Genomic DNA, 72,089 nt, shown 5'->3' with positions numbered 1-72,089 from the left:
TGCTTCTCTGAGTCGGAGAGCTCACCGTGCTGCATGAGTTCTTGAAATCCTCAGGGTCGGGAGGGAGGGAAATGGCTGGAAGGAATCCAGGGTGCTTGTGAGCAAGTGGTCGAGGCAGTCAATTATGTGAGGCAGGATCTTCTGTAGTTCAGCAAAAACACAAAGTGAAGATTCACCACTAATCCTTGAGCTGAATTATGTAGCTATTGAATTGAATCGTCAACTTCTTTTTTTTTCTGCTTTCCAAATTAAACTTTATGTTTTGACTTAGAAAATTCTTTTTTTTTTTTTAACAATTTATTGGGGCTCATAGAATTCTTATCACAGTTCATACATATACATATATCAATTGTATAAAGCACATCTTTACAGTCTTTGCCCTAATCATTTTTTCTCCTCTTTTCTTTTTTTACATTTTATTAGGGACTCATACAACTCTTATCACCGTCCATACATATACATACATCAATTGTATAAAGCACATCCATACATTCCCTGCCCCAATCATTCTCAAGGTATTTGCTCTCCACTTAAGCCCCTTGCATCAGGTCCTCTTTTTATTTTTCCCCTCCCTCCCCTTTCCCCCCTCCCTCATGTGCCCTTGGTAATTTATACCTCGTTATTTTGTCATATCTTGCCCTATCCGGAGTCTCCCTTCCCCCCTTCTCTGCTGTCCCTCTCCCAGGGAAGAGGTCACATGTGGATCCTTGTAATCAGTTCCCTCTGTCGTCAACTTCTTTTTCAATGAAACTCTAAATGTTCTGCTATTCTCCAAGTATAGAGCTTTAGGTATAGCCACTCTGTGACCCAAACCCAGCCAGATATACAGAGGACATGGAAATCACATGTATACATAATAAAATGAATAAGAATACCTTGTAGTTATAACATGTTTGATAATTCCATGACTTTTAAAATATTTAAAATTTTATTTAAAATTAAAAATATTTAAAAAGTAATAAATGAATATACACATTATTGTAATAAATGACAGTGATGTAAGATGAGCAAAAGTTACAAGCTCCCTGATAATGCTGTTCCCCATCCTGATGGAAGTTGCTACCAAGAATTTGGTGTGTATCCTCTCCTCCCTCCATTTGTGCATATATATGCATGTGTCTCTGTGTATAGGTAAGTAGACAGATGCACGCATGTTCTACTAGGAGTATGGACTTGTGTAGTTGGAAGTACAAGTTTTGTAATGCTTAGGAGAAGAGGTCCCAGGGATGGGTTCAATGTTGCAGGAGAGGGCAGACCCTACAATTGTGTAGCTCTGGGATTCGTTCTGCCTATGGGGGCTATAGACAGACACCTCAGATCTTCTGGTCCTCAGTCTCCTCATCTTAAAAATGAGGTGAGGGATTTTTAAATAGAATAAACGTCAAATCTTACATACCTTGGACATGGTATCAGGAGAGTAGAGGGGCAGGGGAAAAGAGGCAGACCCTCGACAAGATATATTGACACGGTGGCAGCAACAAGGGACTCAAACAGAACACTTGTGAAGACGTGCAGAACCAGCAGCTTTTCTTTCTGATGTCCATACGGTTGCTATGAATTGGAACTGGCTTGAGGGTACCTAACAACAAGAACAACATTTTCAAATGTGTCATGGGAGAGGGATGGAAAAGTAAAAATTTAAATATATTCATCAGACAATGTATAATTTTTCTTTTTTTCTACTCAAGAATAAATTTAGTCCCCTCCCCAGAGAAGAATTTATTTCAGAAGACAGCACTGAAGCTGCTGCTCAGGGAGAGGGACAGAGCAAACAGGAGCAAATGAAGGGGGAGGAAGAGAGAGTGGAGCACATCCTAGCCCACCAAGCCTTGAAGATGATATTCCTGCTTAGAGCAGCCAATGCACAGAGAAGATCATATGGCCGGTCCCACTATGAGACATGATATCCCTCACTGACACATAGCCCTACAGGGGACAACACTGGAAACACAGTGTGGGAATTGTGCCTGATGTGATCCCACCACACTGAGGCAAAACACTAAGGGCGAGCAACAGAACAGCAAGCGGAACAGAGCAATAAAGTTCCCAAGGAATACCAAAAATAGACTTTGGGGCTAGGGGTTGGAACCCCATCAGATTCAACCAGAAAACACTCCTAAAGGCCAGCAAACAGTCCTTGAACTAACTACAAGCTTTCCTTTTTTTACATTTTATTAGGGGCTCATACAACTTTTATCACAATCCATTCATATACATACATCAATTGTATAAAACACATCCGTACATTCTTTGCCCTAATCATTTTCAAAGCATTTGCTCTCCACTTAAGCCCTTGGCATCAGGTCCTCTTTTTTCCCCCTCCCTCCCCACTCCCCCCTCCTTCACGATTCTTTGATAATTTATAGATTGTTATTTTGCCATATCTTTCCCTATCCGGAGTCTCCTTTCCCCCCTTCTCTGCCGTCCATCTCCCAGGGAGGAGGTCACATGTGGATCCTTGTAATCAGTTCCCCCTTTCCAGCCCACTCACTCTCCACTCTCCCAACATCGCCCCTCACCCCCCTGGTCCTGAAGGTATCGTCCACCCTGGATTCCCTGTGCCTCCAGCCCCCATATGCACCAGTGTACAACCTCTGCCCTATCCAGTCCTGCAAGATAGAATTCGGATCATGGTAGTTGGAGGGGAGGAAGCATCCAGGACCTGGAGGAAAGCTGTGTTCTTCATTGGTACTACATCACACCCTGACTGACCCATCTCCTCTCCTAAACCCCTCTATGAGGGGATCTCCAGTGGCCGACAAATGGGCCTTGAGTCTCCACTCTGCACTTCCCCCTTCATTCACTATGGCATACACACACACACACATACACACACACACATATACACATATTCTTTTTTTTTTGCATGATGCCTTATACCTGGTCCCTTTGGCACCTTGTGATCGCACAGGCTGGTGTGCTTCTTCCATGTGGGCTTTATTGTTTCTGAGCTATATGGCCGCTTGTTCACCTCCAAGCCTTTGAGACCCCAGACACTATCTCATTTGATAGCTGGGCACCATCAGCTTTCTTCGCCACATTTGCTTATGCACCCGTTTGTCTTCGGCGATCATATGGAGGTGTGCAGCCAATAATATGATTTTTTGTTCTTTGATGCCTGATAACTGATCCCTTCAGGACCACTCGATCACACAGGCTGGTGTGTTCTTCCATGTGGGCTTTGTTGCTTCTGAGCTAGATGGCCCAAGCTTTTCTTTTTTGTTTTGTTTTATTTTTGTCATTAGCTTTTTGTTTTCTTTTGTTGCTTGGTTATGCTCTGTCTTGTTTTTGTGCATGTTATTATCTCTGCAAGTCTGTTTAAATAAGATAGGCTAGATGAACAATCTGGAGGAGAAAACAACGGGACTGGCAGTTCGGGGTACATGGGAGAGGGGGAGGTGGTGGGGAAAGGAAGTGGGGTTAAACCCAGGGACAAGGGAACAGCAGGTGATCCAAATCAGTGGTAAGGCGGGTGTAGGAGGCCTGGTAAGACATGATCAAGGGTAATGTAACAGAGAGGAATTACTGAAACCCTAATGAAAGCTGAGCATGATAGTGGGACAAAAGGAAATAGAGGAAAGCACTTATAGAGGTATAAAGGCATGTACATATGTAAATATATTTATATACTATGATGAATAAATAGATCGATGTGCATATATTTATAGGTTTAGTATAAAGGTAGCAGATGGACATTGGGCCTCCACTCAAGTACTCCCTCAATGCAAAAATACTTTGTTCTATTAAACTGGCATTCCATGATACTCACCTTCCGAACACAATTGCTGAAAACAAAGTGGGTGTATAAGCAAATGAGGTGAAGAAAGCTGATGGAGCCCAGCTATCAAAAGATATATCATATAGGGTCTTAAAGACTTGAAAGTAAACAAGTGGCCATAAAGCTCAGAAGCAACAAAACTCACATGGAAGAATCACACCAGCCTGTGTGATTACAAGGTGCTGAAGGGATCAGTTATCAGGCATCAAAGAACAAAAATTCATATCATTGTGGATGAGGGGGAGTGTGTAGTGGGGACCCAAAGCCCATCTGTAGGCAACTGAACATTCCCTTACTGAAGGGTCGTGGGGAGTAGGTGAGCCAGTCAGGGTGCAGTGTAGCACGATGAAGCATACAACTTTCCTCTAGTTCCTAAATGCTTCCTCCCCACCCATTATCATGATTCCAGTTCTACCTAAGAAATCTGGCTAGACCAGAGGATGTACACTGGTACAGATAGGAACTGGAAATGCAGGGAATCCAGGACGGATGATCCCTTCAGGACCAGTGGTGAGAGTGGCGATACCAGGAGGGCGGAGGGAGGGTGGGGTAGAAAGGGGGAACAGATTACAAGGATCTACATATAACCTCCTCCCTTGAGGATGGACAACAGAAAAGTGGGTGAAGGGAGACGTCAGACAGTGTAAGATATGACAAAATAATTTATAAATTATCAAGTGTACATGAAGGAGGGAGGTGTGGGGAGGGAGGGGAAAATGAGAAGCTGATACTAAGTGGTTTGAATATATTAAAATATTTATGCAATTATTACCACAATCAATATTAGAACATTTTCTTAATTTTTGTATTTATTATTAACCCCCTCCCCCCACCTTTTCTGCCATAATCCTAGAAAACTATTAATGTAGTTATTTTCTCTATAGATTTAGTTATCCTGGATTTCATATAAGGAAAATCATATACCCCCCTTTATCAATAATAACAAAATAAATTACAAAAAAACCTCAATCCAAAAGAAAGGAGAAAATAATCAAAAGCAGAACAAATTTAAAGTGTGTCAAAAGGGAAAACTAACGATAAGATGTTCATTTTAACCTAACTGCACCTGCATTCATTTACTTGTGATGCACCCGTCTGAGGGGAGGCTAATCTCATCCCTGGTGATGGCTCCAGGGAACGCAATGGAGACTTCATCCAACTTCACAAAGAGAAGCAAGAGGATGAGCACCGAACTCACAAGAAAAACAAAGCAGGAGGTCTCGCGGTGCCTGCCCTCCAGCCTGTTGCCAGCCACAGGAGTCAAAACAGCGAGTGCTGGCGGAGGATAGTGTGGAGCCCTGTGGGACGGAACAGGGAGCCCTGCAGTGCACCCACAGGCCACTGATCTAAGACAAAGGGCGAGAAAGCATTCAGTGGGACAGAGATCATCTCTTTAACAAATTGTGCTGGCAAAATTGGGTCTCCGGCTCCCTTTTATTTTTAATTGCAGTTTACTTTCAAATAAGTAAAACCTCACAAATTTGGAGACCAGGTGGTATAGTTTTATATATATTCCCCCATCTATACAGCTATTTTTTCCCTTTAATTCAGCAAACGGCCACTGAGCACTTTCCATAGGCTGGCCTTGGTGAAGTCGTCAGGACGACATCACAGGCTGTATCACTGTTCCTCTTTAGGTGATGCATACAGTCAGTGCATTTGGATGCTAAGCTGAGGGATGCAGGTTTCAGCCCACATTGAGGTGCCTCGAAAGGAAACCTTGATGATTACACTTCTAACAATTAGCCATTAAAAACCATATGAAGCACAGTTGTACTCTGACAGACGGGGTTCTCATGAGCCCAAGTTCACTCAAAGGCAAGTGGCATTTACGGCTTAGGGCAAGGGGTGTTAACGTCACCTGTTAGTTAATGAATACTCGTTGGAGAGTTAAATTGCCCAATATAGTAATCAATAGAAAAATGGATTAGTAGAATAATGAAGTATAATAGATTCATAAAGGACTTAATAAACACGTTATTTCAAGAGCGTGCTAGAAGTAGGGCCTGAAGGGTCTCAAACTCACACAGATCAGGAGTGAAGCACGAGGACTGCTGGTTTTTGACATGAACTCAGAGTTCCACACTGTCAGTGGGGTCTTCAGCAAGTTCTCACGATCTCTTCATCTCTTTCATTTTAAAATAGATATGATAATATTTACCCACAGGTTGTTTTTTTTTTTTTGAGGATTACAGATAATGTTGAAATGAAGACTTAGCACAGTGACTGGCAGGAGAGTGAAAACAAACAAGAAAGCAAACACTCACTGCCATCGAGTCAATTCTGACTCATGGAGACACTATGGGACAGGATAAAATTGCCCCTGTGAGTTTCTGAGACTGCAACTCTTTACTGGGGTAGGAAGCCTCATCTTTCTCCCTTGGAGCAGCTGGTGGTTTCAAATTGCTGACCTTGTGGTTAGCAGCCCCGCTTGTAACCACGATGTGACCAGGGATCCCTGGCAGGAGAATAGGCCCTCAAAAATCAGACTATTTTTTAATGTGTTAACATTCTATTTGCTTTAAATTATTTCCCCTAATGACCTTACTTCTGTGCTTAAGAAGTCACGCCACTCAGTCGGATAAGGTCCAGGAACATGCTGGAGAAGAAGTAATATGACCTATGGTCGGCAAGTAATCATTGCTGCTGGATTTTTCTGAGATTGATCCCTGGCCACCAAGATTTGGAGATGTTAGAAAGAGCTTCCAAGGATTACCCTCTACCATGCAGAGTGTGTAGTGAAGTCAGAACCAGGGATCAATCCATAAGAGGGCTTCAGTGAAGGCACTAGGGAAAATCCAAGAAAGCAAGGACTGCAGTGAGCTGTGTTTAGTTTGCCATCCATCTTTTTTGAGGCTTGTTAGGTAGCCTCCCTTTCCTCATGGTGTTAGATGCTTATTCATCATGGAATTGAAGCTTATCTTTAGTGATGGTAAGTTATTATTCAACAGCCAAAGAAAAAAATTATCTTGAAGAAGAAAACCTAATGAACACTCATGTGTTAAGGTTCTCTAGAGAACAATTATATATATCTATATCTATATCTATATCTATATCTATATCTATATATATATATATATATATATATATACAGATAGATGTGTAGCATAAGAAATAAACAGTTAATTAAATTACAAGGAATACAAATGGCTCAGTGCAACTCACTCCCGTGAGACAGTTGTGAGACACTGGCAGTCCTTCAAGTCTTGTGGGACGCTGGGGAGTCCTCTGTAGAGCAATTCAGGCTATCCAGGCACAGGTAGCAAACAGCAAGGCAGGTCACCAACAGTCAGCCAGATGACAGGGTCTGTCAGTCCCCAGCTCAAGAGATGTAAATCTCAATGGTGTGGTGAAGCAGGTCTTGAAGGAACCTCAAATTACAGCGACACGGTACATGGGTTAGGTATCCCACAGGTAGTGTAGCTTGCAAATGGAGGCAGAGAACAGCAAGGCAGATGCACATTGGTCTGATGATCAAAGAACAAGAGACAAGAAAGAAAAGATTCTCCAAGCCATTTATCTCTTCACCCTTCAATTAATCCCACATATGTTTATTGGCCAGGTTGGCACAATAAACTACCTCAGCTCATTTGTCATTAAGGTACAAGCCCTGGTGGCATAATGATTACATGTTGGGCAAGATCAACAGTTATTTTTGAAACTACCAGCTGCTCTACAGGAGAAAGATAAAGCTTTCTACTTTCCAAAAGGTTTCCCGTCTCAGAAATCCACAGAGGTAGTGCTACTCTGTTCAATATGAGTTAGAATCCACTCATATTGGCTAACTTTGAGCCATTAAGTGAAGTGAATTTGATTTCTGTTTATTTCATCTACTGAGGCCAATGTGTAGTAACTGTGTTGTTAAAAAACATATTTGCAATGAATAAGTTGTTGGTCTTGCAAAATGCTATTTCTATTCTCTAGAGTCATTTCTATCACCAAGGCCACATTTTCCAACTACCAGTCCTTCTTTGTTTCCAACTTGCCCATTCCAGTCACCAATAATTGTCAAATGAATCTTGATTTTACATTTGATCAATTTCAGAGAATAAGAAAAAAATTCAAGCTTCAAGAAACATGAAAAGAAGATGGATGGAATACACAAAATCCAGCCATTTCAGGATGTAGCATATGGCCAAGAACCAAAGGCATGAAAGAATGAAGTCCAAATTACACTGAAGACACTATGAAAAATTATTCTCCAGGAATCGATGGAATGTAAATTGAGATGTTCCAATAATTGCATAAATGTTGGGAGATCTTATTCTCCTGTGCCAAGAAACTTGGAAGAGAGCTACCTGGCCAACCATCTGGAAGAGATTCATACATGTATCCATTCCAAAGAAAAGTGATCCAATAGGAGACAGACATTATCTAAAAGTGCCATTATGCCACATACAAGCAAAATTTGTAGCAGTACATCAATAGGAAACTGCTAGAAATTCAAGTTCCATATAGAAGGGGGCATGGAATGAAGGATGCCACTGCCAATGTCAGATAGATCATGGCTGAAAAGAGAATTATAAAACGTTTACTCTTGTTTTATTGACTACAAAAAGGCACCTGGGTGGATCCTAACGAATGATGGATAACATAACATAGAATGGGAATTCCAGAGTACTTAGTTGTGTTCACAAGGAACCTGTACCTCAGCACAGAGCTAGTTGATCCAACAGAACAAGGGGAATGTGTGGTTTAAAATGAAGAAAGATGTGAGTCAAGATGGAATCTTTCTACCATACTTATTCAGCTTGTATGCTGAGCAAATAATCCTAGACTCTAGACTTTAGGAAAAATATGGTGGCATTAGGAGTAGAGTAAGATTTATTGACAACCTGCAATATATAGATGACACAACTTTGCTGAAAGTAAAGAATTACAGCAATTACTGATGGAAATCAAAGACTGCAGCCTCCACTATGGATCACCATGCAAAATAAAGAAAACAAAAAATAGACAATAGACAAATACACAGAGACAAAAGATTGAAATCAAAAATTTCTTTTTACCTGGATCCACAATCAACTCCATGGAAGCCACAGTCAAGAAATCATAGAACGTGTTACATTAGGCAAAACTGCTGCAAAATGCCTTTTTAAAGTGTTAAAAAGCAAAGATATAAATTTGAGGACAAAGGTGTGCCTGACACATACCATGGTATTTTCACTTGCTTTCAAAATGCAAACATGTATCCAAAAACTCAACAACGAATAAAGAAACTGAAGAAGCATCAATGCATCTGAATTATGATGTTTGTGAAGAATATTGAACCTACTATGGGCTACTGGAAGAAGTATAGACTGAATACGCATTAGAGGAGAGTATAACAAGAATTGTCAGTATTTTGGATATGTTGTCAGGAGATATCAGTTCCTGGCAAGCAGAGGGCCAGCAAAGAGTGGAGGACTCTTAGTGCAGTGAATTGGCATAATTGCTCTAAGAATGGGCCCAAATAGTGCCATGACTGTGAGGGCAATGCAGATCAGGCAGCATTTCATTCTGTTGGAGAATGGGTCACTATGAGAGCACAGAAAAACAATAACAACAATAAAGTTGCAGTTCTAGGTGCAGCAAAAAGTTGGCAAAGTGGGTGGATAAGCAAATGTGGTGAAGAAAGCTGATGGTGCTCAACTATCAAAAGATATAACATCTGGGGTCTAAAAGGCTTGAAGGTAAACAAGTGGCCATCTAGCTCAGAAGGAACAAAACCCACATGGAAGAAGCACACCAGCCTGTGTGATCATGAGGTGCCAAAGGGATCAGGTATCAGGCATCATCAGAACAAAAAATCATATCATTGGGTGCACACCTCCATGATATGATTGCTGAGGACAAATGGGTCCATAAGCAAATGTGGCGAAGAAAGCTGATGGTGCCTGGCTATCGAAAGGTATAGTGTCTCAGGTCTTAAAGGCTTGAAGGTAAACAAGCGGCCATCTACCTCATGGAAAAAGCACACCAGCCTGTGCGGCCACAAGGTGTCAAAGGGATCATATGTAGGCATCATCAGAACAAAAAAATCTTACCACAGTGAATGAAGGAGGGAGTGCAGAGTGGAGACCCAAAGCCCATTAATCGGCCACTGGAGATCCCCTTGCAGAGGGGTCTAGGGAAGGAGACGAGCCAGTCAAGGTGTGTGTGATGTAGCACCAATGAAAAAGACAACCTTCCTCTAGTTCCTAAATGCTTCCCCTCTCCCCCTTCACTATCATGATCCGAGTTCTACCTTGCATGTCTGGCTAGACCAGAGGATGTACACTGTTTCAGATAGGAACTGGAAACACAGGGAATCCAGGGAGGATGATCCCTTCAGGACCAGTGGTGTGAGTGGTGATACTGGGAGGGTAGAGGAAGGGTGGGGTAGCTAGGGGGAACTGATTACAAGGATCTACATATAACCCCCTCCCTGATGGGATGGACAACAGAAAAGTGGGTGAAGGGAGATGATGGACAGTGTAAAATATGACAGTAATACTTTATAAATTATCAACATTTCATGATGCATGGGGGAACGGGGAGGGAGGGCAAAATGAGGACCTGATGCCAGGGGCTTAAGTGGAGAGCAAATGTCTTGAGAATGATGAGGGTAATGAATGTACAGATGTGCTTTACACAATTGATGTATGTATGGATTGTGATAAGAGTTGTATGATCCCCTAATAAAACGAATAAAACAAAACCAAAAAACCCCCTGAATTTAAAAAAAATGTTAACATGTTTAGTTGAAAGGCTGCTAGTTTAAATTCACCCAAAAGCCCATCATAAGGAGGGCCTGGCAGTCTATATATATACCATATTGAATGAAGGGGGAAGTGCAGAGTGGAGACCCAAGGCCCAAGTGTCGGCCACTGGAAATCCCCTCATAGAGGGTTTAGGAGAGGAGATGGGTCAGTCAGGGTGTGAGGTAGTACCAATGAAGAACACAGCTTTCCCCAAGATCCTGGATGCTTCCTCCCTCCAACTACCATGATCAGAATTCTACCTTGCAGGACTGGATAGGGCAGAGGTTGTACACTGGTGCATATGGGGGCTGGAGGCACAGGGAATTCAGGGTGGAAGATACCTTCAGGACCAAGGGTGTGAGGGGCGAATGTTGGGAGATTGGAGGGTGAGTGGGCTGGAAAGGGGGAACTGATTACAAGGATCCACATGTGACCTCCTTCCTGGGAGATGGACGGCAGAGAAGGGGGGGAAGGAGACTCCAGATAGAGCAAGATATGACAAAATAGCAATGTATAAATTACCAAGGGCACTAGAGGGAGGGGGAAGCGGGGAGGGAGGGGAAAAAAAAAGAGGACCTGATGCAAAGGGCTTAAGTGGAGAGCAAATGCTTTGAAAATGATTAGGGAAAAGAATGTATGGATGTGCTTTATACAATTGATGTATGTATATGTATGGATTGTGATAAGAGTTGTATGAGCCCCTAATAAAATGTTTTAAAAAAAAGAATGACAAGTGCAACGAATGTATAAGGGCACTTTGCTCAATTGATGTATGTACGGATTGTGATAAGAGCTGTATGAGCCCCAATAAAAAGATTTATTAATTAAAAAAATAAAATGATGATGGCAACAACAATAACAAAAAGTTAACGTGTTTAGCTGAAAGGCTGCTAGTTTAAATTCACCCAAAAGCCCATCATAAGGAGGGCCTGGCAGTCTACTTCTTAAAATTCAGTCATTGAAAGCTCTGTGACACATTGGGTTGTTCTGAGTCAAAAGCAGTTCCTAGCAAATGCTAGGATGACTTGATTCGGTGCAAGTTAAAATATCTGGAGGCTCAACTAACTTTTAAAAATAAATCATTTTATTGGTGGTTCTCACAGCTCTTATAACAATCCCTACATCAGTTGTATCAAGGATGTTTGCACATATGAGGCTCAACCATCTTAATTTTATCTTTGAAAATATGCATATTTAGATGTGCAAGAAATTTCTATTTAAATACTTAATCTTGATTTTAAAATGTGCTTATCAAGAATAAATAAATACAATAAAAGTGGTAATTGGGGAGGGGGGACGTTGACCACGAAAAGTAAATTTTTTCTGACATATAGACTTGAAAACAAGGCTATTCCAGGAACTCAAAATTGAGGGACACATATGTATATGAGTGAGCACGCAGTGGTATGGTGGGCTAATGTCAGTGATTTTAACCCATCAGTCACTCCGGAGGAGAACACACGGCTTGCTGCTCTGGTCATGAAGCCCCAAGGGTTCTACTCTGTCCTGTAAGGGTTGCTATGAGTCAGAACTGACTCAATGGCAGTACGTTTTATGCATTCCGTGGGAAGTGCTTGGGCCTGTGCGCCTGGGTGGTGCCAGGTGTGGAGGTGTACACCTGTGTTCCTGAGTGCAGCCCAGTAGTCAAGTCTGTGGCAATCATGTCCTCACTTGCTGTCCAGGCTGCCGTGGCCAGAAGCTTTTAGCTTCAGTAATTGAAACCCCTCTCTGGAACAGAGAAAAACCTTCCTTGGAAAACCACGCCAAGGGTTTGGTAAAACAATGGCAAGTGGTTAGGAAAACACGCTAAGAAAGTTGCAGCTGTGATCCTTGATCTTTGGGAGGGAGACGTTCAGCTGGTTCCTGAATGGAAGGAGGTGATTGCATGAACCTGGCACCCCTTCAGTCCTCTCCACAGCAACACGAGCAAGGGATGCTGGCGCCGCCCACAAAAGGCGCCCTCCTGGGAGCAATGATCCCCTTGAGTGGCCCTTTTCTGTGGCAGCGCCACAGAGCTCTCACTCTGGTTAGTGATTTTTTTCTTTTTGTATGTTTGGCAAGCTCCTCAGAAGGAACTTTACCTAAGTAAATACAGCCATCTGTTTAGTCCAATGTTTTCTTTTGTTTTCAGTAGAGGTAGCTCCCTAGAAAAACAAGAGCTCAGCTGTCATAAAAACTAAACTAACCTCACTGCCTTCAAATCCATGCTGACTCGTAGTGACCCCCCGGGGCTTCTGAGACTGCAACTGTTTACAGGAATAGAAAGCCCAGTCTTTTTCCATCGAGATGCTGGTGATTTCAAACTCTACCAGGAGGATCACAGCCCAGCGTGTAGCCACTCGACCACCAGGGATCCTTGAGCTGGTATAGTAGAAACAAAATTATCCACCTTCTTTCATTTATCTCTAAGGAAAATGATGTTAAATTCTAAAAATAAGAAAAAAAACCTTCAATGTCATTCAAGTTGAGGGTAGCCTACATGACTATTTTAAACACATTTGTTAGTGTGTTAGTCTGGGTCATCTAGAGAAACACATCAAATGACACTCACGTGTATAAGAATGAGCTTTACATCAACAAGCATTCCCATCTTGAAAGAAGGTGCGGTGAAGGGCGAGGACATCAATGGGCTCATATAGAAAAAGGTTTGGAAACTGATTGTGGTAGCAAATGTATAATTCTGCTGGATGTGATTGAACTATGGAATGACTTGATATATGTATCAGTACCAATTAATTAAAAAAAGAGGCATCCCCGCCCAATCCAACTCAAGTCCACAAGTCCAGTGCAAGCCAGGGCCCTTTTCAGACTCCCGTAGCTGCAGGCTGGGGATGAAGAAGGTGATGCGGAATGCATGAAGATCACAGGCTGCTGGGTGCAGAGATGTGTGACTCCCAGGTTGGTGGAAAACTGGCAGAGCTCCAATGTCTCTCAGGGTTGGGTAGCCCCCTTGGGGGCAGAGAGAAATGGAGGTTCACAGTTTCTTCTTATAAGAAAGTCATCCTCTCAAAGAGGCATCCTCAGGCTGTGGCCTGATTGACAGATGGGACTCAACCCCTACACTTTTGGAAAAATTCAAGTTAACATAAATCATCTACTACAAGTAGTCTGAGACTTTTTATATTTAATCAGGTTTTTCCTTTTGATGTTTTAAATGTATCGAATTTGACCAAAGAAAAACTTTCCTATTTTGTCTCTATGCCACATTATTGTTTAGTCAGGAATGGTTTTCCAATAAGTGAGACAAGCAGGGGCTTGCTGCAGACAGGTACCATCAAGTCAGTTCTGACCCATTGTGACACTATACACCACAGAACAAATACCGCCCAGCCTTCCGCCACCATCACAACTGCTCCTATTCTTGAGCCCTTGGTTGCAGCGCTGGGTCGCTTCTTGTCTAGGGCCCCCTCTTTTTCACTGCCCCTCCACTAAACCAAGCACGCGCTCCTTCACTGCCCCTCCACTTTACCAAGCACGCGCTCCTTCTCCAGGTGCCATTGCTTCTGACAATATGTTCAAGGCATGTAAGAGGAAGTCTTGCTATCCTTGCTACTCAAGGTCACTCTGGCCGTACTTCCAAGACTGATCCGTTTGTCCTTTTAGCAGTCCATGGTACATTAAATATTCTTCTCCAGCACCACAATTCAAATGCATCAATTTTCCAAAGTACACATGCATACAAGGCAATTGAAAATGCTTAGATCAGGCATACCACAGTCCTAAAACAACACCCCTGCTTTTCATTACTCTAAAGAGGTCCTGGGTAACAGATTTACCTAGTGCAATGTGGCTTTTGGTGTCTTGATTGCTATTTCTGAGAGCATTGGTTGTGGATCCAAGCAAGACAAAATCCTTGACAACTTCAACTTTTTTACATTCATTATGATGTTAGCTATTGGTCCAATTGTGAGGATTGGGGTTTTTTGACATTGAGGCTACAATCCTCCTTCTACATCAGCAAGGGCTGCAAGTCTCTTCCCTTTCAGCAATCAAGGTGTGCCATCTTCATGTCACAGGTTGTTAAGAATCCTCCGATTCTGATGCAACATTCTTCTCCATCTATTCCAGATTTCCTCATTATTTACTCCACATACAGATTGAATAAGAATAGTGACAGGTAGGAATTTCCTGGGGACTAAAGAATTTTACAGACTTTTTCTTAATTTTGCTTATCATGTTTTGCACAAAGCCGAGCCATTGCTGACAAAACTATTTAAGAATGTAAAACTGACCTTGTACTCTAAAAGATGGTGTATTTGTGCATTAGATTTGCCTGAAACTTTATCTAATTTCATTCCTTTTTACAATACCATGTAATGTGTACATATTTAACTAAAGAGATTTATAATCGTAATTATTTTATTGTAAAGATTTTAACTAAAGTTTCTCCTTTTCTCTAAAAAAAAAAAAAGAATAGTGACAGGATAGAATGCTGATGCAGACCTTTCCTGATTTTAAGTCATGCAGTATTCCATTGTTCTGTTCACACCACTGCCTCTTGATCCATGTACAAATTCAGTTTGAGAAACCTAAAGTGTTCTGGAATTCTCCTTCTCAAGGTTTGTTTGCCATGATCCACACAGTTGATCATGATCCCATAGTTTGTTATCATCCACATAATCAAATGCCTTGGCATAGTTAACAAAATAGAAATAAATAGCTTTGGTTTTCTCTACTTTGGACTAAGATCCATCTGATATCAGCAATATCCCTTGTTGATATCCCTTGTTGATATCAGCAATATCCCATCTGATATCCCTTGTTGAAAGATCTTCAGCAATATTTTACTTGTATGTGGTGTTAATGATATTGTTCTATAACTTGAGCATTCTGTTGGGTCACCTTCCTCTGGAATGGGCACAAATATGAATTCTTCCAGTCAGTGGATCAAGTATTTCAAATTTTCTGGCATAGACAAGTGCTTTCAGTGCTTCATCAGCTTGTTGAAACATCATCATTGGTATTCCATCAATTTCCTGGAGCTTGTTGTTGGCTAATGCTTTCAGTGCCCCTTGAACTTCTTTCTTCAGTACTATTAGTTCTTGCTCATATAGCTCCTGAAATGGTGTAATGTCAGCCAGTTATTGTGGTAGAGACTCTTTGTATTCTTTCTATCTTCTTTGGATGCTTCTTGAATATTTCAATATTTTCCCCAAAACTTTTTGAATATTGCAATTCCAGGCTTGAATTTTTTCTTGAGTTCTTTCAGTTTAAGATATACTGAGTATGTTCCTCCTTTTCAGTTTTCTAACTCTATGTCTTTGCACATTTCCTTATAATATTTCCCTTTTTTCTCTCCAGCTTCCTTTGAAAATTTCTATTCAGTGCTTTGACTTCATTTATTTCTTTTGCCTTAGCTACTCTCCAATTAAAAGCCAGTTTCAGAGTCTCTCTGACATTCATATTGATTTTTTCCTCTCTTTTCTGCTGTTTTAATGTCCTTTTACTTTCTTCATGAATAATTTTTTAGATCATTTTATTGGGGGCTCTTACACCTAATAACATTCCATACATCAATTGTATCAAACATATTTGTTGATATGTTGCTATCATCATTTCCAAAACATTTTCTACTTTAGCCCTTGGTATAAGCTCCTCTCCCCCACCCAAAAATGGAACTCAAATATGTTTACTACAGTGCATTCAGTCAAACTGCATTTCAATGGAAGAGCATGTATTCACAGTTATGTTCTAAATTTTGTAAACAATAATATTGATGCCTTTAACTTAAAAATGTTTGGCACATGAATGCAATGTAGCATACATTTAAATGCAATCAAATGAAATATCTTTGCTGTTGACAATTGCTTATATTCGTAATTTTCAGTCCTCTTCAATTAAGGCATTACCAAGCTTGATTTTTTTTCCCTTGCAGATTGAACTGGATGGTCTGTGCCTGCAGGCTTAGTCTTCAACATTGCTTGTCCCTTCTTAGAAGGAGTTAAACATTTGTAAGCTGCCGATTTCTTTGTGACCTGATTTACATCAAGGTCATGGCTCACATGTTTGTAAAGTGGGGCAAGTTAAAGTTCATTGGTCATATGTCAGACTCGAAGCTTCCCCTGACTCATATGGCTGCAAGACGGATGAAGCAAATATCAGCAGACTTCTGGCTGCAAGAGGCAAATGAATGAAAACTGAACAGGTAAGATGGCAGCCTCCTGGTGACTTTCAGGTAATTGGTAGACAACTGGTTCAGGTTATAAGAAGTAGAAGTCAGATAACAAGTCAGATGCAGAATCCATACTCAGCTTTTTGGTCAGCCAAAAGCAAGAGAACTTTCCTCAGAGTCCACTTATATTGGAAGCAGGCCAGACCCCTAGGAAACTTCAATTGGCTGGCTGCTCATAGCAGGTCTCCTCATGGAAGCTATTACATTATGCTAGAACCCATCACAGGGCATTACTAGTTTTAATTGATAAACCACTCAAAATCCTGTCCCAGTCAAACTGACACAAAATTCTCACAGACATGTTGCACAAGTTTGTATGAATACATTTTGGTACATTAAAAAATCAGTCCATGCATCCTATTGTCACAAATGTAGTTTTCACACAGTTTCTGAAGACTCTTTACAATCTGCGAGGACAGCAGTAACAATGTCAAACTGTGTGGAGGTTACATAGGCAGGTATACATGCATGTATGAGAATAAGCAAAAACTTCTTGCTACTAGGGTTCTACTATACTTCCGTGCTCAAATATATGAAGTAGTACACCCCCCCAAAACAAACAAACAAACAAAACAAGACGGAAAAGGCACCGCTGGGTGGAGCTTTCCTAGTGTGCATTCCCCAGCACCCCCCCATGCCAGGCATTGAACAACTCCCTCTGAGTTGGTGCAAAGGTTCTCTCTGTTCACAGTGATGTTTTTGGTAAAAGCAGTTTCTCTTGAAGTTCATTTTTTCTCATGGCTGATTGAAGAGAACAGGGTGCAGCTGTGAAATTTTGTTTCCTGCTTGGGAAAATTGCTTCTGAAACAGCTGTGATCTTGAACAAAGGGTACGAGTGGTTTTCTCATTTCAAATGAGGTGAAATGTTGATTGATGACAGACTTTGTTCTGGATGTCCTTCAACTTCCAGAATGGACGAAAATGTCGACTTGTAGTTTGTTTGGAGTTCGCTCAACGAGGTCAGACCGTCAATCAAGCTTTCTATTTAGAGGTTCTGGAGAGATTGGGTAACAGTGTGAGACAAAAAAGGCCTGGTTTGTGGCAGATGGGGGGCTTGTTTTGCCACCACGACAATGCACCTGCTCATGTGCCCATCTCAGTGTGCCAGTTTTGGGCCCCAAACAGCATGCCTCTCTTGCCCCACTCACCTTACTCACCTGACCATGCTCCGTGTGAGTTCTTTTTTTTTCTGTGAATGGAAGAGGGGCATTATGGACAGCAACTTGACGACGTAGAAGAGGTGAAGGAAAAAATGAGGGATGTGTTGTCAGCCATGCCAACAGATGAGTTTGAAAAGTGTTTCCAAATTTGACAAATGTGTTAAGTGTAATAGAGAGTATTTTGAGGGTGAGAAATTGTTTTGTAAAAAAAAATTGAAATACATAGCTTTGATAAATATATCCATTTTGGAAGGTACCCCTCTTATATATCAGTGATCACTGCATGGCTATAGACAAATTTTCTCAGCAGCAGTACACTTGTCTTACTATTGTTAGGCTGCTTTAAAAAGAAAAAAAAGTCCATTCAAAACAGTGATTTCTGGGAATCTCCTGGACCAGTGAAATTCAAGGCAAAGAGGTCAGCTCAGAGAGTTGTTGACTGTTTTGGGCCACTCTAACTGGCTAATCTTGATAGATTTTTCTTGAAGGACATAGGGATATCATGGGTGCTTCTTATGAAGAAGTCTTAAGAAAATGAAAAAATGCATTGCTGAGAAAAAAATCCACTAAGAAATTATTTTTCCCATAGAGCAATTCACTTGTTCACTATTTGAGGGTAACGAGGGTTTTCCTATAAGAATTTAACTGTTAGACCTTTACCTTTACAGCCTTGATCTTTCATCTTCAGGCTTCTTTATGCTCCCTAAACTCAAAGATAATTTGAAGGAATGAGATTAGAATCCCTTGAGGATACCAAAACTGCTGTTTTGATATGATGTAAATTAAAAAGCACAAAATGGGCAGTGAGATGGAAACGCAAACTTCAGAAGTAAGTAGATCTACATGAATGATATTAGAGAAATGATAACTTCACATTCTCATAGTTTTGTTTCAGTAAAGGTTTCCATGACTATATAAGGTATTATAATGAAATGTGCAAACACCTGGAGCTAGATAAGCAAAAAGAAAGAACATTCTAAGAATTTCTAAATTTAGAGAATTGAAGAAAAAATTAGATGCAAGATGTGATATTGAAGGATTCTATGGGTAAGATATTGAATGAGTCAAAAAACACACAAAGAAGTTTCAAAAGGAATACATAGAGTCACTCTACCAAAAATAATTGGTCAATGTTCAATCATATCAAGAAGTAGCATATGTTCAAGAACCTATGGCCTAGAAGGAAAACAAATTTAAGCTCTATTGAAATCATTTGTACAAAACAACCTCTAGGAATTGATGGAATTCCAGTAGAAATATTTCAACACGGGAGATGCTCATATATCTAAACCAAATAGAAAAATATTCCATGGAAGAAAGAGAATGGAAAAAAAAACTGACGATTTAAATGGATGGAAAGAAAACATCACTGATAATGGAAAAAGTAAATCATACTTTAATTTGATTAAAACATTTAAAAAAGGAAATTTCAAAGGCAGCAACTTACCCAACTGACTAGAAGAGATCCACATTCAAGCCCATCCCAAAGAAGAGTGATTTGACAGACACTAGATATTATCCAACAATATCATTCACATCATATGGAAGTAAAATTTTACTGAAGATAATTTAAAAGCGTTGCAGAGTACATTGACAGACAGCTTCCAATAATCTAAGCTCAATTCAGAAGAGGGATTAGAACAAAGAATATCAATGTTTTTATTTTAAAAATTTTAATTAATCATTTTATTAGGGGCTCATACAGCCCTTATCATAATCCATACATATATCTATTGTGTAAAGCACATGTGTACATTCATTGCCCTCATTATTCTCAAAATATTTGCTCTCCACTTAAGCCCCTGGCATTAGGTCCTCATTTTTCCCCTCCCCCCCGCTCCCCCTCCTTCATCAACCCTTCATAATTTATAAATTATTGTTTTGTCATACCTTGCCTTGTCCACCATCTCCCTTCACCCACTTTTCTGTTGTCCATCCCCCAGGGAGGAGGTCACATGTAGATCCTTGTAATCGGTTCCCCCTTTTCAACCCATCCTCCCTCTAACCTCCCAGTATCGCCACTCACACCACTGATCCTGAAGGGATCATCCTCTCTGGATTCCCTGTGTTTCCAGTTCCTATCTTTACCAGTGTGCATCCTCTGGTCTAGCCAGACATGCAAGGTAGAACTCAGATCATGATAGTGGGGGGGGGGGGAAGGGGGGGAGAAGAAGGAAGCATTTAGGAACTAGAGGAAAGTTGTATTTTTCATCATTGCTACATCACACCCTGACTGACTCATCTCCTCCCCGAGACCCTTCTGTAAGGGGATGCCCAGTGGTCTACAAATGAACTTTGGGTTTTCATTCCGCACGCCCCACCTCATTCACTATGGTAAGATTTTTTGTTCTGATGATGCCTGATACCTGATCCCTTCGACACCTCGTGGCCACACAGGCTGGTATGCTTCTTCCATGTGGCCTTTGTTGCTTCTGAGGTAGATGGCAGCTTGTTTACCTTCAAGCCTTTAAGACCCTAGATGCTCTATCTTTTGATAGCTGGGCACCATCTGCTTTCTTCACCACATTTGCTTATTCACCCACTTTGTCTTCAGCGGTTGTGTCGGGAAGGTGAGCATCATAGAATGCCAATTTAATAGAAGAAAGTATTCTTGCATTGATGGAATACTTGAATCTGCTAAGAATATCAACGTTAATGTCAGATGGACCCAAAACCAGAAAATATTTACTTTTGTAATTGACTATGTTAAGATATTAGACTGTGTGAAACCAGTAGAAACTGTAGAAAAAAATGGATAACTAAAGAATAATGAATTATTCAACAATAGGAAATATATGTGTCAGGATTGTAGCCTTTCATCAGTCTGTGGGACTCTGGAGGTGTTGTCAGGTGAGCGCTGGACTGATAACAAGCTTGGTGGTCCAAACTCATTAGTTAGTTCCTTGGGAGAAGATAGGGCCATCTAGTCCTGTAAAGATTTCCAGCCTCAGAAACCCTATGAGTTGGAATAAATTCAGTATCAATCAGGTTCTTTTTGGCTATTATTGTTTATTCTATCTGTATATTGAGCAAATAATCTGAGAAGCTGTATTATGTGCAGAAGAATGCAGAATCAGGACCTGTAGAAGACTCATCAACATTCTGCAATATGCAGATGATACAACCTTGCTTGCTTAAATCCAAGAGGACTTGAAACACTTACGATGAAGATCAAGGACTATAGCTTTCAGTATGATTTCAACTCAATATAAAGAATACAAAAATATTTACAACTAGACCAGTAAAAATATCATGATAAATGGGGGTGTGGGGGAATGAGCATGGAAGCACCAGTGAAAAAAAAAGAAATCAAATGACTTTTACATTGAGCAAATCTGTTATAAAAGATTTCTTTCATTGGACAGTGTGATACATGACAAAATAATAATTTACAAATTATCAAGGGTTTGTGGGAGGGCAGGGAAGGGAAAAATGAGGAGCTGATACCAAGGGCTCAAGTAGAAAGAAAATGTCTTGAGAAGGATGAGGGCAACAAATGTATAAATGTGCTTGAGACAATGGATGGATTGTGATAAGAGTGGTATGAGCCCCCAATTAAATGATTTTAAAAACAAAACAAAAGATCTCTTTAAAGTGTTAATGAGCAAATATATCATTTTGAAGACTAAGGTGCTCCTCACCCAAGCATGGGATTTTTCATTTGCCTTATGCCCATCCTAAAGGCAGGCCATGGACAAGGACGAGGAGAATTGATGCCTTTGAGTTATAGTGTTTGTGAAGAGTCTTTAACGTGTCAGGAATGGGCCAGAAGAATGGGCATATCTGTTTTGGAATATGTAAAATGCTTCTGAGACGCGAGGATGGAGAGGTTTTGTCACACAGTCTTTCAACACATCATCAGGGGGGTCTGCTCCGTGAGAAGCACATCATACTGGGGAAGGTGAAATCAGCGAGAGAGGCACTCACTCAGAGCTGGGCTGACACAGAAGCTACAACAAGGGGCTTCAGTCACAACAATTTGGGGGATGGTGCATGACTAGAGAGAGATTCCTTTTCTTGCACATAAAATCTCTGAGTCAACAGAATCTAACAATATCAACATTGCCATCAGTAATGAATCACTTCCTCCATTATATTTCAGGTATTCAGACGAAGCAATAGAAAATCTCAAAAATTGGTTCCCCCTTTCCAACCTGCCTTTCCTCCACCCTCCCAGTATCGCCACTCTCAACACTGGTCGTGAAGGGATCATCTGTCCTGGATTCCCTGTGTTTCTAGTTCTTATCTGTACCAGTGTACCGATTACAAGAGTCTACATATAACCTCCTCCCTGGGGGATGGACAACAGAAAAGTGGGTGAAGGGAGACGTCAGACAGGGCAAGATATGGCAAAATAATAATTTGTAAATTATCAAAGGTTCATAAGGGAGGAGTGGGGAGGGAGGGGAAAAATGAGGAGCTGATGCCAGGGGCTGGGTAGAGAGCAAATATTTTGAGAATGATGAGGGCAATGAATGTACAAATGTGCTTTAAACAATTGATGTATGTATGGATTATGATAAGGGCTGTATGAGCCCCTAATAAAACTATTAAAAAATAAAAGAAATCTCAAAAATCTTTCTACCTCCTGGATCAAAAAATTTAGGTCAGGTTTTCTAAAACTAATAATCTAAATAGCAGTTTCTTTTTAGAGGTTTATTTTAGTTGTTATGCTATTTACATAATGTTTTGGGGTACTATCATCTGATAATATGGAAGACTGAAGTAAGGGGACAGAATAACCTGTGTTGCATTCTTCACGCATTGCAAAGTGATGCTCATCCATCCATCCAATCGTTCATTTCACAGGTACTTGTTGAGCGGTTTCTGCAATTCTTACATTCAGTTTTTCAAAATGTAACAATATTTCTTAAGTATATGAAGCTTTTTAACAATTTGAGAATATAAAATCTTTTTAAAATTTTTATTTTTAAAATAATTTTATTGGGGCTCATATGACTCTTACCACAATCCACACATATATATCAATTGTGTAAAGCACCCTTATACATTCATTGTCCCCATCATTCTCAAAATCCACCTTCCACTTGGATTCCTGGAATCAGCTCCTCATTTTCCTTTTTTCCCTCCCCCTCCTTCCTAACTCCCCCCTCCCTCATGAACCCTTAATAATTTATAGATTATTATTTTATCTTATCTTACACTGCCCAACGTCTCCCTTCACCCACTTTTCTCTTGCTTGTCCCCCAGGGAGGAGGTTGTATGTAGATCCCTGTAATCATTCCCCCTTTATACCCCACCTTCCCTCCACTCTCCAGGTCCAGTAGATTGGGATCATGATAGTTGGAGAGGAAGCGTTTAAGAACTAGAGGAAGGTTGTGAGTTTCATTATTGCTACACTGAACCCCGAGTGACTCATCTCCTCCCCACTACCCCTCTGCAAGGGATGTCCCGTTGTCTACAGATGAGCATTGGGTCCCCATCATGTGCTCCCCTAATTTTTCTTTTTTAAGCAAAAAATCTTATTAGCTATACAAATTAGTGCTGACTTTTGCAAATGATAAAATAATTTCTGCAGTGTGATGCAAGGTCATTCTATGGTGGAGGTAAGTTGTTTTATATCTAATTTAATTTCTTTCGTTGTCACATGGATTTCAATATTTCTGAAAGCTTAGACCCTATAAAATGTCTCCAACAAAGAAGCCATTGTTTAGAATTACTTTGGAGTGACTAAAATAAAATTTAGTCTGATTTTGATTATGGCATTAAACATTTATGTTCTTCCTTATGTTGCAATTCTCATTCTGAGCCATGTGGCTACAAGGATGAGGACTTTGTACATGTAAACGAATGCAAAGTTGCTTATGCAAATACTTTTCGAAACTTCTGGAGAATTACTTTAGCTTATTTGACTGCAATTTTGGATTTTATTTCCTGTTCTGTTTTATTAATGCATATAGGTTCCAAGAAAATATCCAGAAGTCAGATACATTTAAGTTTGAACATACCATGAAGTATTTTTTTATTTTGAGAAAATATCTAATCTGTTCACCTGAAGCATGCTTGAAAGGACATTTCAAGCACCATTCAAAATTCCAAGACAAATTTTAGAATTGATATAGCTTAATTGAATTTTTGCCAAGAAGTGTTAAAAATTGAAGCTTAACATTTTATACATGTTTAGTAACTTTAACTATTATTTATTCTATGGCTAGAAATAGAAATAAGGAATTTTCAAGAAAAAACTTCACCAAGATTCCTAACTGATGTCTACTTGTTTTATTGTTGTTCATTTCATTAATACAGCAATAGGGTTCTGGAGTATTTGCTTTTCAAATATGTATGGGTGTAGTATCACTATTATCTGTAGCTAGTATTAAACTGCTTAAGTGGTAAGGCTAACCATAGCATTTGCCCTAAACATTAATGATAGTTCTTTTGGATTGTTTCCCTGCCCCCAAGATTTCATAACTAGAACAGTATTAACTTTGGGACTGCTGTCTTTTTGTCTAGTGAACCATACTTCAGGATGCATAGCAGAAGAAACACTGCCTGGTCCTGTGCCATCCTCATAATTGTGCCCATGCTGGCGCCATTGTTGCAGCTTTGGTGTCAATCCATCACATTAAGGCCTTCCTCTGTTACATTGCGACTCTACTTTACCAAGCATGATGTCTGTCTCCAGGGACTGATCTCTCCTGACAACATGTCCAACATATGTAAGATGAAGTCTCCCCATACCTGCCTCTAAGTTAGAGCCTGGCCGCACTTGTTCCATGAAAGATTGTTTCCTCCTTTTAGCACTCCATTGTGCTTTCAATATTCTTCCCCAGCATCACAGATTGTTCTTTATTCAATGTCTAACTTTCACATACATACAAGGCAGTTGAAAATACCAGTTTGTGTCAGACACACTTTAGTCCTCAAAGTAACATCCTTGCTTTTCAATAGTCTAAAGATGTCTTGTGCAGCAAATGTATGTGATCTAATGCATCTTTTAATCGCTCGACTGCTACTTCCATGAGCACTGATTGTAGACACAAACAGGACAAAATTCTTGAGAACGTCATGCTGTTTTCCATTCATCATGGTGTTTCCTATTGGTTCAGTTGTGTGCATTTTGGTTTTGAGTTGCAATCTATATTGAAGGCTGCAATCCAAGATCTTCATCAGTAAGTGCTTCAAGTCCTCCTCACTGTCAGTAAGCAAAGTTGTGTCATCTGCATATGAGTTTGTTAAGAAGTGTTCCTCCTACCCTGATGCTGCCTTCTGTCTACATATTCCAGTTTCTCTGATACTTGCTCAGCATACAGATTGAATGAGCACCAGGACAGGATACAACCCTGCTGCCCACCTTTTCTGATTTTAAACCGTGCAGTCGTGCCTTCTATTTACACAACTGCCTCTTGATCCATGTACAAGTTCCGCATAAATATAATGCAGTGTTCTGGAGCTTCCAAGGTGGTCCGTAGTTTTTATGATCCGCACAGTTAAATGTCTTATCATAGTTAATACAACACAGTAAATATCCTGGTATTCTCTGATTTCAGTCAAAATCCACATGACATCAACCATGATATCCCTTGTTCTATGGCCTCTTCTGACTCTGGCCTGAATAACTGGTAGCTCTCTGTCCATGCACCATGGCAAATGTTCTTGGAAGACGATCAACAAAATTCTCTTGTATTAATGATATTGTTCTATGGCTCGAGCATTCTGTTGGATCACCTTTCTTTGGACTGGGTACAAATATGGATCTTTTCCAGTCAGTTGACCAACGAGCTGTCTTCCAAATTTCCCGGCATAGATGAGTGAGTGCTTCCAGTGCTTCAGCAGCTTGTTGAAGCATTTCCATTGGTGTTCCATCAGTACCTGGAGTCTCATTTTTGCTGAAGCGTCCAATGCAGCTTGAATTATTTCCCTCAGCACCATTCGTTCTTGCTCATACGCTACCTTCTAAAAGGTGGAATATCCACTACTTCTTTTGGTCCAGTGGCTGTGTGTTCTTTCCATCTTCTTTTGATGCTTGCATCATCATGCAAACATTTGGTATCATTTTCTACAAGTGGTCAGTAAAGGTTATTTATACACAATAACAAGCAAATTCATAACAACCCTGTGACTACATTAAAGCGTCTGTTATAGGTTCTCCCAGGCTGAAAATCTTTACAGTAGCAGACTGTCATTTCCTTTTGCCACAGAGCAGATGGTGGGTACAAACTGCTGACATTTAAGTAAGCAAGCAAGTTCTTTAACCACCAGAACTCCTAATGTCATAGAGATGGTTATAAATATTTTCCATTTATTTCCATTACTTATGCTTCAAATTGTTCTGATTTTTCTTTCATTAAAAAAATTGCTTCTGAACAAAAATCAAAAGATTGACATATCTTTAAAGTTCTTTCCCCCCAAATTCCTGCACATTTTGTTTAGTTTGACTTGTTGTTGATAATATTTAGTTTTTTAGTCAAAATTTTAATAGGTATGTGGATTGAGCCCTGGTGGTGTAGTGGTTATGTGCTGGCAACCCTAATGGTTGGAAGTTTGAAACCACTAGCAGATCCATGGGAGAAAGACTAAGTTTGCTACTCTCTAAGCAGTTACAGTCTTAGAAAACCCACAGGAGCTCTCAATGAGTCAGCATTGACTTGATGGCTGTTAGTTTTTAAAATTATGGATTGAATTTGTTTCCCTAAAATATGTGTTATAATTTTACTCCATATATCTGTGGTTATAATTCTGCTTGGGGACAGGTTGCCTCTTTATCTTAGAATTAAGACAAGCATTGCCTTGTCTTGCATCAATTTGTTTTCAGATATAAAATATTAAGGGCAAGAGAGAGGCTAAGCCACAAGAAGATAAACCAGGACGGAAACTCAAAGAGACAAGGACCTTGCTCCTGTGCCGACAAAGAGAAAGCCTTCCCCGAGGACTGGTGCCCTGATTCCAACTTCTACTCTCCTAAACTGTGAAAAAAGTCCACTTGTGCTTCTTAAATTCCTTCATGTGTGGTACTTTGAACAAGCCGATGAAGCACTAGAAGCACTTGCTCATTTATGCCAAGAAACTTGGAAGACTTTGCCAAATGACTCAAAGAGATCCATCTATGCACACATCCCAAAGAAAGGTGACCCAATAGTCATACTTGTTCAATCTGTATGTTGACTAAGTAATCAGAGACTCTGGATTATATGAAGAATACTTTATTTATTTACTCAATTTTTTAGTAAGTATTTGGGATGAATTGCGTTCCCTTAAGATATGTGCTGTAAATGCTGATTAACAGCCTGCAATATTCAGATGACACAACCTTGCTTGCTGAAAGCGAGCAGGACTTGAAGCACTTGCTGATGAAGATCAAGGATTGCAGCCTCCAGGATTGTAAAGAAAACTCAACTCTTCACAGCTGGACCAGTAGGTAGCATTGTAGTCAATGGAGGAAAGATTGAAGTTGTCAGAGATTTAACTTGCTTGGATTCACAATCACGGTTCATAGAAGAAGAAGTTAAGAGGCCCAGCGATGAGTTGCATTGGGTAAATCTGTTGCACAAGACGCCGTAGGTTTGGGAAGTAAGGCTGTTGCTTTGAGGACTGAGGTGCTCCTGATTCAAGTCATGCTATTTTCCATCGCCTCATCTGCTTGCGACAGTTGGCATCGAATAAGGAAGATGGAGAAGAATCAATACATTCGAAGTTTGGTGCTGGAGAAGAACATGGAAAGTACCATGGACTGCCAAGAGAGAAAAAAATCTGTCTTGGAAGAAGTACAGCCCGAATGCTCCTTAGGAGCAGGAGGGTGAGCTTTTGTGTCATGTACTTGGACATGTTATCAGGAGAGGCCACTCCCCGGAGAAGGTCATTATGCGTGGTCAAGTAGAGGGGCAGTGGAAACGAGGAAGGACCTGAAAAGAAAGATTGACACAGTGGCTGCAACAAAGTCAAGCACAGGCAAAGATATGAGGATGCGGCCGGACTGGGCAGGGACTGGGCAGTATTTCATCTGGTTGCACCTAGGGTCACTATGACTCGGAGCCAGGTCAACGGCACTCAACTACAACAAAAATATATTGTGCTTCTGTTACAGTAGTACAAGGTACTAAGACAGTATTTCACACATTGCAAAAAGACTCCCTCTTCCATCTTCCCTCAAATATTTTCTTTTACTTTTATTTAATAAATCATTTTATCAGGGGCTTTTACAGCTCTTATAACAATCCATACATTAATTGTATCAAGTACATATGTTGCCATCATTTCCAAAACATTTTCTTTCTGCTTGAGCCCTTAGTATCAGCTCCTCTTTTTAGCCCCTACCCTCCCATCCTCATGAACCCTAGATGATTTATAAATTAGTTTTATTTTCATTGTCCACTGTCTCCCTTCATCCATGTTTTGTTGACTTCCCCCTGGGTGTGTGGGGCTGTACGTCAATCATTGTGATCGGTTCCCTCTGCCTCCCCGACCTTCCATCTACCCTCATAGCACACTATTCTCATTATTGTCTATAAGGATTTAGCTGTCCTGAATTCCCTGTGCCCACAACTCTTATCTGTACTAGTGTCCACGCTCCGGTCTAGCGGGGTTTGTAAGACAGAATTGGGGTCATGATATTGGGAGTGGGGGAAGGAAGCATTAAAGAACTAGACGAAAGTGTGTTTCATCAGTGCTATAGTGCACCCTGGCTGGCTCATCCCTTCTTTGTGACTACTTCTGTGTCCAGTTGTCTACAGATGGGCTTTGGGTCTCTATTCCAACCTGCCTGGTTCGCATCGACAAAAAGACTATTAATAAAAATTTTAAATCCCATTATTCACTTAAGTATACATAAATAATATTTTTCCTGTTTAAGGAATAAATATGATTTAAATATTAATTTAAGGCATGGATTCAATCTATTTTGAAGAATATTGGAACAAGAGACCACTTTATAATCACTGGACAAAAGATATTTTTTCATTTCTATGAATACTAACATCTAAAATATAGATTTATCCCCTATTGTTTACCTGAATCTCAAACATTGAAACTCTGTATGTGTGAATGGTTTTACTTTAATACTAGTTAAATAACTAAAGTAGTATAACAACAAACAAACGCTATACAACACCAGACAAAGCCTTATAAATGCCCCTGTTTGGAATGCTTCCTTAGTGGAGTCTTGGTCACAAATATGAAGTGAAGGGACATGAGAGGATCAAGTCTTCCTTATTACTCGTCATCGCTGGAATTTTTCCTTGTTTTGACCATTGAATCATGACACTATTTTGAGGAACAAAGTCACGGCAAAAGTATTAAAGAAGTAATTACTATTAGTTTGTTTTTTCTGCTAGGTGACAGATTTAAGGCATTTCTAGAAAATAAAGGCATTATTTTTCACAAAAAGTTAGTAGCTGATTTCCTATTCAGTCTCATACAAAGAAGAGCTAAATGCAAAGCACCTTCCTATAATAAATAAATCTGTGTACATTAGCATGACAGTTTTGAATATGAACACACAAGGAAAAAAGGAGAAGTTGCCATAGGGACTGAAGTTGAGGTCACATGCTTTCAAAGTTTGTGGAAAGTTTTCCTTCTTCTTTTATGCCCTGTGTGTTTGACAGGATTTTAGATGTGAGCTCTATAATGTCAGACTCAACTTTCCTTTGGCTGTTTGGGAGCTAACTTCCGACTTCTTCCACAAGTAAGATTTAAACAGCTAATTTTAAAGAAATGGTGTTGTTTGAAGTTCAGTGTTCGGGAACCTCCCTTTTCTGCTTGTCATTCTTTATCTGATGCAAATTAATGAAAGCATTTGAAAGTTTTCCTGCCTCTGTAAAACATGATTTATTTTTGTAGTATAAGTTAATTATGTTTTCTATATTTTGTTGCTGTCTTTCACTTATCTTGGATTACTTTTAAAGGGAATTTAAAATATCCTGCCTTGCCAAAACTGAAACATTGTTTATATTTGGTGTCTAAAGCTAAATAGAATTTGATAGATGTGTCAATAAAAGTGTGTACTGAGCCTGCTTGAAATGTCTCATATCCATTGGGGAGATGGGAAGAGGAGAGTAATTACAAAGCTTTCTGCTGCTTTTATTAAGTTATGATAAAAACATATATTTAAACCTCACTGAGTCACTCCATGCTCATGGAACTGTGGTGTGTTACTCACTGGCACATTTACCATAAGACTTTTAAAAATCCCAGAACATGGCATAACCCATCCCACCAGGAACAGGTCTCTGCCCGCTTTAATACAGCACATCTTTGCCCTTATCCCTCAAAACCTGAAACACTGTTTTACCCTTAACTTAATTTCTTGTATCTTTGTATATATTCTTGGGCATTTCATGGATCTATGTTTTTGGCTGTTCCCTCAATTTTATGAGCCCCAAAGGGCAAATATTGTATTGTCTAATTTTAGAAAATGTCTTCCTTTCTAATTAGTCTGTCTCATGACTAAAATAATTAGTCTTTCTAATTAGTCTGTCTCATCATAAAAATATTATTGATAAATATATTGTCTTTTGTGTAGGAAATGTTTGTTATTTTTTGAAGCATACAAAATCTCCTATGTTATCAGTTCTGTTTATTATTTTTTAATCTGATGGTGTTCATATCTATCTCATAAATCACATAGAATTTGTTACCTTTTTTGCCTTCTATTTATTGTTCAGAAGAAAATATATGAAGGAACTACTTTTTTCTCTGTAAAAAAAAAATCCATAGAACTAAATTGATAAAAAACTATATGATACACTATCACTAGTACTCACCATTAGTAAGACCTTTGAATCTACTTTTTCTTCCTTTGTTATGGAGAGACTGAATTAATGGGCTGCTGCTTCAAGTGCTACAAGTACTTAAATTAATCCATACTTGGTGGGATTCTAAAGAGTTATCAATAGTTTACATCTTTCCAGGTCTTTGGATAAAATTTCTAAAACTTTCTTTGTTGGAATAATTCCCGTTCTTCCTCCAACCTTCCATTTATACTTGCCTTCTTTCTTACAGTAAGTCTTCTCTTTGCTTTATCTTCATTGTTTCAGTGGGATGCTTGGAATTATTGTGAAGGTTCTGAAAGCCCACGCACTCTAGCATACAAAAGAGGGAGAGAGAAAACATGGGGGAGGGAAACAATCCTGGGAAAGCTGTGTGACTCTAGGTGCTCACCATCTAAGTATCCCGGTTACTGAGTCATTGCACCCGGTGCACAGACGCAGTGCTTAGCTTCCGAGTACCCACTGAGTCAATTCCTATTTGTACCAGCCTTCTGCACAATACCATGGACTACTCAGCCCTGAGTCAGCCTCACAGTTCTTAGGTTTGAGCCTATTGTTGCAGCCACGGTGTCAATTCATTTCATTGAGGTCTACCACTTTTTCAAGGACCCAGACTTTACCAAGCATGATGTATGTTTCCAGGGACTGGTCTCTCCTTAAAACATGTCTAAGTTTCTTGAGACAAATTATCATCACCTTCATTTAAAAGGCACATTCTTACACTACTTTTTCCAAGACTTTTTCTTTTTTGGGGGGTGGGGTTGGGTCTTCATGCATTCCATGGTATTTACAATATTCTTTCCCAACACCATAATTTAAGTACATAAATACTTGTTGGGTTTTTCTTCTCCATTGACATGCATCTGAGGTGACTGAAAATACGATAACTTTTGTCAGGTACACTATAATCCTCAAAGGAACATCTTTGCTCTGTAACACCATCATATGTCTTGTGCAACACATCTGCTCAATGCAACATGTCATTTGATTCCCTGTCTGCTGCTTCCAAGAATGCTGATTGTGGATACAAGTAAAAGGAAACTCTTGACAAATTCAAGCTTTTCACTATTTATAATGATGCTGTCTGTGGGTCCCCTGTGAGGATTTTTGTTTTCTTACATTGAGCTGCTTGTGAACTTCATCAGCTAGGGCTTCAAGGCCCCTTCATGTTCAACAAGCAAGGTTGTGCATTCTGATGCCGGCATTCTCCTTTCTACAGTCCAGCTTCTTGGATTATTTGTTCAGCATACATAGTGGCTGCATATGATGAAATAATAGAAACCAACACACAGCGATCCCGATTTTAACCATGCAGTATTCCCTGGTTGACTTCAAATCAATGCCTCTTGGTCTATTTACCTTTCTCAATAAGCAAAATAAAGTGTTCTGGAATTTGCATTCTTCTTAAACTTATCCATAGTTTCTTTATAATCCATATAGTCAGTGTCTTTGCATACTCAATAAAACACAAGTAAATATTTTTTATATTCTTTGTTTTCTGCCAAGAGTCATTTGATATCGGCAATGATTTTTCTTTATTTTCTGCCCTCTAGTTTATATATCTTGAATTTCCAACTTTTCCCCATCAAAAATTTACTGTAATCATTTTCTAATTATCTGCAGCAAAATTTTATTTGTATGTGATATTAATAAAATAGTTCAATTATCGCAGCACTTTGTGGGGTCACCTTTCTTTGGGATGGGCATAAATATGCATCTTTTCTTGTTAGTTGACCAGATAACTGTCTTCCAAATTTCCTTGCATAGACCAGGGGTTCGGTAAACTTTTGAGGCAAAAGAGCTCATCTTCCCCCCTTACAACAATTTAAAAATTATTCAAGAGCCATGTATATGTTTTTTATAAACAAATGGAATCACCATTATCTGAATAATATCCTCTAAAAATTTTAATTCTCTTCAAAGCCACATGTATATACTGAAAATGTTGCATATGGCTTGAGAGCCAATATTTTCATACACCTAACCAATGAGTTTTTCCAGTGTTGCATCAGTTTGTTGAAACATTTCATTTGGTATTGGGTCAATTTGTGAGGTCTTCTACTAATGCCTTCAGTCCAGCTTGAGCTTCTTCCTTCAATTACATTGTTCTTGGTCATATGCTACCTTTGGCAATGCTTGGACATTGGCCAATTATTTTTAGCACAGTGACTCTTCCACAGTGTATACTCATGTTGTATTACTTCCATCTTCATTTGATATTAATTGCAGAGTGGTCATGTAGTGAGATACTAACAGTATTTCAAATCCACCAGTTGTTCTGCTCAACAAAAATGAAACTGCCTACTCCCCTAAAGATCTAAAATTCTCAGGACCCCAATTTGGCAGTTCTACCCTGTCCTATAGGGACATTATGAATCAGCATGGATACAAGGGCAGTACATGAGAGAGTGAGAGTCTTTCAATGACCTTTTGTTTTCTTCAGACACGATGTTCTTGGTGCCATCCAACAACTCATCAGGTCTTCCGTCACTATTGTTCAGTTCATCACATCTGTTCTTGAGATAGTCTCGAAATTCACATGGTCATATTTGGCTTTAGAGGGCTTGTTTTAGTTTATTTTAGTCAACTTAAATTTATACATATAGGTAACTGATGTTCTGTTCCAAATAGTTATAATATTCAAAGTATTCTTACAAAACGAATCCATTTTCTTAAGATATTGAAAACTGTGAAATTTCTATTTTGGGTTCTCAAAATTGTGGCACTGAGTAGTATTGGACTATGATATTGAAGGACATCATTACATTGGATTTTGTACATACATTCCTGATCCAAAAATTTTAAAATCATTTTATTGGGAGCTCGTACAACTCATCACAATCCATCTATCCATCCATTGTGTCAAGCACATTTTGACATTGGTTTCCCTCATCAGTCTCAAAACATTTACTTTCTACTTGAGCTCTTGATATCAGCTCCTCATTTTATCCCTCTCTCCCCGCCCCACCCTCCCTCATGAACCTTTGATAATTCATAAATTATTATTATTTTGTCATGTCTTACACTGTCCAACGTTTCCCTTCATCCACTTTTCTGTTGTCCATCCCCTAGGGAGGGGGTTATATATAGATCCTTATAATCAGTTCTACCTTTCTACCCCACCTTCCCTCCACCTTCCCAGTATCGCCACTCTCACCACTGGTCCTGAAGGGTTCATCCGCCCTGGATTTCCTGTGTTTCCAGTTCCTATCTGTATCAGTGTTTATCCTCTGGTCTAGCCAGATTTGTAAGGTAGAATTGGAACCATGATAGTGGGGCTGGGGCTTGGGGTGGGGAGGTAGCATTAAGAACTGAAGGAAAGTTGTATGTTTCATCATTGCTACCCCACACCCTCACTGGCTCCTCTCCTCCCCGCGACCCTTCTGTAAGGGGATGTCCAGTTGTCGACAGATGGGCTTTGGGTCCCCACTTCACACTGTCCCTCATTCTAAATGATCTGATTTTTTTATTTGTTGATGCCGGATACCTGATCCCTTCAACACTTCGTGATCGCACAGGCTGGTGTGCTTCTTCCATGTGAGCTTTGTTGCTCTGAGCTAGATGGCTGCTTGTTTACCTTCAAGCCTTTAAGACCCCAGATGCTATATCTTTTGATAGCTGGGCACTAGCAGCTTTCTTTACCACATTTGCTTATACACCCATTTGTCTTCTGTGATCTTGTCAGGAAGGTGAGCATCATGGAATGCCAATTTAATAGAATAAAGTGTTTTTGCATTGAGGGAGTACTTTAGGAGAGGCCCAAATGTCCATTTTCTACCTTAGTACTAAACCTATAAATATATGCACATAGATTGACTTCCCCATCCTCATATATAAATATAGTTACATATGGATATGCCTGTATTTAGACCTCTATAAATGCCCTTTGCCTCCTAGTTCCTTCTATTTCCTTTTGCTTTCTTCTTGTCCCACTATTATGCTCAGCCTTCATTGGTCCTGATGCCAATTTTACAGTACAATGCTTTGTCTAGAAAGGCTTATAACAGCACTGCAGCTATTCTGCTGTTAAAATAAATTTAGCTCTCTTGTATTTTGGCATGGTCCAGGGATGCACTACTTTTCTTTTTAAACATTTCATTGTAAATCGAGTGACGATATGCCAAGAAAGATAGTTTTCCATTCAGCAATTCACAAAACATTTTGCTTCTTACCACAATCCCCACACTCTTACATCACTCCTTCAATTTACATCCCGTGTTTCCCATTTCCACTCCTCCTCCTTTTCTGACTCTATTGCCTAAATTTTGTCCTTGAGCAAATGATGCCCATTTTGATCTCCAATTATTGATTTGTTCTAAAGAGTGCACACCTCCCTATTTTTATTGTTCACCTTATAGACCTATCTACTGTTTGGCTGAAATTTGAGCCATTAGATTATATTCAGTCCCAGGTCACAGTCTTGGGAGTTCCACTGGTCTTGATCTATCCAGTAATCCTGGTCCTTTTTATATTTCCGTCCCCCTCCCCAATCTCTGTTTATCAAAATGGAATAGAGAACATTTTCTCTGTGGACTATGTTGTGCCAATTGACCTTGATGTCCCTTGAGGGAGAAGCTATATTTTCTTTCACTCTCTCTCCCCACTTTCTTTTTTTTAATTTTAGATAACTTTCTTCATTCTTTCTTGCATTGTTAGTGGCTCACCATTTCCCCCTAACATTCCCTGTCATAATTCTAAGGGTCTATTAATCTTTTTACTGTCTCTATAGATTTACCTATCCTGGATTTCATATGAAGAAAAGCATCCCAAAACAACAACAAAGCCAATCAGCGACAATAAAATAAAACACAGATAAACTTCAATCCAAAAGAAAGCAGAAAATAATAAAAACCAGAAGAAGATAAAAGTAGGCCAAAGGGGAAAACAAATGTTAATATGTTAAGTTTTAACCTAAATGCAGCTGCAGGAATCCATTTCCCTGTGCATTCTGTGAGAACAGAACTCTTCACATATCTGGCCAATGGTCTCAGGGGCTTCAGTGAAGACTCAATCCACGTGGAGAGTCTGCAAATGAAATTTAGTCTCTCAGTGTCATCCATAGCCTTCTGCAAACCAGGTGCTCAAAGTTTACGTTCTAATACTATTGCCTCCTCTGGTCTTGGATTTTATTGTTTATAATCTTTGAATCTCAGGAGCTCATGTGCTTCTTCTGTGTGGACGAAGCTGAGACCTCACTCAATGAGTGAAAGAGCCCATATCAAATTGTTAGCATTATGAGGGAAAAAGTAACACCTTTATTGTTGATGAACTCTTTACCTGTGTGCTTTGCTATGAACTGTTGGTGAGTACATTCTTTGGAAAGTTACATGTTCAGACATGATATCTGTCTGATTAAGCGGCCTGCCTGTTGACGGACTCAAGAGAGATCAATTAAGCTGAGTCAAAATTTTCTTTTCTTTCTTTAAATACAATTCTTTATTATAACTTAGGTGAGGGTTTACATGCCAGAAAATCAGTTTCGGATTGAATCATCCGCCCCTCAAGAGTTTCCCTTCATGCTCCCCTTCCATGAACCCTCATCCTCCATTGCACCCCAGCCACTTGACCAGCTTTATTGCCTAACTCCCTTTTTTGCCCTCCTCACATCGCAACCACCAGAAACTGTCCCCTGTGGTAAGAGAGTCTTTATCCTGTTTTGTTTTAGACCCTCTATTTGTCCTTTTATCAGTCTTCTATAATACTTGCTCTTTTATGGTTGGGAAGTTTGCTCAGGTCCTTCCATGTGATAAAGTGCTTCATGGTTTTGTCATTGTTATTCAATGATGTGGAGCAGAGATCCTTTGTCCATTCTACTGATGGGCATTTAGGTTGTTTCCATCTTCTTGCTCTTGTGAACAGAATGTCTGTTCATGTCATGATCTTATTGTGTTAGGATATATATCCAGCCAAAGGATTGGTGTATTATATGGAATTTCTATTCACAGTTGTTAGTGGTAGTGGCATATAACTTCCACAGTGGTTGTAAAAATTTCCTGTCCCACCACCAGCATATGAGGAACCATCTCTCTGAACCGTCCCCAGAATGTTCTGGTTTTGTTTTTACCGGAGCTGTCAATGCTGTTGTAAGGTGGTAGTTCACGGTTTTGATCTGCATCTCCTGGATGGCTAGTAATCGTGAGCATTTTGGGGTGTGTTTTTTGGCTGCTTGGATATCCTCCTTGGTGAATTGCCCATTTCCTTTGCTCACTTTTAATTGGGTCTTTCTTTTTTTTCTTCTTAGTGCTCCTGCTTTCTTCAGATTTTAGAGATTAGTCTCTTGTCCACTGTGTCTTTCTCAAAAATTCTTTCCTACTCTATGGGTTCTTTTGAGGTTTATGATGCATATCATTGTCTTATTTTTTTGTAGGTCTCAGTCATCTGTTTTTTGGTCTACTGTGTGTGTTTTTTCAATTATATTTCATAGTGTGTTTTTATCCTGCAATAGGACCCTTCATCTTGTTCAGATTTGCATTTAAGTCTTTTCTATAACTTGAATTTGTTTTTCTGTATAATTTTTGAAATATGGATCCTGTTAACATTCTTCCAAAGATGGAGCTCCAGTTTTGTCAACACATTTGTTGAAGAGACTATCCCTTTCCCATTTAATGTATTTTGGTTCTTTCTCAAAGATCAACTGTCTGCAGGTTGATAGATTTATTTCTGGGTTGTCTAGTTTGTTCCAATGTTCTAGGTACCTATTATGAGAATCACATTCTGTTTCAACTACTGTATAGATCTTGTGAGCCAAAGTGATAGGACCCCTTTCTTTTTCATCAGTGGTAACAAATAATTTATTTAATACTTTTTCCATTCCATATCACCAAGAGGATTGATTTCAACTTTTATTTCACCTACACAAGACCATCTGGTACTCAAAACTATGCCACCAGACACCATAAATGATAAATGATGTTCATGGCCCTTTCATTTAATTAGAAGTATCTGAATAGATCTGCTGAAGCAATTGCTTTAAAGCTGCATTTCCCTCAAACTTCTCACTCTTTTATTTTCTTTGTTCTCACCAGCTAATTTATCCCAATTTCTTGTATAATGAGATAATGATGGGCATGAGTTCTTTATATCTGCTAATTGTTTTGTCTTGGGCACTTCTCCTTGCTCCCTCTAGCTTCTCCCATCTCAGAGCCTCTGGATTTTTCTTTTCTTCTTCTTCTTTTTTTAATCAGGAAGTTCAATTTTTATTTGGTGGGTACGAGAGGTAGCACAGGTCTACCAAGGCCTTCATGAATGCAGGGCCCGCCACTTGTCCAAGGGGCCACAGTTAGGGATGTATTTGACTCCACAGCCATCCGGGATGAGGCACTTCTCAGCCACCATATCCTCAAATTCATCGGCATTAAACTTGGTGAAGCCCCACTTCTTAGAGATGTGGATCTTCTGGTGCCCAGGGAACTTGAACTTGGCCCTGCATAAGGCCTCAATCACATGCTCCTTGTTTTGAAGCTTGGTACGGATGGACAATGTGGACTCTAGCCACTGTGCCTTGAGGTTTCTCAAAAGCACCTCGCATCCCAGTTTGAAGCCTTGTTTAGGGAGAGCAGAAATTAGCCAGGCCAGAGGCATCGAAAAGCAGCAAAATGTTGCTCCAAGGTCCCTTAGGGCAGCCGATACATATCAATAGGCTGCATACACTACTGAGGAGACTTGCTGTTTGCAGCCATTGCACATTGGCCTCCACAAGGAGGAGGATGGTCGGCTTAATTGGCTGCAGAGCCTCTGAATTTTTCATTTTAATTTCAATATTTGTTGGAAGCACTGTAAATGTGCTCTTTTCTGGTAGTGTAGAATGAAGAAATCTCCGTTTCCAATTACTATTCTCTGCTGAGGAAAGTTTCACCAAAGCAGACAACTCTTTTTTCTGAAAATCCCACATTTACATCATTTTCTGAACATACTTGATCCTAAGTGTAATGACAACTTGAGATTACATTTAATTCCAGTTATACTTGATTTTTGGCTAATGAAACTTTTCCAGATTCAGATTATTTTTTAATCATTTTATTGGGGGCTCATACAACTCTTATCAAAATCCATCCATCCATCCATCCATCCATTGTGTAAAATACAATTATACATTTTTTGCCCTCATCCTTCTCAAAACATTTGCTCTCCACTTAAGCCCTTGGCATCAGCTCCTCATTTCCCACCTCCCTCCCCGCTGCCGCCTCCCTCATGAACCCTTGATAATTTATAAATTATTATTATTTTATCATATCTTACACTGTCTGACATCTCCTTTCACCCACTTTTCTGTTGTCCATCCTTGTAATCGGTTTGCCCTTTCCACCCTACCTTCCCTCCACCCTCACGGTATTGCTGCTATCAGCACTGGTCCTGATGGGATCATCTGTCCTAGATTCCCTGTGTTTCCAGGTCCTATATGTACCAGTGTAAATCCTCTGGTCTACCTGGATTTGTAAATTAGAATTGGATGATAACAGTGGGGGGAAGGTGTTGTTGTTGAAGGAAGCATTAAGGAACTAGAGGAAAGTTGTATGTTTCATCATTGCTACACTGCTCCCTGACTGGCTCATCTCCTCCCTGTGACCCTTCTGTAAGGGATGTCCAGTTGCCTACAGATGGGCTTTGGGTCCCCACTCCAAATTCTCCCTCATTCACAATGATATGACTTTTTCCTGTTTGATGCCTGATCCCTGATCACTTCGATACCTCGTGATGACACAGGCTGGTGTGCTTCTTTCATGTAGACTTTGATGCTTCTGAGCTAGATGGCTCCTTGTTTACCTTCAAGTCTTTAAGACCCTAGACACTATATCTCTTGATAGCTGGGCACCATCAGCTTTCTTCACCACATTTGCTTATGCACCCATTTGTTTTCAGCAATCATGTTGGGAAGGTGAGCATTATGGAATACCAGTTTAACAGAACAAAGTATTCTTGCATCGAGGGAGTATTTGAGTGGAAGCCCAATGTCCTTCTGCTACCTTAATACTAAACCTATAAATATATGCACATAGATTTTTCCCCATCCTCATATATAAATATATTTACATATGTGCATGCCTTTACTTAGACGTCTATAAATGCCCTTTGCCTCCTAGTTCTTTCCTCGATTTACTTTTACTTTCCTCTTGTTCCACTATCATCCTCAGCCTTCATTTGGGTTTCAGTAATTCCTCTCGATTACATTACCTTTGGTCACACCCTACCAGGCCTCCTATACCCTCCTCACCATCAATTTTGGATCACCAGTTGTTCCCTTGTCCCTGGGTTTGTTAACACCACTTCCTTTCCCCCCAACTCCATCTCTCCCATGTGCCCAGAACTGTCTATCCCGCTGTTTTCTCTTCCAGATTGTTCATCCAGCCCATCCTATTTAGACAGACTTGCAGAGATAATAACATGCACAAAAACAAGACAGAGAAAAATAAAGAAACAAAAGAAAACAAAAAACCCCCAAGAAGAACAACAAACCAATGACAAAAACAAAACAAAACACAAGAAAGAAAAACTTGAAATTAGTTCAAGGACTGTTTGTTGGCCTTTAGGGGTGTTTTCCAGTCGAGTCTGATGGGGTGCCAAACCCTGGCTCCAAAGTCTATTTTTGGTATTCCCTGGGGACTTCGTTGCTCTGTTCCCCTTGTTCTGTTGTACGCCTTTAGTGTTTTGCCTTGATGTGGTGGGATCAGATCGGGCGCAATTCCCACCTTATGTCTCCAGTGTTGTCGCCTTAGGGCTATGGGTCAGTGAGGGATGTCGTGTCTCCTAGTGGGGCCAACCATACAGTCTTCTCTCTGGATTGACTGCTCTGAGCGGAATATCATCCCCAAGGGTTGGTAGGACAGGATGTGCTAGACTCTCTCTTCCTCACCCTTCATTTGCTCCCGTGTGCTGTGATCAGACATGTCCCTCTCCCTGAGTTACAGCTTCCATGCTGTCCTCTGAAATAAATTCCTCTGGGGGGAGGGGCAGGTATTCACATAATTGGGAGTGGGGCCGGCCCCTCAGACTCTCCACGGCTTCCCTACTCTATGGCAGCATGTTGCATTCACATCTTGGAGTACGGGGTTGAAGTTTGCTCCCTCTTTCCTTGTGGAGATATAAACAATACCATCTCCTTGGGTGGGTTAGCGTGCTATTCCCCGACCACCGAATTCTCTCTCTCTTAGCCATCCCCGCCCCCGCCATCTTTTTCACCTTCCTTTTTACTTGGCTACCATATGTATCCCTGGATTTGGTCTGGCTCCTGCCATACTACCTGCTCCTCACCCCAGGAATGTTTGTATACAGTAGCGTTTGCCCTATGCCCCTTTTGCATTATTTTTTAAAGCTTACCTCAGCAGACTCATGTTGTACTTGCCCTTTTGTGCTTGGCTTACTTTGCTTAGCATGGTTTCCTCCAGTTCTTCCCATGCTTCAATGGGCTTCATACGTTCATCACTGCTTTTTAGCGATGCGTAGTACTCCATTGTATGTATGTACCACAGGTTTTTTTAAAAAAACATTTTATTAGAGACTCATACAACTCTGATCACAATCCATACATATACATACATCAATTGTGTAAAGCACATCCATACATTCTTTGCCTTCATCATTTTCAAGGCATTTGCTCTCCACTTAAGCCCTCCGCATCAGGGTCTCTCTCTCTCTCCTTTTTTTTTGTTTTTTTGCGCTAACACTTGAACGGCTCCTCAGTTAATCCTCATTTTTTATTTTATTTTATTTCTTTTTACATTTTATCAGGGGCTCATACAACTCTTATCACAGTCCATATATATAATACATCAATTGTATAAAGCACATCCATACATTCTTTGCCCTAATCATTTTAAAAGCATTTGCTCTCCACTTAAGACCTTTGCATCAGGTCGTACCACAGTTTTTTATTCCATTCATCAGTTAATGGAAATTGGGGTTGTTTGCCACTCCTTGCAATTGTGAACTGTGCCATGATGAACATTGGAGCACAGATGTCTGGCCATGGATTGTTTCTTGCCTCTTCTGGGTATATGGCCAGTAGGGGGATTGCTGGGTCATATGGTAACTTGATTTCTATCTGTTTTAGGTATCGTCAGACCAATTTCCAAAATGACTGTACATACCTACAGGGCCACCAGCAGTGGATGAGAGTTCCTATCTCCCCAAAGCTCCTCCAACACTTGTTGCTTTCTGATTTTTTGAATGGGCCTATCTTTGAGGGTGTTAGGTGATATCTCAGAGTTATTTTAATTTACATTTCTCTTATGGCTAACGATCAGGAACATTTTGTTTGTTGGCCATTGGGATTTCTGGCTCTGTGAAACTTCTGTTCAGGTCCTTTGCCTACCTCCTCAGTGGACAATTAATTGTTTTCTTCTTTTTGGAAGCTAGCAGAGAATTGTAGATTTTAGTAATAAGGCCTTTGTCTGATTTGTCATTGCTAAAGATGTTTTCCCAGTCCGTGGGCTGTCTTATTACACTCTTGGTGAATTCTTTCGATGTGCACAGGTGTTTTATCTTCAGTATACCCCACTTGTCAATTTGTGCCTCCTCTGTGTTTGTGTCCCTCTTTATTTATGATAGCTTATGTATTCCCAGTGCCAAAGTTCTCAAGTTGGTCCCAGTTGCCTCATTGATTGTCCTAATAGTTTGGGATTTTACTTCAAGGTCTGTGATCCACCTTTAGTTTTTCTTGTGCATGGAGTGAGATAAGGGTCTTGTTTCATTTTTCTGTAGGTAGATATCTGATTTTTCCAGCACTACTTGTTAAAGAGGACATCTGCTTCCCATTGGACTTTTTTGGGGCCCTTATCAAAGATCAGTTGTCTGTATGCTGATGATTTTATTTCTGGGTTTTCAGTTCTTTTCCATTGGTCTGAGTATCTGTCATTATACCAATACCATGTGATTTTGAGTACTGTGGCTGTATAATATGTGCTAAAGTCAGGTAGAGCAGTCCTCGCACTGTGTCCTTCTTCTTGAGGAGTTCTCTGCTACTTCTGGACTTCTTCCCTCTCCATATGAAGTTGGTAATCAGCTTTTTCATTTATTTGAAAAAAGAGGAGGGCAATTGTATCGAGATTGCATTAAACTTATAATACTCATTAAACTTCTGCCTTGGGCAGAACTGACATCTTGCCTATATTGAGTCTTCCAGTCCATGAGCATGGGATATTCTTCCATTTGTTGAGGTCTCTCTTAGTTTCTTATAATAGTGTTTTGTAGTTTTCCTCATATAGATCTTTTGTTCTTTTAGTTAGATATATCCCTAGATATTTCAATTTGTGCTTGGCTATTGTGATGGGTACCACTGTTTTGATTTCCTCTTCTGTGGTCTTATCCAATGTATAACAGTTCAATGGACTTCTGTTTGTTGATCTTGTATCCTGCCACTCTGCCAAACTCCTCTATTGCTTCCAGTACTCCCCTTGTTGTGTATTTGGGATTTTCCTTATATAAAATCAAATCATTTGTAAGTAACAATAGTTTCATCTCTTCCTCCCCCAGGTGAATACCTTTGATGTCTCTTTGTCTTATGCTGTTCCTCTTCATATCATCAGACAAAACTCAGGTTTTCTTCAGCTTCTTGGATAATCTTATTAGATTTTTGTTTGCATTTGTTAAAGTCCGCTTGGTTGTCCGCCAAGTCACTGATGCAGCTCTGTTCCTCCAGTTGATTCTTGAGGTCCGTAAATCTGCTACTGGTTTTTGTTATCTCCTCCCTAAGCTCTTGTATTTCGCTTTGGTGTATGGCCTTTATGTCCTCGATCATTTATTCCTTTTCCTGTATTTTGTTTCTCTTATATCCTGTATGACTCCAAGCAGCGTTCTGAAAATTTCTTTCTGTGGCAGATCAATGTCTGCTTCTTCTATCCACATTGTTAGGTTCAGGACATCTTCTGCCATTTGCCTTTTGTTTCCTTTTTTTTTTTCATTGCTGTCTTTGGGGCTGGTGGCTGTTTGTGTTACATTGTTTTAGAGGAGCCAGGTGCCATTTTCCAGGGAGTTGAAGAGCACTGGTTCTCTCTGGGAGACTCATGAGAATGCTTCTTCTAACTGCCTGGAATTATTTTACTATGGAATTAGCCTACCACTTTATCCTTCTGTGGCTTTACTCTCAAGGGTAGTGCCCCAGAAGGCTGGTGGGTTGCCTGCTTTTGTGTAGAACACCGCGAATTATGGGCAGAATTGCCCAGGTCAGGTAGATCACTGCGGAGGCTGAGTGATGTTCTTGCAGTGGTGTGGAACATTGGCGAGTGTTGGCCGAGTTTCCTTAAGCCATATGAGGCACTTAGGTAGCCTGGAGGAAGTTCCCTGTCACGTTGGGCCATAGAGGAGAAATAGGAGCTCCCCTAGTCACACAGACAGAAATTCCCCTGGAAGAATTTAGGTGGAATATCCCCTGGTGAAGAGCAGTTCGGCTTTCCCCAGCCTTGGGCTAAGCTGCACAGGGCGGAGCTTACCAAGCTGGGTGGAGGGCAGGTGTAAATGCCCTCAGATAAGGGGAGTGTCCTGGAGCTTGGCAGTGTGTGTGAGAGAAAAGGGATGAGACAAAGAGGGAATAAATACTAAGCTCGCTGAGACTGTGAGGGGATATAGAGAAGAGAGTGAAAGAAAAGCAACAATATAGTTGAGCCTGATCCCTGTCTGTGGGGTTGCAAGGGTTTAATCCCTGCCCTGAGGTGGCAGCAAGCTGTGGCCGTGTTGAGCTAAAACCCCTGTGCAGGTTCCAAATGGTCCCAGCTCCAGCGAGACAGTGGTGAGGCTAAGGTCAAACCCTAGCCGGTCTCCACTGTGGTAAGCCAAAGGCCCCCAGCCCCTCAAAACCTGTGGATCTGCGTCTACTTATCTTTCTGATGCTCCTCCTGCGATCCAGCAGTGTTGACTTTCCCTCTTAGTAACTCTCCACGGCTGATTTCTGCAGAGTCCCTCTGGAATGTGTTACTCCGTCGCTATCTTCCCAGAAGTCCTCCAAAGTTCTCTATTTATATGGCTCATCAACCTTATGTATCAACATTGAATAATAGAAATCTGAATGATAAATAAAAACCACAGGTGGAAATTTTCTAGTAGCTACCTTAAGAAAAAGTAAAAGGTGGTACTAGAAAAAATATTTATTTCATTTAACTCAATGTTACCAAGCTGTTAACATTGCAACATGTAATCAATATAAAGTTATTAGTGAGATATTTTACTTTGTATGCATACAACATCTTTAAGATACAGTTTATATTTTACATTATGGTACATCTTGAACTGAGCCATAGGTTTTGTGGGTTTTTTTGTTGTTTTTCATTTTAAAACATCACTTAAATTCAAAGGAAAAATAAAAGATCCTCCCAACCCTTTCTTAAAACTATCCTAATAATAATAATTAATAATAATAATTCCTATTTCAAATCATACTCAATTCATAGGAAGAATTGTGTATTTGAGTATTACATTCAAGTATGCTCTTTTGATTTTTTTTGTGTTTTTAAGTTGTTGACTATACACATATAAAAAATAAAACAGAATCTTAAAAGTGGAGTCTAAGGATTTTGCTTAAAATTAAGGATTTAAAGGGTTACCTTAAAATATGATAGAAGGATTATGCCGTGATCGTGTAGGGGCATGATGCTTTTACTTTTGTGTCCTACTTAAGGTTAAGGGATTAGGTTCAAATAAGATCATACTTTGAAGGTCTGAGGGGGCACCTTGGGTGAGAGAGTGAAAAGGTAGCTATGTGTTTTTCCATTGACAAGGAAAATCTACCCCGAATCTAGTAATTCATACATGGACTGTGGTAGGACAGTAAATTAGTCTGGGAAGGTACTAGGTAGTGAACCCAGACATGGAAGGGTGCTAGGTTTAACTGATTTGCGCTGACCAGGTTCTCCTTCTCTCTCTGCATGTCTCTCTCTCCCCCTCTCTCGGGGTTTTTAGTGCAGTCATCCAAGCCACAATGTAGAGTGCTCCTTAGTGTCCTCCAGATTATTGATCCATGCCAAAGATGGCTTAAGGTTTCCATCCCAAGGAAAAGTATCCTACATAAAAACAATCCAATATGTTAACCAAAAAAAGAAAGCTTCTTGGATAAAATCTAAAAAATACTATTGCAATTGTGACCTTTGAAAAAAAGAAAATATTTCTAAACCTAAATAGAGTCACGTAACTCTCTTGTTGTTGTAGAAATCTTCAGTCGATTAAATTGGCGTCTCGTTCTTTGCTGCATGCACTTCTCAGAGGATAGGAAAGCAGCAGCAGCATGTGGGGGATGAAAACAACCTTTCCACATAACTGAGGGTTGCAGGCAGTGGCATTCTCTCGTCCTTTCAGTTGTACCACGTGGCTGCTGCTGTAGCTCCCTCTACAGGAGATTCAGATATGGCATGCCTCCAGGGCCTCCTGTATGTCCTGGGCTCTTTCATAGGACTGATAAGTGATTTTCTCTTCCATGCTGCCCAATTTCTGCTTCAAGTTACAAATGTCATTCTAGTTGAGCCCCCTTAGGTCATTTAGTTGTTCACATCGCAACGCCCCTCCGACAAGGCCTGCATCAGTAAGAAATCATCCCTCTGATAATGCTCCTTAAGTGTTTCAAAGGAGTCCTCTGGTCTGGTCTATGTGTTTTGGATCACCTCGATCTCATGTAGCAGTACATCAGATCCTGAGCTCTGCATGTCGAGAATGTTTGCTTGTGAACTGGGTGTTCCTACAGAGATGCCTCCAATGGTGCTGTTGGCTCCCACTGTGCCTGATGTGGCTCGAGAACAATCTCCTACTGAATTTTGGGCTTAAATAAAAGTTTTAAATGCCTACCAAACTCTTCTACCTGCCCTTCCTCTAAAGCAGTGGTTCTCAACCTTCCTCAGGTTGTGATGCCCCCCCAGCCATAACATTATTTTCATGGCTACTTCATAACAGTCATTTTGCTACTGTTATGAATAGGGCAGCTCCTGTGAAAGGGCTGTTTGATCCCCAAAGGTGTCTTGACCCACAGGTTGAGAACTGCTGCTCAAAAGAGTCCTTCAGGTTAGATATGCTGTGTGCACTATCAGGCTTGTTCTGAATCAACGAGGAAATCTCTCGGGGCTTTGAGATTAGAGCTACCGCTGCTGAGTGGGTGGCCTGGTTTTGCCACTGTCTACGACACCCTCACTGAAGCCAGTCACGGTGGCTTTCACATCCTTTAGAACCTGGTGCACGTCCCTGAAGAATCCTTTGGCTGCCTCGGGATCCCATTCTGCTTCACCTCCCCGAGCTTCTGGTGGTAATGCTCAAGCTTCTTTCACAACAAGAGGATGGGATGGTCTGGGCAGATTTCAGGTTCTTCCTAAAGACCAGTTTGATGTGGGCAGCTTGCTGCTTGTCCGCACTGTTGGCACATTTTAATTACGCGGCAGCATTGTCATCCCAGGCTGTTTGGACAATCTTGATCTGCTTTGTAAACTTCATAATCTTGTGCTGCAGATGAACACTAGCAGTCCTGTGCTAGTTGCATCCAGAGTCCGTGTGAACATTGCCATCCATGTTAGAGGGCGCTGCACTGGAAATCTGAGCAAGGCCTCGTACTTCTACCCGCTCCATCTGCTGTGCAGTGGAGCCGTCTCCTAGTAGACCAGCAGCCACAGCACAGCTATTCCCACGGAGCTGAGCTGGTAGGAGACTCTGTCATCTTAGATGAATTCCTGCCGTGGCCTGACTGCATAGTAGCTGCCATCTTCTGGCCAGATTTCCTGTTGATTTGCCGACTTCCCTTTGGGATTTCTGGCTTCCCCCACCTACTATGTGCACGTCCCTCTCGTCATTTAGGTAGCACTTGGATCTGCTGCAGGACTTGATTCAGTGCTGTTGGTGGGTGGGGACACCATCAATCTTTCGACACGTGCATCCTGGCTGTTCAGAGCCATTTCAGGTTTTCTTTTTTTGAAAATCATTTTATTGGGAGTTCGTACAATTCTTATCACAATCCATACATTCATCCATTGTGTCAAGCACATATGTGCATTTGTTGCCATCATCATTCTCAAAACATTTGCCTTCTAGTTGATCCCTTAATGTTGGCTGCTCATTTCCCCCCTCCCTCCCCATTCCCCCCTACCTCATGAACCCTTCATAATTCATAAATTATTATTTTGTCATATGTTACACTCTCCGGCGTCTACCCCCTCCCTCTTCTCTGCTGTCCATCCCCCCGGGAGGAGGCTATACGTAGATTCTTATAATCAATTCCCCCTTTCTACCCCACATTCCATCCATCCTCCAGACATTGCCATTCTCACAACTGGTCCTGAAGGAGTCATCTGTCCTGGATTCCCTGTGTTTCCAGTTCCTATCTGTACCAGTGTACATCCTCTGGTCTAGCCAGATTTGTAAGGTAGAATTGGGATCAAGAGAGTGGGGATGGGGGGGTGAGGAGGAAACATTAAAGAACTAGAGGAAAGTTATATGTTTGATTGTTGCTACCCTGCACCCTGACTGGCCCATCTCCTCCCACAACCCTTCAGTGAGGGGGTGTCCGGTTGATTCAATTTCAGGTTTTCAATCAGCCTGAACTTGCTGCACGTCATGTGGAGTTAGGGATGACCGCCTGCCCTGGTGCTGGAAGAGATGCTTTAAGCCTTGTTCTGACTCGGTCTACTTTCTGACCTCTGCATCTTGGGATTTGTTTCAGGACACAGGTCCTCATCTCAGGGTTCACTGGCTGGAGGCTCCATCACTAGACTTAATGTGGTGATTTGCAAATCCAATAATTTAAAAACACATCTAGGCTCTCAAATTAGATAGGCATTGGTTTCAGCAGCGACCACCTATGCAGCTGATGGAGGCTTCCGACCTAACCGCCTCCCTCTTCCTCAAGCAATTCTGAGTTTTATAGGATTCTTTTTTGAGAAGCTCCTCAAATACCAGCAACGGATTTCCTTTCTTTGCATAGATGTGGATGAATAGTAATCCAAAATGTTTCCCTCAAAAAGTTATTTATTTTAACACAAGACAGATAGAGAAGATTCATAGGAAAAGAAAAGTAATCTGGAAGGATGGCCACTGTCTTCGGAATCTTGTGATTCCACCAAATGTCACCATCTGAAGCGTTCACTCTAAGTGTGTCTTATCTAAAGGGGAAGATCAGCTGCCGGAAGAGGAGCGAGCAGCGCAGTTGTTGCTCAAGCACTGGCTCCTTCCACTGTGACTGCCACACCCGGTCAACCCATCTACTTCCCCCCCCCCCCCACCCCGGCACCAGTGCTCCACAGCCATGTGTGCCTTAAACACAACAACAAGCTCACAATGACCCTACGTAAAGGTAGTGGCTACAATATTGGACAGTGCAAGTAGAAACCATTTCACATTGAGCCAAAGCTGACTCACAGTGACCCCTATTGGTGTCTGAGAGTAAGTGTTTACAGGAGTACAAAGCCAAGTCTTTCTCCTGGGGATCTGCTGGTGATTCCCAAACGCCAACCATGCGGATCGCAAGCCAGCACGTAACCAGTACCCCATCAGGGTTACGTAGGCAGAAACCATGCTAGACGTAAATAGATCGTCTCGGGGTCAAGTAAGCTGTTCTTGTTCTGATGGGTGAATCGACTCCCAGTTTTGTGTATGCGGAAGCAGCTTATGCGACAGCAGTGCTAATTACCCAGCTCAACCTTGAAGAGAAGTGGAGCAGTGCATGTGGCTAAGCTTCAACTTTGTCTTTATGTTGAATATTTTATAGTAATTGAACCTGGCCACTCATATGGTCGAAATGGCATTGTGTGTGTGAAGTGCACGCACAGCACAAAAGTGGAAAGCGATGTTTACAGTCAGGATTTCTGGTGGAGTACGTGAGAGCAGCTGCGGATCGAGTACTTAGGTTTCCATCCCTTGAACATTATGTGTGATTTAATTTGACACGTTCACCAATAGTTTCCGGCCGTTCTCGGCGTGTTTAAGCATTACCCCTCCTCTTAGAGTACAGATAGAGGAAATACAAGAAAGAACACAAAGTACTGTTATTCTGTTCAGTTTCTTTACTGCGGCTCCTGCTAGGAGCCCTGGTAGCATGGTAGGGCACGCCTGAGGCTGCGGACAGCAGTTTGTAATCACCGGGCGCTCCACCGGAGAAAGGCGAAGCTGCTGACTCCCATAAAGCTGTAGCCTTGAAAACTCACAGGGGCAGTTCTGCTTTGCCCTGTGGAGTTCCTAGGAGTCAGAATCAAATAGATGGCAGTGACGTTGGTTCGGTTTGGGCTTCTCCCACAACTACTGGTCGCCGTTGAGTTGATTCCAAGTCACAGTGACCCCAAGGGAGAGAACAGAGTGTTCTCTAAGGCTTTAGATCTTTATGGAAGCAAAATGGTCACATCTTTTGTGGATTGTCGAAGTGAGTTCAAACCATTGGCTTTTCTGTTAGCAGCTGACTGCCTAACCTCAGTCCCTCCAGGTCTCCTTGCTAAGTGTACTCTCTAGAGGAGGAAAGGTGCAGATTCCAGAAGCAGCTCATGTGGTACTTGAACCTAATCACAACAGAAGGGTCTTTTCAGTTTACCCTGAGACCTAAGTAGGATAATATGTCACAGATCACAGGACTTAAGAGTCCCAGGTAAAGGAACAGAGACAGTATTGCTTCTGATGTATTCAGGAATTATGGTGTATATTAATTAGACTGATTCTTGAGATTAAGTTCAAGAGTACTAGGAAACATGATTAATTAGGCAGATAGGGTCCCCTTTATTAATAGTGCTGAATGCCGAGCCAAGGAACTATGATTCTTAGGTGTTGTCAGTGGACATAAGCAAGGACAAATATGGATAGAAATGTGGCTTAAGCAGGTGATAATTTCTTAACAAGTCAGCCTGGTGTATTTGATTCACAAATTGTATACACGTGCAGCTCATAAGCACACCATGATATTAGGGTCCCTTAGATATTCTTTGTCAACAAGTCTTTCTCACTTTCAGCAAGCAATGTTGCATCCGCTGCATATCACAGGGTGCGAAGCCTTTCTCTAATCCGGATACTGCATTCTCCATACACTAAAGGTTCTCTGATGATTTGCTCAGCCATAGAGAGGGTAAGTAGGATACCACTCTGACATACACCTTTTCTGAAGTGAAACCATGTGGTGTTCCCTTATTCTGCTCACACCACTGCCTCTTGATTCCCGTCAAGGCTCTGCTTGAGCTCATTAAAGTGTTCTGAGAGTGTAGAGCCTTGACGTGAATCAAGTGTTCTGGAATTACTGGTCCTCTCAAGGTTAGCCATAGTTTGTTATAAACCAGATGAATCTTGGCTGAAAGCAAAGAATAACAGGAAAAAATGTTCCCTTGTGTTTTATTGACATGCAAAGGCATTCAACTGTGTGGACCATAACAAACTATGGATAGCCTCATGTTTACTGTTGGTCACCTTTCTTTGGAATGGATACAAATATGAATCTCTTCCATTCAATTGACCAGTCGCTGCTTTCAAAATTTCATAGATGAGTGAGTATTTCCAGTGCTTCATCAGCTTGTTGAAACATTCTAGTTGGTGTTCCATCAATTCCTGGAGCCTTGCTTTTAGCTAATGCTTTTGGTGTATCTTGGATTTCATCCTTCAGTACCACTGGTACTTGCTCACATACTACCTCTTGAAATGATTGAATGTCAACCAGTTCTTTTGAGTATAGTTACTCTCTGTGTTCTTTTCTTTTCCTTTGATGCTTTCTGCACAGTTCAATATTTTGCCCATAGAATCTTTCAATATGTCAACTTGAGGCTTGAGTTTTTCTTGAGTTCTTTTAGTTTAAGACATGCTGAGCATGGTATTCCTTTTGGTTTTCTGACTCTAGTTCTTTGCACATTTCATGATAATATTTTACTTTGTCTTCTTGAGCTATCCTTTCAATTTTTGTGTTCAATCTCTTTTACTTCATCATTTCTTTGCTTTAGCTTCTGTATGATTAAGAGCAAGTTTCAGAGTCTCTTCTGATGTCCACTTTGATGTTTTCTTCCTTCACTACCTTTTTAATGACTGGTAATTACATAATTTCATGCCAATTTGAAGATATATAAAAGTGTAGGAGTGGTATTTAACTTGTCAATCATACCACAGCCTAATGGGCTCTGCTTGTTGATGTGGTCTCTTCAGGAGGGCCCAGAAAACCTTCCCTTCCCACTGCCTTTATCTGCCTGCTAGCAGGCCCCTGTAAGACCTGCCAGGGTTCTGTGATATTCCTATATTTTATATCATTGCATGTGGCTGCATGAGTCTGAAGAAGGACTTATAGATTAAGATCAGACCTATGGACTTGAATTGGACTGGGCTGGGATGTTTTCCCAATATATAATTACTTCTTGATATAAAGCTCTTTCTTATACATATAAGAGTTTCTCTAAATTTGTTTCCCTAGTCAACTCAGCCTAACACAATGACCTTTTGTTTCCTTCATGTATGATATACTTTTTTTAACTTAAATAATTTTATTGGGGGTTCATACAGCTCTTAGCACAATCCATCCATCCATCCATTGTGTCAAGCACATTTGTACACATGTTGCCATTATCATTTTCAGAACATTTTCTTTCTACTTGAGCCCTTGATATCAGCTCATTTCCCCCCTTCTCCTTCCCTCCCTCCCTCATGAAACCTTGATAATTTATAAATTATAATTTGATCATGTCTTACACTGACCGAACGATCCCTTCACCCACTTTTCTGTTTTTTTTTGTCCCCCTAGGAGAGGGTTATATGCAGATCATTGTTATCGGTTCTCCCAACCCCTCCTTTCCATTCCCCTCCTGATATCGCTACACTCGTTATTGGTCCTGAGGGGTTTATCTGTTCTGGATTCCCTGTGTTTCAAGCTCTTATCTTTACCAGTGTACACGCTCTGCTCTACCCGGATTTGTAAGGTGGAATTGAGTGAGAGGAAGTATTAAAGAACTAGAGGAGAGTTGTATGTTTCTTTGATGTTACCTCTAGGACATCAAGTTATTATTATTCAATGCATCAAATTTGTTGTTGAGATGTTCTCCAAATTCAGGTGGCATAGACTCAATGCCGTGTTTTGACTTTCATGACTTGTTTTAGTTTTCAACTTCAACCTGAATTTGTATATGAACAATTGATGTTTTCCTCCACAGTGAGCCCCTGGCTTGGTCTTCACTGCTGATATTGTGGTTCTCCATGGTCTCTTTCTACACACAAGGTCAATTTGATTATTATGTATTGGATCTGGAGAATACACAGTTGTATGAGGTATCACCATATTGATTTCTGCAACAATTGCATATACACTGGCAGTGTTTGAATGCCCATCTTTTCAGACCCTCTTTAACATGTTTTAAAATTAGGTTATTGTTGTGGTTTAGAGTGATAGGCTGTCATTGTTTTGATTTGCAATTACCAGGTGGCTAGGATATTGGGCTTTTTAATGTATATTTAGTCATTTACTGTCATTTTTGGTGAACTGAGTGTTCGTGTCTCTTACCCACTTTGTAGTTGGATTGTGTGTCCTTTTGTGATCTATTAATTTCACTCAGCATAATGATTTCTAGGCTGCTCCGTGTAATGAAGTGTTTATCACTGTTTTCTAGGCATTTACAGTATTCCATTGCATTTATGTCCCAGAGTCTTTTAATCCATTTTTCTACTTATGGGAATGTAAGCTGTTTCCAGGTCCTTGTTATTGTGAACTGTGCTACAATGAACATAGAAGAGCATATGTTTCTGTTTCTTTGTGTTTTCGTATTTCTTTGGAGTATATGCCCAGCAGTAACTTTGGGCATTTTTATTGCTGGTTGTTTTAGGTATTGCCATATTGCTTTTCATAATATTTGTACATATTTACAAGCCCAAAAGCAGAGTGGGCTGTGTAAGAGTTCTAATCTTTCCACTCCCTGTCCAGCATTTGTTGTTCTTTTCTTTTAAATTGAGCTATGGTTCTGGGTGTAAAATGACATCTCATCCTTGTTTTGCTTTGCATTTCCACATATTTGAGTGTTGCCCACTGTGAATTTTCTATTCAAGTCCTTTGCCCACCATTTAATTGGGATATTATCATGGTTCTTACTATTTTCTAATGAAGGGTTACAGAATTCTGTAGATTTTAGTAATTAGTCTTTTGTTATGTCATTGCTAAAACTATTTTCCCAGTCCGTAGGCTCTTGTCTTACTTTTTTCATGAAGTCTTTTGAAGTGCATAAGTGTTTTATTTTTAATACATCTGTTTGGGCTTGCACTCTGTGTACTAACTATATTGAATCGGATAGCCCATGTATGCCCTGCAATTGTGGGAAACTAACACTGCGGGAAACATAGCTAGGACTTATTCCCTAACTTATAACAGAGGGGATCTGGAAGGCTCGTATTCCATGGTAGGAAAGCCACCACTCTGATAAGATAGAGATAAAGTCCAAGTACATTATCCTGCATTAAATATCACTCCCACAGATTCTCCCCTAACAGCTATGCTGCCTTAAAGTGAACACATGGTTGATTCTATCTCCATATAGAAGCAGTCATTCTTTTTAAATCTCCTCCCACCATGGCACCCATCCCCCCTCATGCCTTCCAATGCAGGTATTGGGTTTCCTCACCTGTGAACTCAGGGACTTTACTGTCACTACCAACCACCTTGTGCCATGTGTAACTACTCAATGTGCATGTCATATGGCTATCTATAAACATCCCAAGATAGTAAAGATGCTCTCTCTCTTCTCCCACCTCCGTGTGGACCACCAAGAAGGGCTGAGGTGAGCATGCTACTATGAAATATGTCTGACTCCTTTATTTTACTCTCTCCTATATTCTATGACCTTACTATAACCTTTATATATTATCGCCATACATTTGTGCCCACAGAGCCTTCGGTTGTTAGAGGCTGGTTTCCTCTGACACTCAATAGGTCCTTTAAGTTTGTCATAATTTTCTTGCTGATGATCCTCTGGGGTCTGCATTTAGGTCTATAATACACTTTGAGTTCTTTTTTGTTCATGGGGGAGGCAGGGTTCCTGTTTCATTCTTCTGCAGATGGACATTCACTTTTTCCAGCCTTTTCTCTATTTAATGATTTTTGATTCTTTGTTGAAAATCAGTTTTCTGTAGGTAGATGCTTTTTTCCCTGGGTGTTATATCCTGTTCCATTGGTCTATATAGCTATCATTATACTAGTACCAGGCTGTTCTACTGTTGCTGTGTAATAGGTTTTGAGATCAAGTAGTACAAGACTTCTTACTTTGTTCTTCTTTATGACAAGTTCCTTGTTTATTTGGGGCCTCCTTCATCCCCATATAGAGTTGATGATTAGTTTTCCCATTTCCTAAAGAAACATGTTTGAGATTTGGATCATGATTGCATTGCATTTGTAGATTGCTTAAGTGGTACTGAAATTTTCACAACCTAAGTCTTCCTATCCATGAACATAGGAGAGTCTTCCATATGTGTATGTCTGTTTTGGTTTTATAATAATTTTCTGTTGTTTTCTTGAAGTTTTTTTTGCATCTCTCTTCACTGTAAAAGAGAATTAAATTAATTTCTGCTTGTTAATCTTGTATCCTGCTACTTTATTAATCCTTTAATTGTTTCCAACAGTCTTTCTGTGGAGTCCTTGGAGTTGTCTCTGAATAAAATAATATAATCTGCAAATGGTAAGAACTTCACTTTTTTGCTCAATTGTATTCCCTCGATTTGTTTTTGTTCTCTAATTGTTTGGGCTAAGACTTCCGGTTGAATTAGAGTGGTGATAAAGAGCATCCTTTTCTAGTTTCTGTTTTCAGGGGAACTGTTTTCAGTTTCCACTGATTGAGTGTGATAAGGACTGTGGGTTTTTGCATGTTGAACCATCATTGCACCCCTGGTATGAATCCCATGTGGTATTGATGAATTATTTTTTGATATGTTGTTAGATTCTTTTTACCAAAATGAGGGATATTAGTCTGTAGCTTTCTGTCTTTATGGGGTCATTGCAGGGATTTGGAATCAGGGTTACATTGGCTTTGTAAAACGAGTTTGAAAGTTTTCTTTCCCTTTCTTTATTCTGTAATCGTCTGCGCAGAAATAGTAAAAGCTCTTTCCTGAATATTTGGTAGAATTCTTTGTGAAACTATGTGGTCCTGGAATTTTCTGGGAGCTTCTTGATGATTTTGTTTGTTTCTTTTTTTTTTTCTATGTGTTTGTTAAAGTTTTCTTATATCCACCTGCATTAATTTGGGTAGATGGTATATTTCTAGGTATTTGCCCATTCATCTCATAATCTCTTAATAACCTGGTCTTTTTCTTAATAACCCTTTTATTGTGAGTTAGCTGAAAGTTTAGAAAGCAGCTTATCAGTTTTACTTTCCAAAATTCATACACAGTTTCTTCCAATTCATCCATTGCCATGTCATCAATGGATTATCACCCTGTCTGGTTTTTTTTTTTCATGTTTTGTCTGTTTCTGTTCCTCCTTCTTCCCTTACCTTCTGAACTTTGCTGCTTGGTAAATGCTGTCTTTTTAATTTTATGTGGTTTATTTTTTTCATTTCTAGAGATGTGCTTAGTTACAGACCTAAGCAGTGACTAGGGGCCATAATCTGGGGGGTCCCACTTACTTTTCCCTCCCAGAAACACTGTTCTCTTTCATACTTGAGTTTTGTTTCATATTATTCCCCCGTTCTATCCAGGGCCTTGCAGTGTGATCCTTTTCTGAGAAATTAAAAGTGTTATCCATCTAATTCTTTTGGTATCAGGGTTGTGGAGACGGATGTTTGCTTGACCCACTAATCCAGTGTGCTAATTATTTCTTTATATCTTTTGATTTTCATCACTCTGCTTTCCTACACATGGGAAACTTATGTGGCTGCTCATGAGTATTTAAGATCCCAGTCACTACTCACCCATATAGGATGTGGACAATTGTCTTTGAACAATATTATGCTAATAGACCTTGGTGTTCCTCAAGAATATGCTTCTGATTCTCCACTCCTAGTGCCTCATTCCTTTAAGGAGTTTAATCCATTTGAACTTGATTTTGTGTATGATGTGAAATATATGTCCACTTTAATTCTTCTGCAAATAGAAATTCAGTTTGGTCAGCACCATTTCTTAAAGAGATTATCTCTTCCCAATACAGTGTGCTTCCACCCTTCAGAAAAAGTCAATCATTGCCTGCAGGTAAATGGGTTTATTTCTGAGTTCTTAGTTTGGTTTCATTGTTCAATGTCTCTGTCATTGGACCAGTGCTAGTACTAGCCTGCTTTGACTACTCTGGCTGTGTCATTGGTTTTAAGATGGAGAAGTGTGAGGCCTCTTACTCTTTAGCAGTGCTTGGCTTGTCCACTGTCTACTTATTTTTCATATCTTTAAAGAACAAAGCTAGAATCTGGATAGGGTTTGCATTAATGTTAAGTCTCCCAGTCCATGAACATGGCACATTCTTCCAGTTAATATAGGTAATGTAGCCATCCTTGCCTAGTAACTTTTGGGCAAACTTATATATTGGGTGAATGTAGCAAGAATTAGATTTAGCAGCCAATTCTACTTCTTGCCTGTAAGAAAAAAAATAGTATCCTCACAAGAGACCTACTGAGATAAAACACTTCAAATACATGATCTATGACAGGAGACTGTAGGAGACAGGCATCAAAGGAGGTGTTAAGCCTCATAGCTTAATTAACCTTGCGTGTTGGTGCCTGTGTGATGTTGTATGAACTTTATTTCAAGTAGACATATTTTATATACTGGATTTGGCATCAGTTTCCTTTAGGGCCCTGCCAGTTGTCTTCCACTGTGGTACTCACTTTTCCTTGTGCTCTGTCTCTTGGCATTTATGGGTGTTTACTTTAAGCAATGGCTATCCCTGTTTTGTCAATGCCTTAAGCATGTGTTTACCTTGTTTTTTTGGGCAATATGACCCTGGCAGTAAGTTTCAAATGATTGAGAAATGATCATTGCAATGGTTGCTAACTCATAGCAACCCCGTGTGTGACAGAGTAGTATTATTTCACACAGTTTTCTAGGCTATAATATTTTATGGCAGCAGACTGCCAAGTCTTTCATCTATGATCCCTCTGGTGGGCTCATACTGCCAACCTTTAAGTGAGCAGTTGCTCTTACACCCCTTTTTATCCAAGAACTCAGGGGGGAAATATCAAGGAGTGGGGAATTTATCCCATCCTAGCCTTTACCAGTTACAGGCAGCGACCAAAGGTAAATGTGAATGATGTTTTCTGGGGGGTGGTGGCTAGGACTCAGTCGATGCCACACAAATACACGTTAGTCTCCTTTTCCTTTTTATCTTATGTCACAAACAGCTAAGGTAGGCTGCAAATTGAATTCCATGTAGTATTACGTTTTCACAAATGGCATTGCGGTGAATTTGATATTCTTATGACAATTTTTCAGATTAGCAGTCTGTCTTTAATACTGTGGTTATTCTGAAAGCTTCAACATCAGTGCTGAGAACTGTTATGAAATTGGCCTTTGAAATGTCAGAACTATGCAATGACAATAACCCTTCTCACGTTACCTGCTGTACCAGGAGTTGTCCTCTTGGTGAAATTTGACCTATGGTACCAACCGTGCTATCAGTTTTGGAGCTTCTGGGTGTCTGAGGTTCACTGAAATTCTCCAGTTATAGGCTGGTGTTTCTTCGAGGCTGGCTTCTACCCAACAGGGCTTTGAATCACTGCCACCATCTCTACTCATGCACTTGTATTTCTCCCTAGAATTTCCTGGGGGGAAAAACAGTGGCCATCTGTCTGCCTGAGAATCTTGTTTGCTTCCCTGACAAGTTTCTGTTATCTAGCTAGGTTAATTGCTAGAAGCCATAAATAATTAAGGGAATGTTTTCTCTGTAAGGAGCCCTCATGGCATAGGGGGTTGTGCATTGAGCTGTAGGAGAAAGAAGTGGCTCTCTGCTCTTGTAAAGATTTACAGTATCAGAAACCCAAAGAACCAGTTCTGCTCTGTCCCATAGGGTTGTGAAGAGTCGGAATCAGCTGAGTTCTCTATTCAAGTCAGGGTGTAGAAGGAAAATACTTCAAGGAAGGGAGTTTTAACATAGATATATTTGTGTAAAATGTACTTAAGGAATTTCCTTCATGTTAAGGATAAAGAAATAATATTTCAAGAGACAACTTTGCACCATTGATTCATATGTGGAGTTTTCCAAACAACCAAGGAAGGCTTACTTCAGTTAAACATTTTCTAAAGAAAGAGCCTGGTGCTGATACTTATTACCAGCTTCAGCTCTAAGTAATGTTTTTCAACTTATAAATTTTTATTACCTGTTCTGAAAGGTATACACCTTAAGTATTCTAATATTATGATTTCAAATTTTATAGATCACCCAAAGATATCTAAGCATTGTGTTCACTGAATGTTTTTTACCACTTCTGTATCCCTCCCTTTTGTGACCTCTGTGCAAAACTAACCATTAATGATTGTGCTGTAATCTCTTTGTTTCTTGCTCTAAATCTGTCCCTATTCAGTATGCACTCTATAAAAATGCCATATTTTCATCTATGTAACCTGGTGATTTTCCATCTGATTTCACTTTAATGCTAGATCAATTTTCTGAATTTTCATTTAAGGTCTGAATGTATTTTCCTCTATGCCAACTTGAATATCAGATAAAATGTCATTGAATGTAGAAAGGCCGGGAAAATAGAAAGAGTTGAGAAAAGAATAAAGAAGAAGTTTAGGAAAAGTAGAAAGGCCAGTACAAAAACAGGAAGAGAGAAGGAGAAAGGGTCGCTGATTTATAGATAGAGGAAAACAGGGAGGGACATTTTGTCCATGAGCATTGGCTGCATTTTATTTATTTATTTTTTTAATAAATGAGTGTGATGCACGAGCGTTTTGGATATGGGTTTCAGATTGCGATCACCTTTTCATTAAAACCTTTTGCTTGTAAGTTTATCATGCTCAAAGATGTTAAGCTGTTCCCAAATCTAGCCCTCTGGAATGAGTCCTAAAAATTTGAACCTACAAAGGCCAGAGGCTATGTAAGTGAGTAGATTGTAACAACAACAGTGAAAAAAAAGAATAAAGTGCACATCCACTGCTGAAAATAGTTATATATATATGTTATTTTATGGCTGAAATGTGGTGTAAACAAAAACATACTCACATCAAGAGAAAGAAACATGATATTTACAGCTTCTTGTTGTATACACTGGAAATATGGCTTTTAACTTCTGTATCAAGTTCTCACTAGCTGAGTTTACACTTTATGTTATGATTGAGTGCAGAATTCAGCCTCAATTCCTTTAACTGGGAGAAATATTTAAGTTAATTAAATTTCAGAGTAAGAAATCAGCTATTCCAAAAGGCAGATAATTATGCACATAGATACAATCTTGATATGCTGATTTTTATTATTCAATAATAAAAATTGAATAAAAAATAATTAAGAAATAAAATAACTAGAGATTTTTGAAAAATTCTAGTATTTCAACATCACAGTATTTGGATTTGGGAATATCACTAAGGTTTGGTGATTTTAATGTCTATCTTTTAAATTAATAATTTCAGCATTAATTGAGAAAGTTAAAACCCTATTCAATAATTATAGGTTTGAATTTGCTAAATTGACAGAATAACAATATGTGTTATCTTACTTCTTATTTTTGTCTTAAGAACCAGAAAATTTCCAAATCTATTGAATAATGGCTTTTTGGCAAACTGTGTCTCCCTCTAGTGATAAAAATCATTATACTTTTTAATATACAGCAAAAATTTATGGTTCTGAAAGGTATATGTAATTTAATCATAAAATGTATTATTAATAAAATAAGTTAAAACTTGGATTACTGGAATTTACTAGATAGCTTTAGAAGAGATTTGAAGAAGTTTATTTTTTCTTATGGTGTTGAAGTCAGTGTTGGTACTTAGATTAGGGCTATTTTAGAAAAGTTTTTATGAAGTGCAGCATTAATAGAAGAGTTTAAGCAACTTACACTGTAATTGTAAAAGTACAGGGATCCCTAGGCTGTTGAACTCAGTTCTTTCTAAATTCGTCTTGGAACACCGAAAAATTGAAGAACTGAACATATTTTTCCCATAAGAAATAATGGAAAACCAAATAATTTTTTTCTGGCTAGACCAGAGCATGTGCACTGGAACAGATAAGGGCTCAGAGCACGTGAACTCCAGGTCAGCTAAATCCCTCAGGAACAAAAGTGGGACTAGCAATACCAGGAGGATAGGTGCACGGTAGGGGAGGAGGGGAGGAAGGGAGAACTGATCACAATGATCGATGCATAACCTACACCTTCCCCCGGGGGGATGAACAACAGAAACATCGATGTAGGGAGATAGCAGTGGTGTAAGATATGAAAATAATAATTTATCAAGGGGTTGTGAGGGTGCAGGGGGAGGGAGGGAAAAAGAGGAGCTGATACCAAGGGTTCAAATAGAAAGTAAATGTTTAGAAATAATGATGGCAACATATATCCAAATATGCTTGATACAACAATTGTAATAAGGAATGTTAGCACTGTAAGAGCCCCCAATAAAATGATATTTTTAAAAAAGTTTATTTTTCCAGGATTTTGCCACAAAGTTAATAGTGTTAAGTTGTGGAATACCCCCTAAAACATCTAAGTATATTAAATACAGCACAGTAAATATCAAAAGTAGATACATGATATTTAATTAGTTTTCATTATGTTTTGTTGTTTTAAAACCTGTGAGGGGTTGTCCAAGTGTCTACAGATCGATATTGGGTCTCCAGTCCATGCCGCCCCCTGCTCCCTCATTCACATTGTGTATGATTTTGTTCTGGGTCTTAGATGCCTGCTACCTGATCACATTGACACCTCATGATCACACAGACTGGTGTGCTTCTTCCATGTGGGATTTGTTTTTTATCAGCTAGGTCGCTGCTTGTCTGTTGTTAAGTCTTTAAGACCTCAGATGCTATATCTTTTGACAGCTGGGCACCATCAGCTTTCTTCACCTCATTTGCTTATGCACACATTTTGTCTTCAGCGATCATGTTGAGAAGGTGAGCATAGAATGCCAGATTGTTAGAACAGTGTTCTTGTGTTGAGGGAGTACTTGAGTCAAGGCCCAATGTTCATCTGCAACCTTAATTCTTACCATATAGATATGAGTACATAGTTCTATTCCCCTCTTATTATATATATTTACATATGTAAATGCCTATATTTAGGCCTCTATAAATGTCCTTTGCCTCCTTGTTATTACCTCTATTTCCTTTTACTTTCCTCTTGTCCCACCATCATGTTCGGCTTTCATTCAGGTTTAGTAATTCCTCACTGCTACATTGCCCTTGATTAAGCACCATTAGGCATCTTATGCCCTTCCTTCCATTGATTTTAGTTCACTTGTTGTTCCCTTGTCCCTGGGTGGTTTCCCTCCTCTCCCCCTCTACCTTTCTCTCACCTCCATTTCTCCCATATCTCCCTGGAACCATTGGTCCCATTCTTTTCATCTCGGAATTATTTATCCCTCCTATCTTATCTAGGTAGACATGCAGATACATTAATAAGTACAAAAACCAGGCATAGCCAAATAACAAAGGAAGTAAAAACCAATAAAACAATAACAACAACAACAAAACCAAAATAACAATAACAAAAAGAAAGTCACTGACAAAAATGGAAAAGCCTATAAATAGTTCAAGTTCTGTTTGTTGGCCTTCATGAATGTTTTCCAGTAGAGTCTGGCCATCATCATTTTCAAAACCTTTTCTTTCTACTTGAGTCCTTGGTATCAGCTTCTCACCCCCCTCCCACTCCCTCATGAACCCTTGATAAGCTATAAATTATTATTTTTTTCATGTCTTACATTGACCAATGTTTCCATCCACCTACTTTTCTCTTGCCTGTACCCTTGGGAGGGGTTATATGTAGATCATTGTGATCTGTTCCCTCTTCCCTTTCCCCTCCTGGTATGGCTACTCTCAATATTGGTCCTGAGGGGGTTATCTGTACTGGACTCCATATTTCCAGCCCTTATCTGTACCCTGTGCACATGCTCTGGTCTAGCTGGATTTGTAAGGTAAAATTGGGGTCAGGATAATGGGGGGCAGTTTCTGGGAGAGAAAGCATTTAAGAACTAGAGGAAATTTGTATGTTTCAACAGTGCTGTACTGCACCCTGACTGGCTTGTCTCCTCCCCGCAACCCTTCCAGAAGGGGGATGTCCAATTGCCTTCAGATGGACTTTGCGTCTCCAATACACACTTCCCCTCTTTAACAATGATATGATTTTTTTGGTGCTGGGTCTTGATGCCTGATACCTGATCCTATCAATATCTCATTATCACTCAGATTGGTGTGTTTCCTCCATATAGGCTTTGTTGCTTCTCAGCTAGATGGCTGCTTATTTATCTTCAAGCCTTTAAGACCCCAGATGCTATATCTTTTGATAGCTTGGCACCATCAGCTTTCTTCAGAACATTTGCTTATGCACCTACTTTGTCTTCAGCAATCGTGTCAGGAAGGTAAGCATCATGGAATGTCAGGTTATTAAAACAAAGTGTTCTTGCATTGAGGGAGTACTTGAGTAGAGGCCCAATATCCATCTGCTACCTTAATAGTAAACCTATAAATATATATTCATAGATCTATTTCTCCATTGTCATATATAAGTATATTTACATATAAACATACCTGTATTTAGATCTTTATAAATGCCCTTTGCCTCTTAGTTCCTTCCTCTATTTCCTTTTACTTTCCTCTTGTCCCACTATCATGTTCAGCCTTCATTTGTGTTTGAAATATTTCTCAGTTACATTGCCCTTGATCAAGCCCTACCAGGCCTCCTATACCCTCCTCTCCTCACCATTGATTTTTTTGATCACTTGTTCCCTTGTCCTTATTAACACCCACTTCCTTTCCCCCACCTTTCCCTCTCCTGTGTCCCCCCCATCCGCAGAACCATCGGTCTGTGTTTTCTTCTCTGAATTGTTTATCCTGCCTTTCTTATCTAGATAGATGTGCAGAGACAATAATAATCACAAAAAACAAGACAGAGCAAAACAAAGTAACAAAAGAAAACAAAACAACCACCACCACAAAAAATGACAAAAAAAGAAAAGCCCATAAATAGTTCAAGGTCTGTTTGTTGACCTCGATGTGGTGAGGTCAGATGGGGTGCTGTTCCCACACTATGTCTGCAGTATTGTCCCCTGTAGGGCTATGGGTCAGTGAAGGACATCATGTTTCATGGTGGGGCCGGCCGTATGGTCTTCTCTGTACATTGGCTGCTTTGAGCGAGAATATCATCCTCAGGGTTTTGTGGGTCAGGATGTGTTCCACTCTCCCTCCACGCTTGTTTGCTCCTGTGTGCTCTGATCAGACATGTCTCTCTCCCTGAGCTGTAGCTTCAGTGCTGTCCTCTGAAGTGAATTCTTCCAGTGGGAGGGGTGCTATCTATGTAGTTGGGATTGGGGATTGACCTTCAGACTTCTCTATTGGTTCCCTGCTTCATGCTGGAATGCTGAATTCACATCTTGGGGCACCAGGGTGGGGTCGAGAGGGACAACCTTTCTTTCAAGGATCTCTCTTGGCTCTGTGGTTATGGGCTGAGATGCTAATGATAAGACCAGCAGTTAGAAACCACCGCTCTGTGGGAGAACAATGGGGCATTCTACTCCTGGAAAGTGTTACAGTCTCAGAAACTCAGACGGGCTGCTCTGTCTTGTCTCATTAGGTTGTTATGGGTCAGAATTGACTAGATGGCGGTTAGTGTGGGTTTATTTTATTTTTCAAGGTGCCTCTGGGTGGACTTCATACTCTTCAATTTTAAGTTATGGTCTATAAACAGTTTGCTGCACCCAATGACCATTGATCCAATTTTAGTCAAGCATAGTTTATCATGCCTAGTAAGCAGGTATAGAAACCAAAGCACAGACAAGTATAGTAATCTGCTCAATGGGATTAAGTCAGAAAGAGGCAGCCCTGGGAAGAACATAGGCAGGAGCTTGCTATGAGAGGCTTCAGAGTCAATTCCTACTCATGGCGACCCATGGTACAATAGATGGAGGCACTGCCAGCTCCTGCTCCAGCCTCCCTTGCTCTGTGCCAGCCCCTCATCACAGCCACTGTGTCAGTTGTTACACTTGGAGTGTCTTCAAACTTGAGCGCTCCTTTTCCAGCACTCTATCAGACACTGTTCCACTGATTCATAGATTTAAGGGACCAATCCCTCACAAGGGCACAGCCTATTCCATCCCCCCTAGTCTATCTTAATTTGGAATCTCCCTAAAACCTGTCTCCTACGGGGACTCGGCTGGTAGATGAGTGACACAGCTTCCAGCAACACAGCAAAACCAGCCAGGGCCGTACAACAAGCTGATAGGACCAGGGGTGGCTTCATACAGACCTTTGAACGACCACATGGAGCAAACCATGTCAAACCAAGGAGGTGCTCCTCAATTCACCTTGTGAACGTTCTCGAAGGCCCTTGGAAAATGCAGATTCTTGAACTTCAAGAAAACGACTGACTTAAAATTTACTGGGAATGAGAGATTTTACGGTCCACTGAAATGCGAGAACCAGTATGATTTGTAAACCTGACTGAACGCTGCTCTCTCAGTTCCTCATTTCAATATTTTGCTCCTTTTACTATCTTTCAGGTTATGATTTTAAGTTTTTAGGTTTTTTTATCCTCTTTCATTTAGCAACATTTACCAAGTAATGTTGCTAAGTTCTACATGTTAACAAAATTAGATTACATTGGCAGCTTCTCTTAAAATATTTTATACTCTCATGTTCCTATTAGGTTTTAAAATGTTCTTTCAAATGAGAAACATTAATATTGTTTTATTTTTAAAGGTTCTATTTCCATAAATGTGAATGCTTCGCTTATTTGCTATTCCCAAATGTCTCTACAAGTCATGCATTTTAGTTAACTCTGTTAATTTTCTGGCTGGAAGGTGAATGGATAACAAGCATTTTTGTCCTATCTCCCTAAAACTGCTTCAGCAGCTGTACTGTAAGTCTAAGGCTTTAACAAACAAATGCATTTCCTTATAGCTTAGGAGGCTAGAAGTTAAATTTCAGAGTGAAAATTCTGGGAAAGACTTTCTCTTTTTGGTAGCTATAGAGCAGTGGTTCTCAGCCTGTGGGTCACAACCCCTTGGGGGATTGAATGACCCTTTCACAGGGGTAGCCCGATTCATAACAGTAGCAAAAGTACAGTCATAAAGTAGCAAAAAAAAATAATTTTATGGTTGAGGAGTCACCACAACTGTATTAAAGGGTGGCGACATTAGGCAGGTTGAGAATCACTGCTGTAGAGGAAGGTTCTTATCCCTTCAGCTTCTGTTTTTTTTTGGTTCATTGAAGATCTCTGTGTCTTGTCATTTATTTTACCCTATTTATCTCCTGCTGATTTTATTTACTTAGTTCCCTTTAAATCTCAAAAGATATTGACCCAAGATATACCTTACACTGATCCTGACTCATTAACATAACAGAGAAAAATCCATTCCAAAATGGGATTATAACCACAGTTACAGAGGTTAGAATTTATGATACCTATTTTGAGGTACATAAGTCAATCCATACAATTAATATCTTTAAATAGTGGAGACGACGTATTTGAGGAAAATAATTTTAAAATGATGCCAGTTGCTGCTATTATCCATGGCTTTGCTCTACTCGGAGATTTTTATGAAAGCATTGAAGTGTGCAGGTGCAAGTGTGTTTATGCTCCTGATAAAAACATTAGGATATCGTTAAACAGTTCAAAACACACAATTCTTTTCATGATGAGTAAATAAAGCTAATTTCACTAGTTGTTAATGCCATTTCTCCCACATTTTTTGGATAGGGAAATGGTTGCCTTCTGCTCTTTAAAATAGACTCCTTATAGCTTAGCACCATGTTTGGGGGGACTTAAGGGTCAATTGGCATACATTTCACAAAGACAATGCTCCACAGTTCCACTATGGTGAGTAGCGAGCGGGGCTTAAATCATATGAGAGGTCATCTCATATCCAACTATCAATGTCTCCTCTTCCAGGGGAAAGAAGAGTGAGGAACAGAATGGACCATGTGAACCACCATTTTCACTAGCCTGAGACAAGCTGTTGTTAACGGTGCCCAGAGCCACTACTAATTGTCACGGGATCACACTAGACGGTCCTAGACCAGGGATGGGGAGTGTTTTATTCTGTTAAGTGCCATTTGGAAATTTATGACATAATTGGAGGGTCATACAACTTAAAAATTACCCTACCATATTTGGTCAAACATTTTTTTTTCTTTTTGTGAGACAGTGAGTTAGTAAGAGAGTGAGTGAGTTAGTGAGAGAGTGAGTTAGTGAGTGAGAGAGTGAGTGAGAGTGAGTGAGTGAGTGAGTGAGTCTGGTCAAACATTTAATTAATTCACCCCTCACGTGGTAGTTGGAGCTGCTTCTCTTCAGTGAGGTGTGTGTTGCCAGCTGCTATTGAGGATTTCGAGGGCATACGTCTCATCCCCCATCCTAGACACAGCAAAAGAAAAATGTAAAACAAAATTCAAAATCATAATTAAGTTCAGACTTACTGGTCTGAGAATGATTGGCGGAACTCCTGAGATTCTGACCTTTAGACCCTTTAAACCTTGAGCTGAACCCTCTGCTGGGATTAACCTTTTATCGAAATAATTAACAGCCTACAAAGTGAACAAAAACATCCTTGAGGAGTGTTAGCCTCAGGACAATCAACTGTAGGAGACCCAATGGGCAGCATTTGCCCCAAAGTGGCTTAGAAAGCAAGAGGGGATAGGAGAGAAGGAAAATGGACATGAGGAACCCTGAAGGAGGTCAGAAGATTGATGCTGCATTGAGAACATTGAGATGTTTGTAACTAATGTTACAAAACAAAATGTATACACATGGCTCAATAGCAAACTAAATTGCTTCGTAACTTTTGTTCCAAATCTCAACTGAAAAGAAAGATTCCTTCACCGTGTAGGTTGTGCTGGGTCATAAACTTTGCACAAGTGTCGGATCTTTGGGTTCAGAATTCTGGAAGCACAAGCTAGGTGACTCTTCAGGGGAGAGATAGTAGCACCTTTCAACAAATCAGTGACTCAACTCCCAGTCTCAAGATACGTAGGGTTTGAAAGTTGGTAGAGTGCCATGATCCGAATTCTACCTTGCAGGACTGGATAGAGCAGAGGTTGTACACTGGTGCAAATGGGAGTTGGAGGCACAGGGAATCCAGGGCGGATGATACCTTCAGGACCAAGGGTGTGAGGGGCGATGCTGGGAGAGTGGAGGGTGAGTGGGTTTGAAAGGGGGAACTGATTACAAGGATCCACATGTGACCTCCTCCCTGGGAGATGGACGACAGAGAAGGGGGGGGGAGACTCCAGATAGGGCAAGATATGACAAAATAACAATGTATAAATTACCAAGGGCACATGAGGGAGGGGGGAGCGGGAAGGGAGGGGGAAAAAAGAGGACCTGATGCAAAGGGCTTAAGTGGAGAGCAAATGCTTTGAGAATGATTGGGGCAGGGAATGTATGGATGTGCTTTATACAATTGATGTATTTATATGTATGGATTGTGATAAGAGTTGTATGAGCCCCTAATAAAATGTTAAAAAAAAAAGATAGGGGAAATGGAGTTATTTCTTTTCTTTTTGTAAGATTAGAGACTGTAGACAATTGAGAGTCTTTCTAAGTTTAGAGAAGGTGGGTAGATCAAAAAGCTGCCTACAAGAAGGTGGGCTCAGAACTCGGGAAGGTGAGTGATTTTTATGGAGAATAAGCCTAAATTTTCAGGCTTAAAAAAAGGTTTTATATACTAAATTATGAATTTTTATCTCCTATTGTTTTTATTTTTTATTGTCAATTAGGTGAATATTTACAGAACAGATCAGTTTCCCATGTAACAGTCTGTTCACATTTTGTTTCATGATGACATTGATTTCAATCTCCACGATGTATCCCACTTCCTCCCTGTGTTTTCGATTTCCATTCCTCCTTGTTTGGTAAACTTTCTGAACTTTATCGTGGGTAAGTGCTGCCATTTTTATCTTGTGTTAAATGAGGAATTATTCTAAGGTGTTCAGACTGTCATGAATGGCACGATCAAGAATGACTTAACACTCCTTGGCATTTTTGAATGCTCGGTTATTCACTGCAAGTACACATCAAACAATCTAACAACCCTAATTGAAACTCAAACTATAATATCATTTCAAACAAATATCAGGTACAGGGGCCACACACTGCTTAATAATTTCAGCATCACAGTCCCATTAAGCATTGCCTTATCAATGTTCTCGGGTAGAGTTGCAGAGAGCGGGGTTTGATGTCTCCTTGGTTCCTAGCTCTCAGAAAGGTCTATATCGGCAGTTCAGCTGGCTCTTTGATGTCTTTTTGGTCTAATCGGGGTTCTCCAGACTTTCTGGGGTGGCTTCTTCAGACCATCTGTTGGCTCTTGACAGTGCTCAACTTTTCAGCTGGGCCTAAATATCACACTTTATTTCTTCTCCAAAATGGAGTTTCTTGTGTGTGCTGCCTGTAAGGTAGTTCAGCGTCTTACAAGGAAGTTCTATCCCGTGCTCACCATCTACCTCCCCAGTGTCTTTGCTCCCCTTGTGCTCTTGTCTGGATTTTGGCTGAAAACTGAGTGATGGGACTGAGTTTGTTTATAGACCTGCAAGGTGGCTAAAGGTCAGTCGCAGGGGTTCCCTCAGTCTCTACTGAACCACATTTAAAGTTTTGACCCACATTTCCCTCCAATTTTATCCACTCTGTGGAGCCCCGATGATTTGTTATCCACTCAATTGCAGTGAGAAATCCAGAATCTGGAGGCGACCCCTTTCCGGGACATGGGTAGCAGTAGCCAGGCACCAGATAGTTCTTCTGGTCTCAGGGACCTGGAGACTGATGTTCAAGCGGTCCAATATCCATTTGATTACCTCATTGTTTCCATGCAATTTAATTTTTTTCATGTTTCTTTCTTCTGGATAGGGCGAGACCTATATTAGCACCATAGATGGTCACTTATAAACTTTTAAGACCCCAGATACTTCTCAGTAGGATATAGAATATCATCTCTGTGGGCTATGTTATGCCAATTGACTGTGGTGTGTCCTAAACCCAGAGTTATGAACCCCCAGCCCCAGTAGCTTGTTTCCTCAAGCTGTCTGCTTATGGCAAAGTTGTTTTCATAACTTTACCCTCTGCATGCCACTCCACATCCATAGAGTTTTATTACCGTAAATTTGCATATATAAATACCCTGTCAAATCCACTGAGCTGAATTTATAGTTTCTTTTGGGTAGAATTGACTTATCAAGTCTTTTTAAAAAAGGTAATTAAAAATCATTTTATTGGGGGGCTCATACAACTCTAATCACAATCCATACATCGATTGAATCAGGCATTTTTTGTACATATGCTGCCTTCATTCTTTTCTAGACATTTACTTTCTATTGAGCCCATGGTATCAGCTTTTTTTTTTTAAGAACAACAGAAAACATGGGGGAAGGGAGACAGTGGTCAGTGTGAGAGATGAAAATAATAAAAGTGTACACTCTACCGGGGGGATATAAGGGTGGGGGGTGGGGAAAGAAAAAGATCATTTTATTGGGGACTCTCATAGCTCTTAAAAAATCTATCCATCCATCCATAGTGTTAAACACATTTGTACATATGTTTCCATCATGATTTTATTAAAAAAATAATTTTATTGGGGGCTCATACAACTCTTATCACAATCCATACATACATCAATTATATAAAGCACTTCAGTACATTAATTACTCTCATAATTCTCAAAACATTTTCTCTCCACAATGATGCTTCTTTTTAAAAAAATCTGCCACTCTGTGACTTTTTTTTAATAGCACATTTGTACATTCATTGCCCTCATCATTCTCAAAACATTTGCGCTCCACTTAAGCCTCTGGCATCAGCTCCTTATTTTTTCCCCTCCCTCCCCCCTTCCCCCTCCCTCATGAACCCTTGATAACTTATAAATTATTATTTTGTCATATCTTGCCCTGTCTGATGTCTCCCTTCACTCACTTTTATGTTGTCCATCCCCAGGGAGGAGGTCACATGTAGATCCTTGTAATCAGTTTCCCCTTTCCAGCCCACCCTCCTTTTACCCTCCCAGTATCACCACTCTCACCACTGGTCCTGAAGGGATCATCCGCCTGGATTGCCTGTGTTTCCAGTTCTTATCTGCACCAGTGTACATCCTCTGGTCTAGCCAGATTTGTAAGGTAGGATTCGGATCGTGGTAGTGGGGGAGGAGGAAGCATTTAGGAAAGTTCCTAGAGGAAAGTTGTATGTTTCATCGTTGCTACATCACACTGACTGGCTTGTCTCCTCCCTGACACCCTTCTGTAAGGGATGCTCAGTGGCCTACGAATGGGCTCTGGGCCTCTACTCTGCAGCCCCCCCCATTCATAATGATATGATTTTTTTTGTTCTGATGATGCCTGATACCTTCGACACCTCATGATCGCACAGGCTGGTGTGTTTCTTCCATGTGGGCTTTGTTGCCTCTGAGCTTGTTTACCTTCCAGCCTCCATCATAATTTTCAAAATATTTCCTTTCTATTTGAGTACTGGGGACTCTTACAGCTCCTATAACAATCCTTAAGCCATCATATCCATGAACATGGGACATTGTTTCATTTACAAAGTTCTCTTGATTTCGTGTGGTAGTGTTTTCTAGCTTTCTCTGTACAAACCTTTGTTTCTCTGGTTAGGTTTATTCCTAAGGATTTCAGTTCCTTGTATCTGCATCAGGTTATTTTAAAGTGAAGTTCAGTTTGCTTAGTGGGGTTTATATCAGAATACTTTTAATGACATGTCCTGTATCTTCTTCTATTATAGATCTGTTGAGATTTTTTACATTAGTCTGTTAATTGCAGCACATAGTGAGTTTCCAGAAATTTGTCCATTTTATCTAAGTGTTCAAATTTGTTAGTCTTTCGCAATATTGTATTTCTTTTATATAATTTGGTTAGGTTGTGATGTCATCCTTTCTACTTCTTATTCTTACATCTTCTCTAACTCTAAGTTTCCAGTATTTTCTCAATTTGATCAATCTTTTAAAGAACCAACTTATTGACTTGTTGATTTTTTCTATTTCCTGACTTATTTAATTTTACTCTAATCTTTATGATTTATTTTATCCTGGTGACTGAAAATTTATTTTTGTGCTCATGTTTTAATTGTTGGAGAGTCTAGGTGAAAGTGTTGATTTCTTTTCTTCATCTGTGAGTTCATTGCTATAAATTGCCCTCTTAGTACTATTTTGCTGTGTCCAAAAGGTTTGGGAATGTTGTCTTTTTTTTCTCATTTGTTTAAAGGAACTTTAAATTTTATTCCTTATTTTGTCAATTACCCAGTAATTATTAAGCAGTATGCTGCTCAGTTTCTATATATGTTATTTTCCCTCGCTCTTTCATTGATTTCTAATTTTATACTGTTGAGGTCTGAGAAAATGTCTGGTAAAATCTCAGTATTTTAATGTTTGTTAAGATCTTCATCATGTCCTAGCACATGGTTTTAGTCTAGAGAATGTTCAATTGTACATTGAAGAAGAATGTACATTGTGTTGTTCTTGAGTGTTCTGTATATGTCTAGGAGGTTAGGGTGGTTAATAGTATTGTTTTGTTCTTACTATATCTTTGTTGATTTTCTTCCCAGT

At 40.1% G+C, this 72,089-nt stretch overlaps 1 non-coding gene and 2 pseudogenes across 1 annotated transcript; all 3 read right to left on the bottom strand.

The window, feature by feature from the left end:
- Positions 1–37,352: 37,352 nt before the first annotated feature.
- LOC142449132 (protein SGT1 homolog pseudogene) lies at positions 37,353–40,469 on the bottom strand (annotated as a pseudogene).
- On the bottom strand, positions 38,153–38,286 carry LOC142449595 (small nucleolar RNA SNORA70). Its single transcript, XR_012784733.1, has one exon. It is a non-coding gene; the product is annotated as a small nucleolar RNA SNORA70 (small nucleolar RNA).
- A 5,226-nt stretch (positions 40,470–45,695) lies between the features above and the next one.
- Positions 45,696–50,515, bottom strand: LOC142449131 (transmembrane and coiled-coil domains protein 1-like; annotated as a pseudogene).
- Between the last annotated feature and the right edge of the window lie 21,574 nt (positions 50,516–72,089).

The sequence above is a fragment of the Tenrec ecaudatus genome, chromosome 5, assembly GCF_050624435.1.
Source record: "Tenrec ecaudatus isolate mTenEca1 chromosome 5, mTenEca1.hap1, whole genome shotgun sequence".
NCBI classification, from domain to species: Eukaryota; Metazoa; Chordata; class Mammalia; order Afrosoricida; family Tenrecidae; genus Tenrec; species Tenrec ecaudatus.
The sequence above is the reverse complement of the archived record's forward strand: the minus strand, read 5'-3'. Positions and strand labels throughout refer to the sequence as shown.